This window comes from Phoenix dactylifera, chromosome 9 (genome assembly GCF_009389715.1).
Source record: "Phoenix dactylifera cultivar Barhee BC4 chromosome 9, palm_55x_up_171113_PBpolish2nd_filt_p, whole genome shotgun sequence".
Taxonomy (NCBI): Eukaryota; Viridiplantae; Streptophyta; class Magnoliopsida; order Arecales; family Arecaceae; genus Phoenix; species Phoenix dactylifera.
In genome coordinates this window covers 4,660,939-4,732,069 of record NC_052400.1, presented here as the reverse complement: position 1 = coordinate 4,732,069, position 71,131 = coordinate 4,660,939, and the positions used below count along the sequence as shown (strand labels likewise).

Below are 71,131 nucleotides of genomic sequence, written 5' to 3'. Positions count from 1 at the left end.
AAAACCTTTTTGCAGCTTCGTGAATTATCATCACCTAATGCTTCACCAGACTCGCATTGGGTTGAGTAGCAGTATTTTCAGCCAATAGTCTCCCAGTAGCAGTATTAGTTTGGAGAGAAACTTGAAGGTGGGCCGATTTAAATCAGTTTTCAAAAACTAAAATCAAACTGATTATGTGCGAAGGCCATTTAAAATTGATTTGAGAAATTTGGTTCAGTTTATTTGGTTAATATTTAATGGGTTGGGCTAAATGGGCAGACGAAGTTAGAAACATAAAACTTTATTGTCATATGGGATTGATGTTCAATGGACAAGGTTAAATTGGCTAAAGCTAAGTCTAAATATAAAAATTATATTTTATATATAGGAGAGAATTAAAGAAAATTTAAAAAATTAAAATATGTTCATACATGCATATATCTGGGTTGGGTTGGTATGAACATGTATTTATATATACATATTGGGATAGATTGAGTCGGTTTGTATCGGTTTTCTGAAAATTCCATTCGAAATCTAATTAAATATTTTTGATTTAAGGCTTTTTTAAACCAACACCAAACTGAATTGTAAAAACATCGATATAAACCGAGCAAAGAGACCTATTCCAATTCAGTTCGTAGTTTGGTCAGTTTTATGCACGCTCCTACTTCCATCACCTGAGCTGTTTGCTGTGCAAGATGGGGGGGGCTAAGAGAATTGGGCATAGCGGATCGGGTTCCTCCTTTTAAAGGCCCTACCAAACATTTGGGGAGCAGACCTTGCTTGTAGGTATAGCATTTTTATATCCATTTTTCTATACATGATAAGAATGCAAGGAATTTTAGGAAAAATAAAATAGAAAGTAGAGAAAATATAAGAAGGGATATTTGATCACTACGGGAGGATTGGGATCTTTGAATGCTATTAAATCGATCACTTTGTCTTGATGGCTTTTAGGGTACTGTATATTTGTATATTCATGACTGTTGGTCTTACAAGAATAAGAAAAAGCATAATAGGAAATATAAGGCAGCCAATCCCTGATGGAGAACTCCTTTAGACTAGACATCTAACCAAACTGTCATGATTTAAACTAAATTAAAGATTTGTTTGACATTGCTTTGATTCTTGGTTTCTATCTTTAAAAATAAAATTACAGAAACCAAGACAAGAAAAAAATGTTTGTATTATTATTTTTATTTTTTAATTTTTAAAAGCTACTTTCATTATTTCTAGAAAAAAATGGAAATAAGAAGTGTTTATACCATATCCTAACGAATGATGACCTTCAAAGAATAAATGAATACTTAGCCATATAGCACCACTAGGACAAAACAATGATGAACACGTCTTGAACGAAATGTTCCAAATTGATGGAATGAGATGGTAACTCAAAGGCTGAAGCCTTGATACCCCCAAATTCCATCGAAGGAAATAGATTAAGTTGAGGGATGGCTCAACACGGGAACCACATGAAGCCTAATAGATTGATAAAGGAAAGCATCGACTAGATAGGTCAAATAGATTTTGAAGATAAACCGAGCGGATAAGCTTGAGCTTGAAGTCAATCAAATACAGTGAGTCCTGGAAGATCTTCCTCATCGGCCTAGCAGAAGGAATCGTGGTATGTTATGGGCTGTGATAGTTGCTAGAACGTAGAGAGTGGTTACAAGACCATTTATGATGTGATGTAAAAGTAGTGAAATATAACTCTAAAAGAACTTTTGACTAATGAACACCTATTATTTGTTTTTCTCTGTCTCTGCATGTACCTTTATTTACCTTGCTTTACCCTAGTTTATCCATAATTTTTAGAATAGACCTGTAGCCCCAGCTACAATCACCTCCTCCTCTTCTAAGTAGGTGGTGCCTTGATAGTGAAAGTCCTTGAAGCTCAAGCAATCAAGGCCCACGGTATCGACCTTTTTATCTTTTTTTTTTTTGATTCTTGACATTCCCGCACACTTGCATGATCCGGTTAGGGACACACATGCCATTCCACCCTGCATGGAATCTGACATCAATACATCTTTTCTAGTATGCTTGGTAGAATTGTACAGGTAGCTATCAAGAAGCTGTCATAAAAGAGAAATAAGATTCGATCGTTAGGACTACTAGGAAGTCCATTTCACCATTGCCAAAGAATCAGAGACTTCGCAGGCTGGGTCATCTAGAGAAGCTCATTCGACCGTATTGGAAATTGAAGGTCTTCGAGATCAGACAGGATTTACTCCTCCTTGAGAGCCTGGCTTCAAAAACTGTATTCCTCAAGTGGAATTGATTCAACTGCTAACTAAGCCTGGCTTCAATTCATGTTTTATGTGGACAAAAGCTAGTAGGACCTATTGAATGCAATTACCAGTCAAGTGGCTACTATGTTAAGGCCACTTGTGGAGCAATGCAAGACATCCATAGTTTTGATGGAAGAATAGGTTGAAAGGCTTGTTTCTATTATCGAGGGCCAATATTACACTTCACAACATACTCTAGTGTAAACTCTGGTAAATGCAACCGATCATACCCATGCGATGAGTAAATCAGCCTATCAATTTTTACCATATGAGAATGTTATGATCCTCAAGAAGCTCGACATTCGATTTACAGCTTACAAAAAGGACAAGGCCGAAGACCACCTTAGAAAGTCGTCAGAATTTATAAACTGAGGTGATTAGGAAGATACCCTACAAATGAATGAAGGATCATATCAGACCAAACAAGTAGTCACCATAGGCTCGGTCAATTCAGGCCTATAATTTCTAAGGTAGGCTTTGACCATCTTGATTTATAGATAGTTGCTAAGAGAAATATTGGTGGAACCATGCCAATACAAGTCTCTACTACTAAAATAGGTTGTTCACTGCTGACGATGAATGGTGGATGGTAATCTTATCACTTGTTGATCTAAAAGATTTAATTTTGATGATGCAAAATATTTGAGTAAAAAGTTCACGAATCAATTTGTTGGAGTATGCTTGAATGTTTGCAGAAAGCCAAGAAGAAATCTTTTAGTAACTCTCAATCTGGAGAAATGAAGATTAATTATCCAAAGCTCTATATATAGAGAGATTCGACTCCAAAAATGTTTTGAAATGACCCTTGAATGTTCACATGCAAATACAACAAATTCTGACTTGGGTTATTTCAAGAGTCGACCTCTAGATTACAATTAGTCGGCCTCGGTACACTAATACAGACTAATACGCCTTTCAAGGCGACTCCTGCAGATCATGAGTTGATCTGAGAACAGTCTTAGAAGATAGGCTGAAAGCTGTAAAACTCATCATATTGACGAGTCGACCCATGAAGACTATGAGCCAACTCCAGTCAGACAAGAGTCGACCCCTAAATGGCTAGAGACAAAAGATAGAGAGCTATAAAATTTATTACACTGCTGAGTCGGTTCGTGATGAGTCGATTTATGAAAATCACGAGCCGACTCTAGTTAGACAAGAGTCGACCACAGAAACAAACAAGTCGACCCTGAATGACACAAATAAATAACAAAGTGCAGTAAAATTCAGTCTGTTGGAGAGTCTACCTATAAAGATAATAAGTCAACTCCTATCAATGGACAAGTCAACCCCTAAACCAAAATAGTTGACCCCACAATGGTAATAGAAGAAAGACAAAGCATAGCAAAAACAACAGCTAGTTCAAGTCGACCCTTGAAGATCACGAGTCAACTTCTGAAGATCTTTAGTCAACCCATGAAAATGTCAAATCGACCCGTCTATGTCTGGCAACAGTAACGCCTAGTTTTTCTATAAACCAGAATGGTAGTTTTTGTCTTACAACAGCTCTTTCAACCTATCTAACAAGTAAACGTATCTTCCAACCATTCCTTAGTGGTATAACTGCCTGAGAATGGATGAGAAGTAATTGAATAGCCAAAGAAAAGACAAGAGCGTCAAAAAGAAAAATACTCAAGTGCATTCATTAAGAGCTAAAAAGATCACATCCTCTACTATTGTGAGACTGGGGGAAGTGTATTCAAGTCTAATCAAGGCCATTATCCCATCGAAGGCTTTCGGGTTGATATTGTATTGGGCAGGACTGTGTATGTGTATTGGCTTCGAAACTAGACATAAGAGCCAGCTGTGCACCTCCTCGCTTCCGGTTCAAAGAACTCCGGATTGCAAAAGTGGAAGAGGGCAGATGCTATATCGCATCGGCTTTGATGTCCCGAATGTTCTCTTTAATAAGGTCGCCTTGACCGGGCTCTTCACCGTAGAACCTTTACCCGTTCAACTGGAGCACGACAGCCTTTTTGCCCAAATGAGAGATCCATTCTCAGGGGAATCTTAGGCTTAAAATGGCCAACTGATTCAAGGCTCAATTTATTTTGCGTATATATTACTTTGAGGAGCTGTAATTCTATTTCTTGTATTTCCTTCATACATTATTATGACAAGTTTTAGATTTTGAAATTTGGAGAAAATGTCCATCCAAATATTGAATTGGATTGTTTTGAGCCTAGAAAAAGACTTCGATGTGGTTTTAGTTGATTTTCAATAAAAATTAATTAGGTTGATAATGAGCCTGGCTAAAACAATCGGACTGTAATCATAAAAAAAAATTAGTAGAAATTTTCAAGAATGATGTCTTGAAAAGTGGACGTAGGTGCAGAGTTGGCGTCGAACCACTGTAAATTTGTTGTATTTGGGGTGCCTGACTTGTGTGCTTTGATCTCTTACATATTTATTTTTGTTAATTATTCATTGCAACTTACACACATTTATCAAGTTTTTTATTTTGCTGCATTTCACTTAAAATTTTTGAGAAGCCCAATTCACCCCCCTCTTGGGCTGCATAGCCAAGCAACATCACTCTTCAATATAGTCTACCTCCATTACCAAGGCTAGGTGGTAACCACATTAATGGCTTTCCCTATTCTCTATCAAGCTATCGTGCACTTTACCCTCGTATACTAGGGGACAACATTGCGATGGCATCTTTTGGAAAGCATTTTGTTCAGTTTGGACTTGATCTTTCAGTCTATTGAGAATTCTCATGTTGACTATGGATGAAATGAATTCTTATAGTACACAAATATCCATGAAAGGACTAGATTGTGGAGTTTCAAGTTTAGTCTAGAAGCTGGATTACAAATAAAGTACACAATAATGGCAATAAGCCATTAGAAAAGAGATTCATTTATCATACATATATTGTTTTCAGTCAGAAGGTCGACACATCGATCTAATATGAAAGCCAGAGTTTACAAGATGCAGGAGTTGTTGGATTCCTATTGTCGCAATTCCTGTTTATCTAAAAATACGCTAAACAGATCATTGTTAGAACCGACAAACAAAGTTTAAATTAATTTTACTCTTACCTTTTCTACTCGAAGAATAGTGGTCGTAAGAGGTCAATCCACAGGGAGGCGATTGGAGTTGCATAAAAATTAAAACGTTCACTCGGATTCAAAATCAATTTTTTGAATAATAGAAGAAAAACATTACGTCGAGGATGTTGAATGATTCTCTGGTTTACCAGAGAATGTTTTTTTTTATTTGAAATTAACAAAAAGCAGGTATTTAGATTCGAAGAGCATTTATATTTTTAATTAATCAAAGAAGAGCTTTGGCATAAATTAAAATGGATGAAACTGAGAAGATTGAAGCGAACATAAATTGCATAAAAGAAGATTTAATGTATTGCCTAAAAGAAATTAAAATTACAGCATAAATAAAATCTTAAAAGTAAAACTCTCCACCAAAATAAAACTCTCTAAAGTTACAACTTAAAACAAAACACACTGCTCTTAATTAAAACTCAAACTCAAAACAACACATTGCTCTTAATTAAAATAAAACTAAAAATAAACAGAAAAAGAAAAACAAACAACGTGCTCTGTTTGAAAATAGAGCACGAACTCCTCCTCTTTCCCAGCCAAGAGCTCCTCCCTCTCTTTTTTCCTTTGAACCCCAAAGCCCCCCTCCTCTTTGTTTCTTGGCCTCCACCCCGCACACCCTCCGCTCCTCCTCCCCTCTTCTTATAGCCCCTTGGAGACATGTTGAAGACACTGGAAAGCATGGTGATTGCGGAGCTTGGGCGGACAGCTGGGATTTTCACCGCGTGAAGAACGCGGTCGCTGGGATTCCGGTAGGTGGATCCGTGGATGATGAACGCGGACGGGAGAAGAGGCATCCCGACTGGCCGCGTGATCCTTGGCGTGATGCGGAAGAGGATGATGCGGGGAGGCTGGGATTCGGATGAAGGGCGTTGCAGAATCTTTGCTGGGAGGAGGCGATGATCCGTGGAGCTCGGATGCGGAAGAGCTTGGCTGGATCGACTAATTTGGAAGGAAGCTGGGAACGTTGATCATGGAATGGAGCTGGGGTCTCCCGTGGTCGATGGGAGGAACGCACGGACCGGCTGGGGACATCTCGAATCTAGAAGGGGGATGCATGATTGCTGGGGTGCCGGATTGATTGCAGACGGCCGGATCAATGGAGCTGGCCACGGGATCGCTTGGAGGAAGAAGTTGGATGTTGGGAGCGTGGATCCGGATGATGGCCGCTGGGATTCCGGGAGGTTGACGTGCGGACGGAAGAAGATGAGATGGGAGGCTGAGATGGGTGGCTTGATGCTGGGGATCTTCACCCGCGTGAAATCCAGAAAGGCAGCTGTGAGGAGGCGGACTGTTACGCGGCTGGCATGCTGGGAAGATCACGAAAGACACCTCATGGCTGGGAGCGTTTTGAATCTGCGGATGCTGGCTGATGGGCTCAAACCCAATGTTATTGGGTCTCTTGGATTACTTGCACTCAAACACAAATACAACGTTAATTAGTTAATTTTATCATTAATGATTAGCTATAATACTAATTAAGATGGTATGACGATTGCACTTTTGTGCTCTCATCAATTTCTTGCTATGTTCTTGATCTACTCCCATTCAGGTTTTAGTTGCTCGGCCTTCTTGTTAGCCTCGTCTCTTCTATAAAGAAGTTCTAGAAGCCGAAAAATTTAGTTGTGGAGTCAAACCTATGCTTCCTCAGAGCCTTGAACTTCTCAATGTTCCTCTCTTGATTGGCTCGAGTCGCCTTTAGATCCTTCAACTTATCATCAGCTTCGGTTAGTTGGGCTTTTAGAGAAGTAACAAGCACCCAATTTACTAAATCTTATCTTGGAGTAGGCGTTCCTAGTTGGTTTGAGCTTATTTCAAGAATGTCTACTTTGAACTCTAGCTCCTCCTTTTGTGAGGTCTCTTTCTCAACTTTCTTGGTCAATGAAGCTCGGGCGAAGTAAGAAAGCTTGTCCCTTAAGTCAATCAAGTTTTCTGCTTCACCAAGTAGGAGGTCAGCGGCAAGCAATAAGGTGTCAATGGTGCGCTGGATCTCGATCATTCTTTGAGGATAGCTAGGTCGTCGAGATCAAGATCAATGACATTTTGGATTGCCCTCCCAGCCTTCAAGACTTTGGTTGGAGGACTAGTGGGATAGGAATGTTGATTGAGGATGGCTTGACCGAATGCTCTACCAGCCTATCTTTCATCTTATAGGCCAGCAAGCTAAAGACAAAGTGACCATGGTAATTGTTGATCTGTGGGTAGAAATTAACCATTAGATTAATATTGCAAGTAAAAGTGGGGAGACAAATCAATTATCAATTACTTTAATCTCTTGGCTAGTGGTCAAGAAGCTGGAGAATGAAAATTTGGATGTCGACTTTAGAATAGGGTCCACATGAGGAGTAGAAACTGGCAAGAGTTCTGTGATATCGGCTAGACCAACTTCAACTACAACTTGCACACCTTGTTGAGGTGATTGAGGCTCTAGACGCAACTATTGTGGCGACTGGACTTGTGCTGGCTAGTTGGGTGAATGTATTCGATCTTTGAAAGGCTCTACTGGTTGCTCTTGGAGTTGGAGAAGTTTTTGGTGAGATTCAGCGGCAAAATTGGCCGAGTCATCAACATTGGGTGAAGACCTTTCTATTTGACTGCTTACTATCCCCCCATATCACTAGAGGGTTAGAGGGTGCTTTTCCACTCAGGCTATTAGTTGGTCTATGCTTGCTATGAGGGTCCACTGGTGTAGTTTTCCTTGGTTTGCTAAGCACGACCTTCTTCCATTTAGGGACTCATAGCTCGGCCTCAAGCTAGGCAGGCCAAAGTAGGATGGTACTACAACAAAAAAGATCTATAATAGTAGTCAAAACCATGGGTTAAAAATAGAAAACTATTAGCAAAATATATACTAGCAGTCTATGAACCATGGCGACAAGTGGCATTGCTAAAAGCTATTACTGTGACTTAGGTGACTATTGGTATAAACACCTCTATGGCGGTGATCTTGAGCTATCCTATTTAGATAGTTTGTAACTATTGGTATAACTTATTGCAACGGTCATAACTGTTAGTATACATTCTAATTAAAGTGTGGCGATAATGGACAATTTCTTTAGAGATGGTTAGACAATTGTTAGTATTGCTACTATGACAATTACAATCATCACTATAAATTCAGTTTGTCACAACATTTTAACCATCATTATAGATGACCTAAAAATTGTTGGTACATGAAATTCATTTTTTAGTGACTTGCAAACTGCTACTACTTTCATTACATTGCGACATTTACACCTATTGTTATAAGTGTAGCTTATAGAAATAACTAAAACCATCACTATAAATTTTTGATAAAATGTAGCTAAATAAAATTCATGGCTAGTAGTGAAAATCAGAAATTGCTATTATTATTTTTATATAGCGATGGTTAGAATGTTATTACAATTTTCACTTGTACAACAATTTTGACCATGACTATAGATGAGTGGACAAAACAATATTCACACTAACTATGACGATCAAAACATTGCTATTTGAACTTTAGTGCAATAGTATGCATGTATATATGTACGTACACATATATAGATACATATATGTTGTATCTATGGTTTTAATTTCTCTGGCAACTTCATGCCCTTGTATGGACTATTTTCTATAATGGCATGCTCCTTCATGAAAATTATTGCATCCACAGATACATAAAAGATATTCAAAATTATTTAACTGCAAAAATCCATACAACTTAGGATTCTCTATGGAATTTAATACTAGTTTAAAAACCACAAAACTCATATAGTTATTAAACCAAAATAACGTAGTAAGGTAACTAAAGAGGATGGGTGGAATCCGAATGTTATTTTGATGTTTACAAAACCATGAAGGCCACAGAAAAATACCAATGCAATTAATAAAGTTAATCAAGTAAATAGATACTCAAGTAAGAGAGAAGTGATACACTTTCGATACATCTAACAAACTTGATACACTCATGGTACACTCATCTACAATACTTAATATGATCCTCAAGAACTCATCCAAGGATAATTCTACTAAAAGAACTTGAGCAAAAATCTAATATTCAGTTTGATCAAACTAAGAGTGAAGTTTCTCTTGATAAGGGGCATTTCTGTAATTCTGTTAATTTAAGAAGTGAAACTTGAATGTGCCATACTTCATCAATTTCATTGGAATATCTTTTTATTACTTCATTGTGCTAAACTAATCTTCAAATGCAGAAAAACAGGATTAGAGTCGACCCCAAGTAGTTTGGAGTCGATCCTGATACATTTGGCATGACCTGGCACGATGTGGCATAACTTTGGAACACTTGGCACTGAGTTGGAGTCGACCCCAGAAGTAATGGAGTCGACCCTAGCACTCTTTGGCACACTCTGGTACAAGATGGCAAAAATGGCACAGACCTTAGGTCGACCCCAGGTTGAGACCCTAAGACATGATGAGCCGGCCCTAGTCAAAAGAGCCAGGAAAGCAACTCTCTGGAGTTATTGAGAGGGTCGACCCCACTAAAGCTTGAGTCAACCCCAGGAAGGCATGAGTCGACCCCAGCCTAAAGAATCAGAAAATCGGATCTTTGGAATCTCTGAGAGGGTCAACCTCAGGAAAGCTTGAGTCGATCCCACTGTAGCTCGAGTCGACCCCAAGAGAAGATGAGTCGACCCCAGCCCAGAATGACAGAAAGACAACTCTCTGAAAATCCTGAGAGGGTCGACCCTAGAAAGTTTGAGTCGACCCCACTATAGCTGGAGCCGACCCCAGGAATACATGAGTCGACCCCAGTCTGTGGAACAGTAATTTGAGTCGACCCCAAATTTGCTTGGGTCGACCCCAGCACAACTGACAGCATAACGGCTAGTTCTGCAAAAGTACTTTTTGATTCTCCAACGGCTAGTTTATCCATTCCAACAGCTAGAGAGATACTATTAGAGGTTGGAAAAGTATTTAAGGAGCACTATTCATCAGTGGAAATAATCTTTTGCAATTAAAAAGAGCATTCAAGTGAAAACCCTAGCCTTCAAGTGTTTCATTAATTTGCTTCATTCCAAGGCCAAAAAGAAGGTGGTTGAGTACACTCAAAGAGAAATCAAGAGCTCCACCAACCCTTGAAGAGTGAAGCAATCTCAGCGAAGAAAAAAAAATTGCCTTCAAAGAGATAACATTTTTCTTTTCCTCTTCTTAGTTCATATTTGCTTTATATGCTCTTTTAGGAGCTTTGTTTCTTATATTTTCACTCTTGTTATAAGGTTTGTAGGTGAGCCCGTAAAACTAACGGAATAGATTGTTGGTAAGCCCGAAAAACCAACATAGATTTTTGATGAGCCAAGAAAATCAATTGTAAAGGTTTTTGGATTGTGAGCTCGAAAAACAATCCAACTGTAATCCGAGGGATTATAGTGAATTCCCAAGGAGATGCTTAGAGAGTGGATATAGGTGCCGTGGGGTGCATCGAACCACTATACTTCTTATGTGTTTTTATTGTCTTGTTAGTGTTCTCAATTTTATATATATAATTGTCACCAACTAAATCACTCACACATATCCATTAAAAAGAGTTAAGATCGAAAAATTTAGAAAACCCAATTCACCCCCCCTTGGGTTATCACATTGGGCAACAGATACATATATATTGTATCTATGGTTTTGATCTTCTCTGACAACTTCATGCCCTTGTATGGACTATTTTCTATAATGGCATGCTCCTTCATGAAAATTATTGCATCCACATATACATAAAAGATATTCAAAATTATTTAACTGCAAAAATCCATACAACTTAGGATTCTCTATGGAATTCAATACTAGTTTAAAAACCACAAAACTCATAGTTATTAAACCAAAATAACATAGTAAGGTAACTAAAGAGGATGGGTGGAAGAGTCTCACCTCCATTCAATTTCTTTAAGGGTTGGCGTGAAAGGAGGTTGGAGTCTCACCAAACTTCTTTCTGCCGTTCTTGGTGTCTCACCAAGAAAAGAAAGAAATCTCTCCTCTCACATAAAAAGATCACAAATTTTTTTAATCACTCTCTAATCTTTGAATTTTATTCTTCAACCTCCCCTTTATATAGAGTAAGAGATTGGAAAAATAAGGACTCTTACAACTAGAATTTTAGGATTCCAACTAAACATGGACTCTTTTAAATTAAATCAATTATTTGATGAAATCATTTAACAAAATCAACTGACGAAATCCACTAAACTAACTAAGACTTCCAAATAACTAGAACTTTTTAAAGACACATGGACTAAGAGTCCAAATCAGCTTGGATTCTTTCAAACGACACTTAGGCTCAATAAACAAAACTCTAAATAATCTAGGACTCTTCATGGCGCATGAAAGAGAGTCCAAATCAACAAGGACTCTTTTCCAAACGCCACATAGACCAACTAGACAACTCCTAATCACTCAAAGACTCCTCAACGCCTAAGGACTCAATTGAATTAGGCGTTGGAATACTAAAACTCAACGTAGTTAGGTGCTGGAACTTTATGGACCCAATGTAATTTGATGCTCACCCAAAGAGGGGACTCAATCTCCACGCATGTTCCAGGTTTGGGCTCATGTTCCTGCATCACCTATTGTAGCAATTTCCATTAAGAAGAAATCAAATTTCTTTACTTGTTTACTTATTTCTGAAAAAATCTTTGAATATGATGGGGGTGGCAAGTTCAGCAAGGAAGAGTAAAGTTGCTATAACAGACATAATCATAAAGAATTTGTATGATTTCTTACCAACTTGATGAAAACTTGGAGAATCAGTTTAATCTCCTGTAGCCATAGTGGATTTGCATAATTTCTTGCCAAGTTGATGGAGATTTGGAGAATCAATTTGATCCCCTATATTAGTATCATTATTATCTTCCACTTCCATCTGCAACCCTAGATTTGGAGAATCAATTTGATCCCCTATATTAGTATCAATTAGAATCAATTTGTATGATGCGCAAGGTGGTAACCTTGGTTCGGCTTTCGAAACAGGTAGACTAGTGCGCTTTTGGATAATTGATATCGATCCTGAAACACACTCAAAGGCATAAAAGAACTTTATGGTTGTTACTGCTCCTATGAAGCTTCACGAAATAATATGTTGACATCTGAAATTGAAGCAAGGTAGTTTTGTTAACATTTCCTCCATGACCAAGGCTAGTGATAGCACCTTCTTGTGCTCCTTTTGATATGGTTTACGTTCGCAACAAGAATGAAGAGGTAACGAGACAGAGGGTCTCCTTGCCACGGTCCATGCGAGTGAAGAAACCTGTTTCTAGGGCAGCCATTCAGAAGGATTGCCAATTTAGCGGATGAGCGTAAAACTGCATCCAATTACACCTAGTTATACTGAAACCTCGCTTTGCTTGCAGAGTCGAGAGGAAAGACCGGTTCATCTCAAGTTTAGCATCACTTTTTCATTGCTTATAGCCTTACAATAGGTAATAATTTCCTGGGCACAAATCAAAATGAATCTATGGTGAAAAAAAACTGATTTTGATGATGAGCTAAGATGTAACACCCTCAAGTCTGTAGGCCAAAGATTTAAAGATAATTTCGACTGTGCCATGGATTAGGGAGATCAGCCAGAAGTCTTCTACAGTTGAAACTCCATCCTTTTTTGGGGAATCAAGGCTATGTAAGAGTGATTGAGCCGGTGAGTCAACATTGCCATCATGGAACAAATGGTGGGAGGGTCATGATGTCAGGTATTAGTGTTCCAAAATGTTTAGGAGAAGAAATGAAAATACCTTCAAGGCCGGGAGCTTTGTCACGACTAAGCTCCATTATAGCTTTTTTAATCATCTATTCAGTGAATTGATGGTCCAGATAGATAGATCCGGTTGCTCATGCCAATTAATTGAGAAAGCCTCCATTTGCTTCTTCGGCTGCTAGAAAAGAGTAGCAAAAAAAAAAAAAAAACGCTTGAGTTCGTCAGCTACTTGTTGGTCAGTTAATTCACCAGTCCATAAGCAATCTTAGAATGGCGATTGGCCACATGTCCCCTTCTTTGAGCCATTGCAGCATTGATATGTGTCACAAGTGAGTATATCCTCCTATGTAGCTAGAGATTCAAGTTGTTCCTTAATAGCAGTTTGCTCTTGGAGATCATTCGCATGAAGATTTCTCTCCTCTTCAATATCTATTTCTTTTTTCATTCCTGACGACTCTCCTCTCCAACCTTTGCCACAGCAATTGGTTGATTATGGCCCTGACTCTCTCCAATACCTCCTAAAGAGAAATGAGCTTTGATTGCTCACTCAAGCAAGTTCATGGCATTGAGATCCCACTCTAATCAAAAGTTTATATAGTTCATTTACAGCCAAATCGACTCATGGGTCAGATAGACTAGCATTTTCAGATCAAAAGCATAAATTGTTATACTCTTACTGAAATTAAGGGTTCTTGCACTTAAAACCTAGCATTAACATATTGCGGCTATTTAGTAATGTCCTGACAGTCCTCAGGCTAATGAAGTAAAATAAACCAACAGCGAACCATGTATTCAAGATTCTTCATATGGAAATGTCATGTAATGCAAACCTATTGGCACATTTGGACTGTCAGGTAGTAACCAAACCAGATCACATATTTATGCCATTGCGAAATCAGTCCTACCAGCCTAGAACGGGTCTTGAAACCTTAAATCAGCGGGGCCAGGGCCCAAGATACCTTTCTCATGCTCCACGAGGATACCGCTAGGACCAAGAGACGTGTCTGCATGCCCGGGTTTCTCTTCATCTGCCGGTATCTGCTGCCTCCAGCTACTCCCTATCCATTCATGCCGCTGACAAGGTAAAAAACAATTGGAGGGGAATCATAAGCATGAAAATGATCATAGTTGAAAAGCTTGAAACATGATTCTCAAAGTAAGAGAACTTACTTCTTCATGGGCATGATTTCCATCCTGCAACATGGGAGTCATAATGGGAGGGACAACATCAGGGTCAGGCTTCTGAAATACAAACGTAGAATATAAACCTGCAGAAATATTGAAACTACAGTCAAGACTTGCCAGAGGAGAAGGAATCCTCATGTATAATAAGGGAAAGCGTGCAACTTCACCTAACATGTCATAGGAACGAGCAAGAAGCTTTCCTCGAGGATCTACAAAATTTACACCATAACTGAAAAGCATTCCTGCAAATTGTGCTCTGAGAGCAAATTACATGCATCTTCAGGTTTGCTAGCTGGAAAACAAAATAAAAATCCCTAGAAGAAGCATAAAAAAACTGGTTAAAATAAAAGAACACCTTCAAAGGTTTTGAAACTAAATGAAGGGTTGTTTTCCTTTCAAATAAGTTCCAACCATATGTATCGTAGAATTTGCCTTCATGAGTTTTAAACAACTAGCTATATTCAGCTGATTCTCTGCATATCTAAAAACCAATATGGGTTGGTTAAGAGTCAGACTTGAACGCATCACATTTTTAAATTTGCATAATATTTGCTAGTTGGTTTCCATAGCATATCTGAAACAAAACTTTTTAGTCACAGATCCAAACAGTGTCCATATGTAAATACTACCATATAATGCAAGTTATTTCTGCCTGAATATATTTATTTCAAAGCAGTAAACAAGTCCCATCCCATAAGTATAAGCCCCAATGTGGACCAAGGTGAGAACAAAAAGAACAACAACGATGAAGAATTTCTTGCATTGCTCGAAAGAGCATTACAAGTCATTCTAACTGAAAGCATCCATTTCAAGCAGGATCAACGTCGATTCATATACCAGTTGATCACAAAGTTATTTTGGAGTGTCCATTGTATGCCATGAGTGACTTTAATACCTATTATCCAGTCGAAGCAAAGAGGTCCACTAGTTCTTCCATGTTATTTGCTTTATGGTAGTAGTGACTCACTACTATAGTATATTTACCCCAACAGGCAACTTCTAAGCAAGATGGGGTAAATTACAACACAAATTTGGATGATGTAAAGGTATAGAGGTGGGAGCCCATCGGAATGTCCTCTCTAAGGTCCTAAATGGCCTATCTAGGAATTAAGAATACAAAAGTAGCACACAATATTAATCCTATGGGTCTGCAAGTCTACTGCTAGTCTATATAATTGCTTACAGCATAATAGTGTATGTGCCTATAAAGCATTTGCTATGCAGGCTCACAGAGGAAACAGCATAACTTTAATTACATTATGTTTGCTCAAGGGTCATTTGTAGTTTGTACCTTCAGATAGTCCTTTTGCTTATTACAATGGCAAAGGTGAAACGAATTGACTGGTTGAATGGTTACCACCCACCTTATGTTAAGAAGATTAGAAGATTAGGCTGATAACTTAAGTGGATAGTGGAAAAATCAACAAGGAATAGAAATTCCTTTTACAAGTTCCCTTCTAATGGCAGAGCATCACAACTTGGAGGGACGATTGTGGACTGCATCACTATAATTTCACAGCACTCTAGCTGACATTTTTTGTGGTGGTAGTTTTTTTTAATGTTCATTGGCACTTTTCTCTCATTCTAATCAAGACAGCTGTTTCTTCTTTTTTCCCTTTTTGTCTCATTTTAAAAGAAAGAATTTTGTTGCCTTTTACATCATCTCCACTTTTTACCTATTTCATTTAAATAAAACTAGCATTTGCATCATCCTTCAAGAAATTGCTAAAAAGGTTTCAAATATTGTTGCTGGTGGGCATGCCAGAAAACTGCTAGCATTACATACCAAGCTGTATCAAAGGTCCAAAAAAAGCATTAGAAAACTTAGAAATTAGGAAAAGTCTTTTGCAATTAGTTGGATATCTTCCTAAATCTTGGGTTGCATATGTTATGAAAGGTAGATCTAATGTTTGAAGGGTCACATGGTGGATTTTGCTGGATCCATATAAAACCTGACTACTATTTTATCTATGTAAATGACTTGGCTGGTTTCACTCAGCTTGGAATGCCTATCTTGCAACAACTTAATGCCTAAATGTAAGAAGCCTCTCCTAGATGTTGCATGGAGAGTCACAATTTGATTATTAATATAGTGCTACTTCCTACATACAACACAAGGAATGCAAAGTTTGGACCCATATTCTTTGATGGTGTGATCAAATCTCTTGTTCCAGCTACTTGAGGCCTGCTTGAGAACATATATGGATGTGTTCAGCTTGAAAACCATGTGCTCTTGCTGTAGAGAGAGAATTTTGAAACAGCTACTTGAGGCCTGCTCACTAAGCCAGATAGATCTCTTAATCTAGCATTTAATTTTGAAACAGTATTGACATTCATCTACCAAATTTCATAATTATAGTAAGCTATTGCATCCAATAGCATTCTAATGGATTTCATCATGACCACAAGCAAAAAGATTTTTCCATATACTTCATCAATTAGAATGTGCCCTCTTGCTAATAGTCATATCTTGAAAATTACAAAACAAGAAAAGATCATGCCAAAATTTCCGATTGGCCTTGATTCTGTTATATGTTGTAGATCTATGGACGATCTACACGATGACATAAAAATTTTTTAATTTCGGATTATATGTAATTTTAAAAATTAGAAATATATTTTTGGATTAAAAATAAATTTTTAAAAATAAATAAAAATAAAAAAACTCTAAAATCAAAAATGTATTTAGGGACATGGAACCTACTCTCCATAAAAACTTGGTGTCCATTCATTCAGGTTTCGATGCGATCATGTGCACAGTGGCCTAGGCCTAAATTTCAAAAAAAAATTGAAAAATAAGTAGCCTTTGTTTGGAAAAGCTCTATTGCTATTTTTCAAGGTAATCCACATTGATGCAATGAAAGAGGACCCATAACAATGACGGAATCTCCCGAATAATCGGCCCATTTACCAAGCAGAGTCTATATGGGTTCTATATGAATTTGATGTGAAATTAATTTTTTAAAATATTAATATCTAAAAATTATATTTAAATTTGAAAATAATTTAAAAAATATGAAAAATTAGTAGTATGTATTACAAAATTCAGAAGTAATTTTCGAGCTAGAAATCATATTTTTCTAACTTTATAAAATTTAAACATATTTTTAAATTTAGATATTATTAAAAATATATAAATAAATAAATAAATATGAAAAATTAGTATGATATATTAGATAAATCAGATGTATTTTCTGAGGTAAAAAAAATTATCTTCATCGTAATAAAATTTTGCTATTTTTAAATAATTGCTAAACTGACGTACTTGATAAATCTACAAAAATGAAGCTATCAAGAAAAAAGGAGCTAGATCGTAACATTGGTTAGAATCATAGGCAAATACTCTTGGGTCGGCACTATTGAAAATGCAACTAGTGCAACAAAGAGTTCAAGAGAGGAGAGAACCAGGTTGAAGCAGCACTTAGCTGTTAGTTACCCCGACGTATCTATGTGTCGAAAATGTTCATAAGAGGTTCGGCAGCTAATGAAGCATTTCGCTGATTTTAGAGCAGCGAAGGAGTGGGTTGCCAAGTAGAAGGCGGAGGCGGACCGCCAAGTGGCAAAGCCCACTTTAAGGAGTCAAAGGAGGCATCCGCTTCAAATGACGAGGAGGCACAAATGCAGACTGCTTTGCAGACGAGCCTGTATGATCAGTGACAGTAGGATGAGGTTGCCAAGCATAGGGCTCGATTTGGACCTTCATACTACGAGTCGGGCTCTGGTTCTGTAAGCAACAAGATAGATCTAAAGTTCAAGAGAACCTCCTTAGTTTGGAGGTCGTTAGTAGAGGCGGTGGCCGGATTGCATCTATGCTGGAGTCTTTTGGTAGCAAAAAGAAGTCATCCAGAAAGATTTCACCAGGAGCAGCAGTTCATGATTTAGATCCACATAGCTTTTCCATTAGATATTCAAAGTAGCAAAAGGTTGACTAAATGCTGAAGAAGAATAAGAAGAAGGGTATGTGGCGAGCTATTGGATCTTGGTTATATTTCAGCTACATCGCAGCAAATGTGGCAAACAATTCGTACTACAGATCTGTCATTTCTGCCATACAAGCTGCCAATCCTAGTATAGATCCTCCAGGCCTGAAGGACATGTACGGTGAACTTCTTGACAGTAATAAAGAGGAATTAGAGAAATGGATTGCCTTCCACAAAAGCAACTGGCCCATATATGGATTGACGGTGACGTGTGATGGTTGGACTGGTCCCACCAGGCGGAGCATCATCAACTTTCTGACATATTGTGATGCAAAAACTTTCTTCCATAAGTCGATTGATGCGTCTTTTGATCAGGTATACGACACCGCGTACATTCTCAAACTGATGGAGGTGATTGATCAGGCAGGAGAGGAGAATGTCGTACAGGCCATCAGTGATAATGGGCCACAATATAAGGCTGTCAAAAAAATCTTGGAGCAGCAGCCACATATTTTCTGGACCCTATGTGCTACACATTGTATCGACCTCATGTTGATGGACATTGCGAAGATTCGTAGAGTGCAGCAGACAGTGGAGACAGCCCAAACCATCAGCAGGTATATTTATAACCATACGTTGGCCCTTTCACAAATGAGGAGGTATCAAGGGAAAAGATCTTGAGACCAGGAGTCATACGGTTTGCTACCCACTACGTTGCAGTTGATAGCCTTCTTGAGAAGAAAGCAGCCCTAGTCAGATATTTGTCAGCCCCGGTAGCAGAAAAGCAGATATGCGAGGGCCGACACTGAAGGGAGCAGCGTCAAGGACTTGGTGACCATGCAAACATTCTGGCAATGAGCCACTGTGATAGTAAAGGCTATCAGACCATTGTACGAAGTGCTTCGAACCGTGAATAGTGAGGGTACCCCCAGATGGGTTTCCTATATCACATGATAGAGAGAGCAAAGATTCAGATCATGGAAGCAGATCCGACGCATGTCCATAAGTACATCGACATCATTAAGTGGCGGTTAAGCAGCGGTGGGACTACCAAATGGGTAGGGACTTGCACTAGTAGGTAAGCAACAATATTGAAAAATAGACTGCTATACTTGTACATTTTTAATAAGACAATAATGAACTCTATGTGCAGTATACTATCCAAACCCTCGGTTCCAGTATAGCGTACCTAGAATCAATATGGATAATGAATTTCTAGCCACTCTGCGTAATGTGATTTACAAGATGGAGCCAAATCTAGAAGTTGCAGCTATGTCTCAAAAAGATAAGTTAACTTAGATAACATGTGTAGGCTAATCGGTATCTTCTATTATTAATATAGTACAACACGATTCTTTCTCACAGATCAAAATATTTAAAAATGACAGCGACAGCTTTGGAGTCTCGGCAACTATCGTCAGAAAAGTATGAAACTAAATATATTATACATTAGGACATTTAGATGGTTACTAATGTATTACTATTTTATATGTAATTTTTTTTAATATTTTTGCAGCTGAATGGTAGATTTAATTTGGGTTGTCCGCGAAAAATCTTAAGCGGGCAATCTCGCGGAAAAGGCTTGGCTTTGTTAGTGCCCGCTCATTCTATGTCGCCCGCCTTTTCGGTCCATCCTTCATAGGGCGTACGGCATATCTATTTCTTCCCCAGGAATTTTGCTACCTCTGTACCATTCGTTTTACGACTTCGGTTGGCCACCAACTTGACCTTTACGACTTGCAGAGACCGGGTCTCCCTTCTTTCTAGTCTAGGGGACTGGCGATTTTGTTCCTTAGAGAGCTTCCTGCTTAACTATTCGAATCCTCTTCCAGACGGTCTCCTGGAGTGGCTGTGAGTGCAACTGGTCCACCTTCGCCCTCATCCATAGCAAGCAAAGGAGCTATTTGACACAGAAGTACCTCAACAACCTTGTATATGTTTACTACAATCTGAGGTTAAGGCTGAAGTGCATTTTGGAAGAAGTGGAGCTCAAATACACAGATCCGATCCATAATACTTTCATAGATGATGAGGATGATCCTATAGTCGGATGGCTTGTGGGCTAATAGTAGAAGCTGGAGCTTGATGAGCGAGGGTCACCTCCATGACCGGGTAGCCAGCAAGGCTAGCAATAGGCTGAGAGCAATATTCCATGCATCCTTCCAGCTGATCAGCCACAGCCACAGGGGAGACGGTTACCAATGATTCCTTATTCGAGACATCCTCTTAGAGGTATGATCGAGAGATGCTCAAACGAGGCTACTGCGCTATCCGATCGACTCGGTTAGGAGGGTGACATACATCCTTCCAGCATAGCCAGGCAGAGGGGCATGAAGGATGAGAAAGTAGCTGCCCGATACACCAAAAAGAGAAAACAAAAGGCACCTGAAACCCCAATAGAGAGTATGGAGGAGTTGGTTTACTTAGATTCAGAGACCAGCAGCAGCAGTTCTAATGGTCATGGTCTGCTAGCCAAAGAAAAAGTGGAGGACAGGAGATCGCCGTTTATGAGACAACTGCAGGATAGTCTTCGATTTACTGGCGAGTTTCATTTTACACATGCTACAAAAAATAGAGACCATGGTATAAAATTTGGTAGAGCCCGTGAGAATACGATTGCATATAAAAGACGGGCTACTCAAGGTCATTTAGGAGGACAAGATGTAGCTGCAGATAACCTCGCATGTGGAGTAGAATCCATAGATATATCAGAATCCGAGTCATATACTAGATCCTATTACCCGTAGCCACAGACAACCTATGATTCATACGGATATGGATATGAATATGGTGCGTCTGAGGTATCTTCTGATGGCTACTATCCTACGTAGCACGGAGCATCTTATGCAAGGAATGCCGTACCGGCGCGTACCGGCCGGTACGGGCCGGTACGTACCGGTCCGGTCCTTGACTGGTACCGGAAACAGATGAAAACCGGTATTTTCTGGTTTTCATATGCGAACCAGCCGGTACGGTTTTTCTTTTTCGGAACCACAACGCCTCGCGCTGTGGTTTTTGAAACCACCGCGTGGCGCGTGGTTTCAAAAACCACGCGCCGCGCGTGGTTTTAAGGAAGAAGTGGCCCACGGGCCACTTCTGTTCCATCAAATCAAAAAAGAAGTGGCCTCTCGGCCAGTTCTTTTTGTTATTTTTGTTTTAAAAAAAGAAGTGGCCTCTCGGCCACTTCCTTTCCCATCAGTTGATGGTACGAAAATGAAGTGGCCTTTCGGCCACTTCTTCCTCACTCGTTCAGTTATTATAACCGAACGAGAGGCTCTGTCCAGACTCTAGAGTAAAATCCAGGAGTGAGACTCTGAAGAGTAATTAAAGATGGGAAGATTTGAGAGACAGCCCACAAATTGAGGAGGAGGTCCTGCCCAAAAAATCCAGCGGAGACTATTTAAGGTGCTTTTTTTTGGTCCTATGTTATTTTATTAATTTTGTTAATAAGTAACTTAAAAAAAATAGTTTATAAATTACTTAAATAATAAGATAATGCAAAAATTTACCTTATTAGCTTAATTTTTTGATAAGTTGTCCTTTTATGATAGAAATGGAGCCATCAAGAAAAATGAACCCTGCAAAACGTGATATTGGCTGGTCTTATGGGCGAAGACTTGGAAGTGAGGGGCAACGACACCAGTTTCAATGCAAGTTTTGCGACAAAGTTTACAAGGAAGGAGGGGTAACCAGGTTGAAGCAACACTTAGCCGAAAATTCCGGTGAGGTTGCTACGTGCCCAAATTGTCCCAGCGAGATTCGTGTGCTGATGAGGCAGAATCTCGCTGAGGTCAAAGCGAAGGAGATGGCTTCCAAGAAAAGGGCGGAGGTCGATCGCCGAGCGGCAGAGCCACCTTCCTATCACTCTAGGGAGCCAGAGGAGATCGAGGATCTAGATGAGGAGACAGATATTCAGGCGGTCATGCATGCAAGCCTGGATGATCAGTGGCAGCAGGAGGAGGTGGCCAGGCATAGGGCTCGATTTGGGCCCTCTGCATACGAGTTGGACGGCGGTTCTGGGAGCACTAGACAAGATCCAGAGTTCTTGAGGACAACTTCAGTCAGGGAGGGCGTCGGCAAAGAACGTGGCCGGATTGCATCTATGATGGGTAGTTTTGGTAGCCGAAAGAAGTCATCTAGAGGAATTCCATAAGGAGCGACAATTCATAATGTAGATCCGCATGCTCTCCCCAGTAGAGATTCAAGGCAGCAGAGGGTAGACACAATGTGGATGAAGAATAAAAAGAAAACTATATGGCGAGCTATTGGATCCTGGTTTCACTTCAGCCACATCCCAGCGAATGTGGCAGACAATACATACTAAAGGTCTGCCATTGCCGCCATACAAGCTGCCGGTCCCGGTGTAGCTCCTCCAGGCCCGAAGGACATATACGGTGAGCTTCTTGACAACAATAGGGAGGAGCTGGAGAATTGGATTTGACTCCTATAAGAGCAAGTGGCCCATATATGGACTAACCATCATGTGCGATGGTTGGACCGGTCCGACCAGGCGGAGCATCATCAACTTTCTGACATACTGTGATGCTAAGACCTTCTTCCACAAGTCGGTTGATGCTTCGGCTTATGTGCACAACACCTCGTACATGCTGAAACTTATGGCGGATGTGATTGATCTGGTAGAAGAGGAGAATATCGTGCAGGTCGTCACTGATAATGGGCCGCAATATAAGGCTGCCAGGCAGGTCTTGACGGAGCGGCGACCACATATTTTTTGGACCCCATGTGCTGCACATTGTATTGATTTTATGTTGATGGACATTGGAAAGATCCGTAGGGTGCAACAAACGGTGAAGACAGCCCAACGCATTACCAGGTATATTTATAACCATAACTGGGTCCTTTCACTGATGAGAAAGTATGCAGGGGGAGAGATTCTGAGACCAGGAGTCACACGGTTTGCTACCAACTTCATTGCACTTGATAGTATACTCGAGAAGAGAGGAGCCCTACGTCAGATGTTTGCCAATTCCGAGTGGTATGATAGTAGATATTCTTATGCCGGCACTGAAGGGAGCAAGCTAGAAGACTTGGTGACGAGACAGCCATTCTGGCAGCGGACTACTACAATAGTCAAGGCTATCAAACCATTATATGAAGTGCTGCGGGCCGTAGATAGCGAGATCTACCCCTAATGGAATTTTTGTATCACATGATGGTCAAGGCAAAGGATCAGATTATGGAGGCAGATCCAGCACATGGCCGGTCGTACATCAACATCATTGAGCAACGGTGGGGAGCGCAAATGGGTACAGAATTACATCTAGCAGGTAAGCTAAGATATAATTATAGTGATAATTATAGTGATGTAATTATATAATTATGCTAAGATAGTCTCGTATATGTGCAGCATACTACCTAAACCCCCGGTTTCAGTACAGCATAGATGGAATTGGTATGGATGAAACACTTCTGGATGCTTTGCGTAATGTGATTTACAAGATGGAGCATGATCCAGAAAAAGCGGCCCTATGTCTTGAAGAGGTAATTATGATTTAGTAATTACCAGCATGTGTAAGTATATCGGCATCTTCAATTATTAACATGGTTTTCTTATGCTTATTTTTCACAGAGCAAATTATTTAGAGAGGGCAGCTACAGTTTTGGCCAACGAGCGGCTGTCGTCAGCAAACACAATATGAATCCAGGTACGTGACACATCAGGAAAACATTCACCTGGTGTTACTTAGTTACTATTATGGAACTATCATATATGTAATTTTCATAAATATTTTTGCAGCTGAATGGTGGGTGCATTTTGGCGGATCCGCAAGAAATCTAAAGCGGATAGCTATTCGGATCCTCTCCCAAACAGTCTTTTCTAGTGGATGTGAGCGCAATTGGTCCACCTTCGCCCTTATCCACAGCAAACAAAGAAACCGTTTGACGCAAAAGCGCCTCAACGACCTTGTTTATGTGCATTACAATTTGCGGTTGAGGCTAAAGTGCATCCAGGAGGAAGTGGAGCTCAAGTATACAGATCCAATTTACGGGACCTTCACCGCTGATGACGATGATCCACTACTCGGCTGGCTTGTAGGCCAGCAGCAGGAGCCCGAGCTTGACGAGCCAGGATCGCCTCCACGACCAGCTACCTTCATAGCCACCAAAGCTAGAGTCGATCCAGAGCAATGGGCTGAGCGCAATATTCCACGCACTCCCAGAGCTGATCAGCCGCAAGCACAGGGGAGCCAGACAGAGAGGGCCAGAAAAGAAAAATAAAGGGTCCCAATGGAGAGTGTCGAGGAAGAGACTTGGACTAGCAGCGATGAAGGTTCTGGTGGTGATGGATCTTCTAGCCATGGAGGGAGCGGAGGACAGTATGGTACTCATGAGACACAGCCGGAGGGTGGTCTTTATTCACCGGTGAGTCCCAATTTACGGGTGCTACACAGGATACGGACCACGATCAACCACCTGATAGATTTCGTGAGGATATCATTGGATATAGAAGACGAGCTCCTCGAGGTCGTTCAGGAAGATAGGATACGACTGCAGATCCGACAACATACGGATACGGATTCTATTATCCACAGCCTCAGCCTGACGAATATGGATATGGTGCATTGGATTTTGCTTCCGCCATATTTGGATGGGCCCCTACACAATCAGAGGACACCTCTTAGAGCCAGAGCGTGAGCAAGAGATCCGACAGTTCTTATAACCTGGCGCGCGTTCCTTCTGATTGGGTTGATTTGTCTCCTTCTGATTATACTTATGATCCGGATATCTACGAGAGCCATCGACACTCGTCCCGATTTTAGATATCCTAGAGTACTTTAAATGTATGTAAATGATTGTATCTTAATTTGAAGATATTTTATGTATATCATTTTATTATTTGGAACGGGAGGAAAACATAACATGCAATCATGCATCATACATGTTTCAAATTTCGACCCTAAATTTAAATATAAAAACATCAAAAATCATGAAAAAAGCAATAAAAAAACATCAATCTTCACTTAATTTAAGATCCAACAGAGACAACATTTAAAAAAAAAATGAAAATGTCTGGCTCACGGTACCGGCCGGTACGGTATCGGTACCGACCGGTACGTACCGATCTGGCCGGCCACCGGTACGCCGACCGGTACCGGTACGGCGGATCTTGATCTTATGGATCGAATTTTGCTGCCGACATATTTGAATGGACCCCTCCACAGTCGTATTATCAGCCAGACGACACCTATCAGAGCCAGAGCTTCAGCAAAAGATCCGAGAGTGCTTATAACCCAGCGCGTGTTCCTTATGGGATGAGCGTACAAAACTATGACGCTTGGTTAGAAAAGTGGGCTAATGTGCCTTCTAATTATGTTGATGATCCGAATATCTACAAGAAGCATCGTCACTCGATCCAATCTTAGATATCGGTACGTATATTGTGCTTTAAATGTATGTAATTGATTGTAAAGGATATTTTATGTTGTTCATTTTAGAATGCAACATCTCACTAATCATTTTATGATTTGTATCATTTTAAAACAATAAGATGCATCATTTAGGGTTAACTGAGATCATAGAAATATCAAAAAACATCAAGAAAACATCAAAAAAAATCAAATGAGACTAAAAATCATTGAAAAAGTTCAAAAAGAGCGATTACTAATTAAATATTTTTGAAAACTCAAAAACAAAATGTGCCGATACGAAACCGGCACGCCTTACCCGTACTGGACCGATACGGTACCAAACCGGTAAGTGGACCTTGGTATTTAGTATCAGAATTTTAAAAGATTATATATACATATGTACCACACCTTTGTTCATCTATTTGTTTCTCACACCATCACGTAAGATCTCCGAATGCACAACCGTGTTGTTCCCATTACATGTAATAAAAAAAATATGCACTCTATATTGCATAACCTAGCTAGTTTAAAGTCTAGCATAACTCATCATGGACCTAACCATATACTTCAAGATTCCATTTCTCTTTAGAGCAATCTTATTTTGCCCAAAGGCACCCAAGATTAGTATATTAAGAGGTATCCCATTATCTCTTAAACAGTCCAGAAATTCATTTGAGAAATATCCTCCTCTTCCATCTGAACATAAAGCCCTAGTAGGTACCCCTAGACTCTTTTCGCCAATACTCTGTATACTATGAAATTTTTAAAATACTCAAACTTTTAGCAGTAGATATCCAAAGCTTGAGTAATGATGAACTTGTATCCTCCTCTCACAACCACATACAATGGAGGACATCAATCTATGAGAATCGGTTCAATTAATTCATCACCAAGCTCTCCTTTTTTGGGATATCGAAGGCATGAGTTGCAGGTAACCTAGTGCTAAATGTCCAAAAACCTCAAAGATCTACTCCCAACCAAGATCCGCTAAATTGGTACTGAGAGTTGTATCGGCCGGTGACTGGTACAGTATGGTATCGATATGTGCTGTATTGAACTGCTACACATCGGAACCAAGGGAGGGAGAGGGGGGGAGAGAGAGAGGGTGAGAGAGAGGCCAAGGCCTCTAGACTCACCTAAGAGAGAGAGAGAGAGACCGAGGCCAAGGCATTTGACAATAGCTTCACAAAGGGACAAAGGCCAGAGGAGGAATAAGAGAAGGATAAAGAGGAAAAGCGAGGGCTTTGCAAGAGTTCAAAGCAGCTTTGAGCCATCCAGAGCTGGCAATGGGGATCACAAGAGAGAGGGGGAGGGAAGAAGGGGAAGGCTTAGAACTAACCCACACGGCCGAACAATCCCATGTCGGTGTCAGTTCAATTTGTTACTAGCCGAACTGCTCGGTTCAGGTTGGTTCCGCATTTCTTGCTCCCAACTAACCTTTAAATCCTATCAATGTTAATATGACCTAATTTTGCATGTCACAAAAATGTAGAATTATTAGATGTGTAGTCCTACTTTAGAATCACAATCAAGTTAGTCGCAAACATCTTTCTTGTCATCATTAACTACAATAGAAGGAAAATACAAACCATCAGCCCCATATGCCATGGGTTGTCCATTTTCAATTTTTGGTTTTTATTTTCAAAATCATGGAAATCAAGACATAAAAGTTGTTTGATAGGTGAGCTTATGTTTCCAGTTTTTAAAAGCCATTGTCTAGTTTTGGGGAAAAGTCAAAGCTAAAAATGCTAGCTTTCACTTCTTTCTCTGAAAACTAGTTCTCTTTTACCCTTGTCACCACCATCACCACACCACCACTACCATCACCACTACTATCATTACCACTACCACCGATGCTGTCGCCACCAATCAGCCACCGAAGCAACCCTACCAACACCCCCCCCCCCCCGGGGCCATCACCGTTGCTGTAGCGACTATCAAACAAGTTTCAAGTTTCCAATATTCGAAAAGGAAAAAAATAATTAGATTTCGTTTTTTTAAAAGCTAAAAGTTGGTAGCCATGACAAATGCCACCTTAACGATTAGTTTTTTTTCCAAATACCAAATTATATCTCCTTGTTTAACACATTCACTTAAATAAATCAAAATCCTATGTATATATGGTGAATAAAGACTAAAAAGTGTGAATAAAGACTAAAGAGTGCCTTTAAGAACAAATGCATTTCGTTTAGATATATAGAGAACCATGTTGCCCATGGTTAGCCAAGCCCAACTAGTTTGGGATTATGGCTTGGTTGAGTTAAGATGAGTTGAACATTCCCCATAGTCAACACCAGAACCATTGCTTCAGACCCCATCTAAAGTCACACCTCGTCATCCTCCAAGGACATGCTTCTCCAAACCCCTGCAAATAACTGCAAACACGCACCATGGGCTTGGTTCACAATCCAAGAGTTAGGAGGGCTTGTCAAAAGGTTGACCACAACTAACATAAAAAGTCATACAAAGTGACATCTGCCCATTAGCAATTAGGCTGCCATACTGACGAAGCCTTACTTGATGAGAAATCCTAGATTCTTGTGCTTTTTGGTTAAGACTTGTCGCTTTAGGAACGCTTCCTAAAGTGGAGCATTTGTTGAAAAAACATTCTTTAATCTATCGCTTCCCATGTATAAAATAGTAGGCTTTTTTTTGGCTAAATAATAATAGGCTTTCTATAGCATATCAAATGTGTACTCTTTTCTTAAAAAAGCCTTTTGAGATAGCCTAAGATATTGTAGAGAATATAGAATTAAGGCTTATTCTTGACCTTTCTCCAACTCTAGATTCCTCAAATAAGTTTTTGTCCTTAGAAATAAAAAAACCTAATGTAATATCTCATCTATAAATGCACATAAAATTTTCAAATGCCACTTCTAAGTTTGGCCCTACCAATGAACATTTTCTAGAATATTGTTTATTGACTTAAGGTTGCCTATAAGAGTATGATCATGCATAAAAATAAATCCATTTATGTAATATAAAGCCATAATGAAATAAATGTAAACATCTAGTCATTAGAAAGTCGACTAAATATAGAGCTTTAATCTAGCAATACTATTTGACAAGATTTAAGCATTTTCCATTAAAGTGCATGATCTTTAGGGAAATGTTGAAACTTTCATCCCAAAGTACACTGCAATGCTTACAATGTATGCAGGGGCCAAATTGATGGAATGGATAAATACCATGTCCCTCCTTGGGTCAACTTCACTACCATGGACTCCTCCATCAGCAGTGATATTCCCTAAATGGGACTCAACTACCTGTCTTGGCCCTATGGTATACAACATTGGACATCTTTGCATCATTGTTATACCCATCGGCTAAGAATGTGCCATCTTTCTGGTTTGGAATCAAAATATCATGTGTAGATTCACATAGGCATGTACTCCCACTTGATATATGCCTCCTGAGTCATGCATTATTATAACCCTACTGGTAGAGAAGGGGTTAGCCTCTGCTTAAGCATGCAGTTACCCTCTGTATGCTAGCACATCATCGTGGAAAATACATGGCATGTTAGCCAAGCTTTGTTTATTAGACCCTATCTACTACTTAATCTCACATGAAGGATAACAAGCATCAATGATCTAACCACTAAGAGGTATAAAAATATTTATTTAATTATAAATCAGCACACATGCATAAGTTAGTTAAGTGTGAAAACATGGCATCAACTGTGGGCAAAACCAACCAATACAACCATTTAATTTTGATAATAGCAATATAAATCCTTCGCAATCCATGTAGAGTATGGTGATGCAGCATTATGTCTCGACATCATGATCCTTTGCAATCCACGTTGAGTATCGTGATGCAGCAATATGTTTCCACATTGTGCAATCATGATCCCCAATTATCCATGCTCCCAATATACTTTATACAATGTATCTTCATGATATAGATGGAAATACATAAAGTTAGGCTTTGGATAACAAGGCAATTTCCAACTTCCATTACATATTGGCCAAAAAATCAGCCAGTGTTAACAATATTACAGACAATCAATTTACATGTTCACATGACAGAAACTACTACTCCAAGCACAACATGTCACAACATCTCATTTCATACCACCATCCCACATGAATCATTATTTTAATCAACTTGCATAGTTAGTGCACCCATGCAATATGATAATTCACTGCCCACTTTTGATGTCAAAACCCTTTAAGATTATAACATTGAGTTATATTCAGGTCAAAAAATCTTTTATTTCTCATATGGCAAATTCAACTTAGAGGGTGAGCCTAAGTGCAATAAATAGTAAGAATGCTCCATTGTGACCAAAAGATCACATGCCTGAAACATGGAAATAGCCTCTCTGCATATAAAAGTAAGATTGTGTACATCGAACCCTCCCCAAACCCCATAATAGCGAGAACCCCGTGGACTAGGCCACCCTTTTTTTACCAAAGATCTACCATGTCATCATGATTGTCCATCTAGTATGCAAGCATAAAATTAACTACTTATATATTATCCAATCACAAAAAATAAAATTATATTTAGGTCTTATGGCATGAGTTAAGCATCTAAACAGCTTGTTATGCAATAAATAAAGATCCATGCAGCCTAATAAAATGAAAACTGCCACTAGGGTGGCCAAGCATAAATAGCACTATCCAACCTCTCTTAGAGGCTAGCCTCTAGGTTAAGATTAATTGAGAACCCTGAATTTCCAAGGCTCCCACTACTCATCCAAGAAAAATATGGAATATCATGAAAATCATACTAACCAATGTCTGTTGGACTGGCCGGTGACCGGTACAAGTGGATCCAATACCATGTCATACTGTACCACTCCCTCCTACATTTTTTCTTTGTATAGTAGCAAGAAAAACATTCTATTTAACTATTATATGCTGCAAAAAGTTTCAATAATCCTAGTGGGCTTACAACCTTACTAGCAAGAACATGGCCAAATTCCAATAGTTTTATCAGCATTCAATTTGCATCAAATCTGAGAACATACAACAAACATTCAAAATTTCAAATAAAAACATATCGAAATAGCACCATGATTTGCTGAACTATTGATTTTCTCAGTAGGTACGACTTGAAGATCAAAATTCACAATATCAATATCTGCCTTCAAGCAAGTCAAAACAAAACATGCAAATAACAATTAGAAGATGAAAATAAAATAGTGTCACCTGTTATCATCATAAAACTCGGTCAAATTTTGCATCTCCACATATTCCAAGCCTGCTTCTCTAGCTAACCTGATTTCAGGTATTATCACAATGAGATCCCTTAACCTACATCTCAAAGACCTATACTAGTTTCCAATAACCATAATTCAAACAAAAAAAAGAAGTAAATTTAACCTGATCAGGCTTGGAAAGTGGACTAAGCAATGGGTTTCGGAAGTTATGTCATTAGAAAATTTCAGCTGATATTTCTTCCCAAATAAAGGAAACCTGAAAATTTATTTACATGTAATGGATCAGAATGCAAGCAATGTGTATTCAATAAAAAGAAAAAAGAAAATAGACAGTGAAATGTAATGTTTATATGAAACATTATGTTTATATCTATCTATATATATATAAGAAACACACACATATATATGTATATATTATGTTCGTACTTCTCTTCCTCAACTTCAAATGTAATGACATAGTTCTCTGAACGTATGCAATTTGGAACTGTATTTGGCTTCAGACCACTTCCCTTACTATGCGAAGCTTCGACATTCTTCTGATATTTTGTCCTGAAAAGTTGGCATGGCTTAGAAACTTGATATGATTAAAATATCAAAGAAACATAGATCACAAAGGCTAAGACAGAATAATATAATAGAATACATTAAAGATTGTCAGAGAAGGTAGAATCGCATCCATCCAAGTATGCCAAAGCTTTCAAAACTCCAATCAACCAACCAAAAATAATATGTTTACTGATTCTCAACCTATAGGGTTCAACCTAGTAGGCATCAGGCCAGGGGGGTGGAGAGTGTCCAAGTTCATACATATTAGACTTTTTAGAGTTTAGTTTCATCAACATAGGATTTAAGAGATGTAAAATGTTTATCACATTGGACAAAAACACCAATGTCCTACCAAAATAATAAAACTAAAGCGTGATAAACTTAAGCTAATATTCAGAAAATTGGTTAGAAAATGTAATAGCAAACCATTTTTTTGATACGACTAACAAGAAAGCAGAGCCTTCATCTACCTTATCAACTGTTGTTTTCTTACAGGAAAAAACTGATGCAATCAGAACTGAGAGTGATTATTGAGAAATTGTCTCATGATGCACACAAAAAGATGTGCATTTCCTTGAGATAGTGATCTCTTTATTGCCATGGTTTCCACTTTTCACTAATGCATCCTGCATAATATGACAATCTATACAGAAGAGGGAACTTTATATCATATTATTGGGTCCAAGCCTTCTATATCTAGCATGGATCTGACATCTATGAAAAACCTATAAGAAAAAAGTCCTAGAAGAGAAGGGCTTTGGATTTCATGTCCAAAATCTGGTAATAGACAATATCAACCTTAATCATGGGAATCATATAAATAGATGATTAATCTCTTAGTTTTGTTGTCACTCATTACCTCCAAATATCCGTTTGACAAATGCCCTCTCCTTAAACAATTTGTTAATCTCTTGATAAGCATTTTGGTGATTTGCTAAATTCAAAGGCCTAGGAAATGCAGGGAGAAAAAGAACATCTTCAACACAACAAATCCATTTGAAAGCAAATCTTATGATCTATTACCAGTATATCTTAAGCTACAACTAATATGAGATCCCATGTTTAAAATATATTGATTCAAAATAATTAAATATAGAACACTTAGGTTTTTCAAATTTTTTGGAATGTATTTTAATCTATTAATGTTATTTGACCTTCCAAGATACATTTTTTATTTTTATTTTTTTTTTGGTAAGAGATACATTTTTTAATATTCAATTTGCATCTAGCTGCATAAAGAGGGAATTAATGGTATAATTGTTTAGTTAAGGCTCAACCGAACTTGAGTGAAAAGCAAAAAGGATAGGCAAATTTTAGGTTTTACGAGAATTAGGTACTTTGTATTCATAGGATGGTTGTGCCATTACCCTTTTCTGCAATCAAGGACAAAAAGTAACATCAGTTACCTTATAATTAAGCAATGTAAACATTAAGGACCAAAAATCTGTCAGGATTTTTTTTTTCTTTTTCCTTTTTTTTGAGGTCACATGCACCATATCATTTAGGGCTTGTTTGAGATGTTCCAACTGAATATAGTGGCATCATTCCTGCTCCAGCTCCCTCTCTAGCTCTCTTTGGGACAATCCCACCAGATCCAGCGGGAACTTCCGAAACAAGTCGTGGTACAATTTCCTTTCTTAAATAACATGCCATCATTGTACTTGTCCTAAAGGGCTTACACCATTACCAATAAACTTATCCCAACTTTTGAGAGGCAAGCTTTGTGAATCCTTTTTTGTAAATTGCAAATCATTCTGACTATAAATATTTTTCAAGTTCTTCTTCACAACTTTCATCATTCTTAACTTAGGTCTTCTTTTCCTCTTTGCAAACCGTTTAATACATCCTCCTATTTAACATCTTAAATTTTTTGTTGCAAGTCTATACCATCTTACTAATTTACACTAGTATGCTACGCTTTGATATACTCGTTATTCATGCTAACATTCCTAGCCAAACTAGAACGCGATAAATGTATGCTAACCAGCATGCAAAATTTTCTATGAAATCCATCAAAACAATTCTAATTTGGTTTCTTCTAAAGAAGATAAGGTGAAAAACTCTTCCAAAAAGTAGGACTAACTTAATACCTGTGGACAACCGTGCAACTTATCGTGAAAAAATGGAGGACCACGTGTAATTGATCTCTATGCTTTTTCCAATTGCTTCCAGACAAAACCAATATGTTTCCCTTGTCTTTTACATGAAAATGACGTATTTGCCATTCTGGAGACTTCTCTTATAGTGTCTGACTTGTTCTTCATACATAGTTTCATATTATGCTTCCCAAAGTGGTGACCATTAGTGCTACTACACCATTCACCTCAACATTCTCATAGAGGCAGGCTCATCTGTTGCCCCAAATTCTGAATTGGCCAACAATGCAAGTCAGTTTATCACCTTATGCAATTTTTACTTGTCTCCGAGGCAGTATATCAATTACAATAACACCCCAACTAACTTCTCCACTTTATCCACCCATCTTAAATCTTATTAGAGTCTACCTTATCTCCCTTTTCTAAATTAACAAAATGTCAAACATAGTCTATTATATCAAAGGGTTTAGCCCCTGAACTCGATATGTCACTAGGAGTAAACCAGTCTAGAACCGACTCGCAAACACAATATAGTTGACAATTCTCTAATTTTTCCAGTTGGTCTGGTTCATTAAAAAAAAAAAGTATTTTCACTAGTATCATCCTTAAATAGTTTATGATTATCATATCGCAAGTTCCTAAATTTATTGATATTGCGATGATATGTTTAAAGTTATACATTTGATGTTGTTGTTTGTGATTTTTGCATACCATGTTTTTTCTTTATCTTTTAGTTATATGTATGATATACTAGTAAAAACTTAAATAGGTTGGTGGGTGAATATGGTTTTATGTACAATAAATGGGTAAGGTATAGCTTTGCATTCAAGAACTCCATCATAAATGGGTCAACCTGGCGCAGCTAGACAAAATCCAACATGATCTATTGCCACTTCTAGCTTTCAATCACTTTTTGACCTAGAAATCAACTATTTGATTCCATGAAGATGGTACTAGCTTCAACTATTTGATGTAACAACTCTCCAAACCACAATTCCAACATGAACTATAAAGTGATACTTATATAATTATATTATATTGCAAATATATAATAATTGGAAAGTACCATGATGAGGTAGCTCAACTTTTCATAGCATAATAATTCTATCTCAAAACATTTTTCTTTTCAAAACTATAATTAGCATGAATACCTCACATAATATAATAATATAGTTTCGATAAATTTTCATAATTAAAGTGTAAAATTACAATTTTTAATTATATTTCTTCTTCTACATGTGCACTTTCATATACACTTTTACTAGTACTATTGAAGACGAACTTTAAAAATTAAATACCCCACTTCTACATTCAATCTTTTAAAAAATCTAACTTGCCCTACATTTTCAGTTTTCCTCTCACATACTGACTTTTAGATTTTTTTCCCTCTAGTTTTCAGACTAACGTATCATATTAGATCATGATAAGCTATATATTTAGCATTACTAGCTTTTCTGCATCTTTCTTAGCTTTAACAAATGTCTTTTTGCTGTATCGTTAAGCAAGACCTTTCATCGACTATCTTTGGATTCATCGGCAAGCTTCAATCGCATGTGGCCAGCTTACCTGCCCATTCTCCCTAGTAACCCTCTTAATAAGCTACAGCATCTAATACCACATTTATATTTGGTGCAGCTCTTGATTTATGATGGCTCTCCTACACCATTGTTATGATATATTTTGCTCTTGAATTCCATCACCTTATTCTAGGGCATATCATTTTATATATAAATATTTTACTTCTTGCATATACATTCTCAAAGAAGGGCATGCTACGATCTCCCAATTCAGCAGGTGATTGTATTCTAGCTTAAAAGCTTTAGCAAACATTTTATTCAAAGATAGAAGACACCTACAACAAATAACCCCGAGTTCATTGAGTTGCCAAAGGTTTCAATCCTCAGGGATGGGGCCATCCTAGTTTTTACGTGGAATGGGATGCTCTGCATCCTGACACTTGGGATGGTGGATGTCTTGTTCCATCCCAATCGATTTCCTGATTTGTCCCATCTAAACACTTGAAATGGTAGGACACCCAGCTATCCCACCAGTATTTAAAATCATAAAGTCGCCCGAGTGTTCTGGATCGTTATTTTCAATTTATTATTCATTGGGTTCTTTTTTTTTCTTTTTTCCATGGGGTCTTCAGTTTTCTGACATTCATCTTGATGAACTGGTGTAAGTATTATTTTTTATATTCATTCTTTAGTGAGTGTTCTTTCTGTTCATTCAGCTTTTGCTTCAGTCACTTGTTTTGTGAAGTGCAAATCATGAATTACCATGAATCCACCTCAATAATGTGATCAATAACAGTTTGATTTTATATGCTTGGACCTTCTGAATTGCTCATTACTATGAACCTTACAACATTTTTGGCCTTCCTATCATCATATAAAATTTTTACCTAAGTCTGAAAGGCATCCAATGATCACAAATCAGTTTTCCACATCATCCATCTAATCATAGTTTCATTATGGATTTTTTAACAGCACTCCAACTATTCTACATATATCATCAATTTGAAGCCTCATATCCACCCACATTTACTTTGACTATAATTGCATTTTATTATGCCTTTTCCTAATCTACATATTCCACATTTACCAAAATCTATCAGTTAATACAATATGATTTGCAGACAGCATTATCATAGCACATTAGCATCTTTCCTTGAATACTGCTGATATATTATTTATAACAAGCATAATATGGCTATAGTGCCAACTATTGGTGTAAACTGTAAGTCCATTACCATCAGAATTTACTTGTTTCACCATATCACAGTTCCATATATATGTGTAAAACCACTCATCTACAAAAGCCGATGACTTATAAACTAGGCAAGATTATAAGTCCATTTCTGACCCTTATGCATAAAGCAAATCTGGTTTTCAGAAACCATTGTTCTCTTTTTAACCTATATTTCTCTGAAAGTATCAGTTTTGAGCAACACTGTGCATCTTCAGCACCCTGCTAATCAGTGCAATATCACTTAAAATTTGGCATTTCACTTATTCAAGGTCTCAACAAATAAAATAACTGATACCTAACTTCCCTATTCTTTTTCCATACTTGTTAGTTTGATGATAATTCAACAATAAAGAACATGCAAACTTGATATGACAAATAAAAAAAAAAAATCCATACCATATGGTAGATGAGTCAGGAGTTATACCAAAAAAATATCCCCCTGGTTTAAGCAAAGATGATACATTGTGTAGAAGGCTCCTTGCTCTTTCCTCGCTTTCAAAACATAACTGGAAAGGAGTGCTCCATCAATTAGCATGATGAAGAATAAGAACTTAAAGGGAAAATCATCAAGGCTACCAACTTACATGCAAATGCTGCAAACAGCAAACAATATCTGCTGGGATACCCTTATCTTGCAAATATGAGTCTAAATTTTCCTGTTACATGCAAATACATTACTATTCGCAGCAAAATATCCAGAAACAAAATTTGCGCTGTTATGTTGTTTGGTACTAGATTCTTGATGGAGAGTAATACAACTACTTGATTCGCTGTGACCTTTTACCATTACAAAATATGCACAACCAAAAGGAACTCTCCATTGATATCCTTCAATTCAGAAGTGATTGCTCACCAACCAGCCAAGATTTTTGAGAAATTTAATCTCGAAGACATTGACGGACCTTATATTTAGTCAATAAACTCCTTTATTTTTTCTTACTATTTTAGTTCTTAGCATTAATTATTAAGAATAAGAGCGGGCGTAAGTCTTGCAGCAACCCTGTGAGACAAGTGAAAGCAGGGAAGGTGGGGTCAGAAAACTTACAATAGAAGGATCCAATTCGCAGAACTCAGCGGTGTAAGGTTTCCTCTGGCTCTCCCATATCTCGCGAGCTTCGCTGATGCCGGACGTTGAGGCATCTGTTGTTAAATTCCCGAAACAATCAAACGCCTCAGGATTCAGCCACTAAGGAAAAGATTTGAAATCGAAATCAAAGGGAGAGAAGGGGGTGAGCGCACCGATTCCTATGTAGTGCCCGATCTGGGCTTCGTCCCACTTGTCGGTGTCTGCGCCCCCGCCACAGTACAAATCGCAGACCTACTTACAGTTTGAAAGAGAATAACAGGAGAATAAAGGAAAAGGGGCATTGAGAGAGGGGGGAGATGATTTGGGAGATGGGCACTGGGCCGGGCCGCCCACGGCCCGGCACGGCACGGCACGAAGCGGGCCGTGCCAGGCACGGCCCGCCAGCTACAGTGACGGGCCGTGCCTGGCACGGCCCCTTTGATAGGGCCGTGCTGGGCTAGCGAATCCTGGCCAGCGGGCCGTGCCAGGCACGGCCCGCTTCGGGCCTGGGCCGGCACGGCCCGGTCTAGGCACGCGGGCCAAGCACGGCACGGCCCGCGTGCCAGCACGGCACGGCCCATAAGGGCCTGGGCCGGGCTGGCACGCGGGCCTGGCACGGTCCGGGCCTGGGCCCGGCTCGGCCCGATAAAATTTTTTTAATACATTAATAAATTATGAACACTAAGAAATCTTGATTTATGAATATAAAGCCACCTTAATGGTGGGGGGTTTGGCATAGACCCCTACCAGTTTATTAATTTCAATCAAAATGGTACATGAAGGGAGGTTTGGACCTTGGTCTGACCTCTAGATTCTAGAATACAATAAGAAACTAAGAAAGGGCCGAGGTTTGGACCTTGGTCTGACCTCCAGAATACAATAAAAATGTACAATTATAAAAAATTAAGAAATCTTACTAATCATCAGTGATTCAGTGAATCAGTATTCACTCTTCAGTCTTCAGTCTTCAGTCTTCAGTCTTCAGTAGTGTTTGTATCATCATCATCATCAGAGGATGTTGTATTATGTCCACCTTTATCTTGAAGTCTTGCCTCAGCATCCAGCCAATCCTTGAAGCAGAGAAGCATCTCCACCGTTTCGCCCGTCATCCTACTTCTCTTTTCGTCAAGAACACGCCGACCTGCACTAAAAGCGGATTCCGATGCTACCGTGGACATCGGCACAGCTAAAATATCGCGTGCAATTGCAGACATAACAGGATATTGATTTCTAACACTCTTCCACCAAGATAATACATCTAGATTCTCTATTTGATTTTCATCATATGCAGACTGAAGATCATTTCGTAAATAAAATTCTAGTTCACTACTTAAAGATGAAGAAGATGAAGAGGAACTTGAAGCATGTGTGTGTCTTCTCTGTGCAATGAATGAAAAAATAGATGACGAACGAGAACTACTAGAAGGAGGAATAGAGGTTTGTATTTGTGTTCTAGATCCACGAATTTTTTCATCATATATAGCATAAATATCATAAAGAAGTTGTCTTACCTCATCTTTAGCAGATTCAGCATCTTGATTCATATTTTCAGCGTATGCATCAAGTAAAATTAGCACGCCATTTAATTTAACTCTAGGATCAAATACAGCAGCTAAGTTATGCATAGGACATATCCTGTCCCAATACTCATTCCATTTAGATTCCATTAGGTGAATAATAGGCATTAAAACATCATCATATCTATGTTCTGCAAATTTTTGACTAATTATATATGCTTGTTGTAAAAATGAACATGAAGTAGGGTAATAAATACCAGAAAGAACATTGGTAGCATTATAAAAACTAAGCAAAAAATCTTCCAAAATTTTTCCTTTATTCCAATCAGTTTCAGTCAATGTAAATCCTAATCCACGATCATTAATATATGCACTTAATAAATTTTTATATGGGTATGCATCATGTATCATGCTATATGTGGAGTTCCAACGAGTAATTACATCAAGTTTAAATTTTTTAAAACGTTTACCATGATTTATGCATAATTCCTTAAATTCTTGAAGTCTTGATCTAGAAGCATGAATAAAAGAAACTGCATTTCTAATTTTTGAAATCACATCTTGAATCATGCCCATGCCAGCTTGAACAGAAAGATTTAAGATATGACATGCACATCTAATATGCAGTAAATTTCCATCTAATATGGGATGCAATGAGTCTCTTAATAATACAACAGCAGAATTATTATTAGATGCATTATCAAAAGTAATAGACATAATTTTATCATTAATATTATATGAACATGCAGTTTGATAAATTATATTTGAAATTTGTTGCCCAGAATGTGGAAAATCAAAAGCACGAAAAGCAAGAATACGTTTATTTAATTGCCAATCATTATCAATATAATGAGCAGTAATGGCAATAAAAGAATTACTACCTACAGATGCTGACCAAATATCAGAAGTTAATGAAATTTTTACATTTAAAGTAGAAAGTGTTTCAATTAAATTTTGTTTCATTGCTAAAAAATTGGTCATAGCTACTCTTCTAAATGTACGCCTACTAGTTCTTTTGTAAGCAGGTTGTAGGTTTAATTGAACATATTCTTCAAAATTAAAAGATTCACATAAACTAAAAGGTAATTCATCCTTAACTATCCATTTTACAAGTGCTTTTCTTTGATTTTCATGATTATATGCAAAATTACCTACAAGTAATCCCCCTTGTATATTAAGGCTACTTTGAGTTTGAGCATGAGAATCATGCATCCTATGACTCTCTTGATGTCTTTTTAAATGCCCTGTTCCCCCACTACTACTACAACTATAAAGTTTGGCACATTTTTTACATTTAGCTTTCCAGACTCCCTCAACCAAAACTCTATCAAATTCATTCCATACAGTACTAGTCCTCTTACGAGAAGAGGTTTGACCTTCACTCGGTTCACCAGTTCTAGAGGAACTAGGAACAGGGGGTTGGGGATTAGTTTCTTCCCCCTCAGAAACAGGAATGCCAAACTGACTTTCCTCAAAAGATGACATATCTATGATTAATTCAAAAAATAAAAACTAACCGCAAGGAGGAATTGAGTAGAGGGTCGGAGGGCAGAGGCAGCGCCGAGATTCCGAGCTTCCTCTTGTGCTCTCAACAGAAGCGACCTTCTCTTCTCAACAGGAACCTCCTCTTGTGTAGCACTTGAACAAACTAAAAATTAAATTGCTAGAAGAGCACTTTAGAAGAGAGAAATAATAGCAGTAGAGAAGGAGAGAATGAGAGGTTTGGTGTGGTGAGAATGAGGGAGGAATGGGCTATTTATAGAAGCCCAAAAATTTTTTTTTCCCAAAATACCCCTCAATTCAGCCGTTATAGGACTGTTGGGAGGGGCAAAACCGTCTTTTTCCCGAAAATAGCCGTTGGAAACGGCTATTTTCTTCCCCCCTCTCCAGACGGGCCGTGCCAGGCACGGCTCGTCTGGAGCCGTTACGGGCCGTGCCAGGCACGGCCCGTTTAGAGACGTTGCGGGCCGTGCCTGGCACGGCCCGTTACCGCCCGTTACGGGCCGTGCCTGGCACGGCCCGTGCCGTGCCGTGCCCGGCCCGGCCCACCAATAGAGGGGCCGGGGGCCGGGCCGGGCTTGCCTTCCGTGCCTCACGGGCCGTGCCAGGCACGGCCCGTTTAGAGTTTTGGCCCGGGGGGCCTGGGCCGGGCCGGCCCGGCACGGCCCGTTGCCCAACTCTATTTGGGCGTGACAATAAGAGTAGGAAGTGATGCGAGGGCCGTACGGTTGCGTAGGGGAAGACGAAAATCTTGATGAGGGCGGTCTTCGCGAACTCGTAGAGTCGGTGGTGTGCCGACTCCGCCCGGCTCACGAAGGAAGAGGGAGGAGGAGGAGGAGGAGGAGCGGCGGCGGGGGCGGTCGGCGCTATCATCGTTGCTCTCTCCGGCCCTGTTTGGGGCAATAGAGCTGTTGGAAGTAGAGCCGTCTGAAGTAGAACTGTTATAAAAAGCTGTTTGCTGTTTGGTAACTATATTCGTAAAGTGCTGTGGTACTTTGTTTTGTATTTGGTAAACAAACTGAGAAAGTACTTTTGTATGACAAAATTACCATAAAGAATATTGCATAGTATTATACAACAGAACATAATAAAACATAACATAAATTAATACATAAATATACGATATAGTATAATATTATTATAATATAAAATAATATTATGTTAATATAGCATAATAATAATATAATTATTAGAATAAATTAATATTTGGTAATATAACATAATATTAAATTATTTAAAATAACATATTAATGTATTATGATATAATGTAATATAATACAATATTTATAGTATAATACAAAAATAAAGGTATAAAATATTATAATTATTAGTATAAAATAATTTTTCATAATAATTTCTCATAAAATAATTTTCTGCGGTCCAGGGGCCTCTTCTTCGTGGTCCACGCTCGAGGAGGACCTTAGCGTGGGCCGCGAGGTTGATGATAAAAAAAAAAAACAATAGATTGATTTTGGAAGGTATGGGAAATGATTAAAATTTTTTTCTTCTAAAATGTGGTTCAAGAGATGCATACAAAAATTGAAAAGAAAAATACCTTTTCTTACGGAAGGGAGTCTCACGGCTAGGGTTCTTGGCTCCAGCAGATTTTTAGGTTTATAAAGGGACAAACTATGTAATTATGTTATTTTAATATGGGCATTTTTGTCAAAAATACAGCTTTCCGAAAAAGCTGAAACAGCTTCCTTCCAAAAGCTCCAAATTGGAGCTTTCTCCCAAAAGCTGTTTTCAGCTTCCCGCAAAAGCTGAAACAGCTTTTTGAAAAATTTACCAAACACAGTTTTTCATCTAAAAGTACTTTTAGAGGGCCAGAAAGTGCTTTCTAGCCCTCCAAAAGCTCCCCCAAACAGGGCCTCCGTCTCTACGTTGAGCGGGGGACACCCAGCACCCGTCACCCGTCACGTTCGTTCCACAACGGGGTACAGCAACCAAGTCGGAAGGACCGGACTTTTCGCCCCTTCATTTTGCCTCGTGGGCTTTAGTTTTACGGCAAGGCAGAGAGATTTTGACATTTTTTCAAAATAATATTTAAAAAAATATTTAGGGAAATGACATTTCCGAAAAATTTATATAACATAAGCTATACGAAAAGGCGAATCGTCGCAGGCAGATCATCCGTCAAATGGCTACCCTCCAGAGCTTGGTTGTATTTTTCTTCATTTTTTTATTCTTTTTTAATGTGTTTCCTTTTGTGGAGTTAATTCCTTATTTGTCCCCAAAAAAAATTTTACCAAAAAAAATTATTTAACAAAATAACCCTCCCTAATTCTCAACCCGCCCTTTGTCCATATAGCTACCGTGTGAAGTTTTCGTTTTAGAGGATTGTCATAGATTACTCTTCCTTTCCCAGTTAGGATATGCATTAAAATATTTTTTTATAATAAAAATTAAATTATAAATATTTTTTATAAAGATTTATGTTAAAGTTATACTAGGAGTTTCTAAATCATATGATTATTGCTGTATAAATAGTTTAGAAGTAATAAATTATATCCAATATTCGGATCATCAATATGGGATTTCCATCGTCCAATTCAAAAAAGATATATATATGTTGCACCAGGTTTAACTAAAGCTAGCCTTTTTAGTAATGAAATAGTCATTGGTGTCAAATTAGTAACTCAAACCCTTAGTTAAATGATAAATATAATTTTTGAATCAATATATACTCTTTTAATGATCCATGTCTCCACTCTTCTTATTTATGATCAGAATAGAAGCATTAGAGTAAAGTCATAATCATTGTTTAACTTTTAAAGGATCTCATAGATTATTTTGTCCTATTACAAAATGATAGATTCTAAATGTAATTTTTTAAAAAAAAGACTATGTTGAGATTGGACTGAGAAATGAAAGCTAAGACATCAAAATTCCATTGTATTTATTTTTTTATTCAATGCCAATGACTATTTTTTTCCCTTGTTTACATGGTTTGCCCCTTTGGCTCTAGGAATGAAGATATCCTTTTAGAAATAGAAGATTTGTTATCTTAATCTTTATATATTTAAGAAAAACTACTTTTTTCTATAACAATATCTTCGGAACTTAAATCATTAAATTCTTAAGTATATAATTTAAATTTTAAATTTTTAATATTTTTATGTATTTAAATTTTAAATTTTAAAATTTCAAACTATATAAAGATAGCTTAATTTTCTAAATTTCAATTCTAAAAACAACTCTAATTAGGTTGTTATATTGAGAAAAATATTTTGTAACAATTTTGTTTATCCCAAAGGGTTGATTTTACTGATACAAAATAATTGAGTAAAAAGTTGACTAATCTATTGCTTTGAGTTTGGCTGATTTATTTCAGAAGGCCTTCAGTTATTCTCAAGTAAAAATCATCCATCTGAAGCTTCACATCAAGTAGCATAACTCTAAAAAAGTTATAAAAATATTTCCTGCAAGCTCACATATAAGCACAGAAAATTTTATTTTGAGCTACCTTAAAAGTCGACTCTAAGCTTGCAATGAGTTGATCCCGAAATATTGTCACCGAGTGATATGCCTTCATAAGCCGACTCTTACAAATCGCGAGTCGACCCCAGAATGACCACAAAGAAAAGACAGAGTACTGAAAACTTTACCGTATTGGTGAGTCGACCTATGAGAATCATGAGCCAACTCTAGACAACAAAAATCAACTGAGAAATAATGAGTTGACCCTTGAACGGCCACAATAAGAAGATAGAAAATAATGAAACTTAGTCCATTGAAGAGACAACTTCTGAAAGCAATGAGTTGACCCCTATCATCTGACAAGTCGACCCCTAAACTAAAAGAGCCGACTCTATAATAGCCATAGTAAAAATATAAAGTGCAGCAAAAGCAACAACAAGTTTAAGACGACTCCTGAAGATCATGAGTCAACTTTTAAAGATCTTGAGTCTACCCCTGAAAATGTCAAGTCGATCCCTCTGCACCTAATAACAGTAACAACTAGTTTCTATAAATTACAACGACTATTTTTTTATCTCACAGTAGCTCTATTACCTATTTAACAACCTCTTTCAAAGGATATAAATGCATAGGAAAACTTAAAGAAGAAGAGATCTCAAGCAGTACAAAAAAAAAACCATCAGAGTGTTAAAAGTATGCCCTAGAAGCCAATTTGGCTGACACATTATTTTATTCTGGGACATAAATTTGTACTTGACCTAATTATGAATTTATTAAATTGGGCATTCTTTTCATCATGTTCTTATGTGTCCATGAATCGTCCAAGGAATTAATAAGATGATGACGCATATTCTCAAAAGTTGAGAATTTAAGGCATGTGTTATTGGTGATTAATTTCTGAATTGCTCCTGATCGATGGATCATCACGAGGATGGTGATTGATCCACTGAGATTAGTGTACAGATTGCTTTCTTTGATGGACGAGTCTTGAGTCCACAATGTGGGGACACTGGAGCAATTGTGCAAGTGCTTGTTAGAGAGCAAGGGTACTGAGCATGACCAAAGCAAGTAGTCACTTGGATGTCTATCCACTCGTCAGTGACTTACTTGATGCTGCAGTTGTATGACTGGTCCTTTGACCTGCGATGCCTCAGCTATTCACAGTGAGGTTGCTGTAGTTTGATGAGCACATAAACATGGGCCCTAACCATTTGGGTTCTTGTAGTGCAGATTGACTGCAGTAGGTTCATTGTAGGAGTAGGGGTGCATCTAGATGGAATCTATCGACCTTGATAGATTAAGAGAGATCCTATGTGATTTATGAGACTAAGTTCGTAAATCCTCGGCCGGGATAGTATGTATAGTGGAAAAGAAGTTTTCCACTCTCGAACTTAAGTCGAATAAATCTTGACATATGACAGACGATAGGGGTTTGACGAGTTATCCATGACCTCCGTCTTGTCGAGATCCACGATAGAGGGACTGTATCATACACTAACTACACCTAGAGGTTCATCATTCCATTCTGCTGGGTTGCCACTACATGTTGCTAGGTGTCACTGGTGGATTGTGAGACTCAAAGGCATTCACTTGGTGATCAGTGAACCCGAATGAGAAGAGTTGGAATTGTTCCAACCCATTGAAAGAAGTTTTCAATAATATTGTGATAGAGATCGCAATATATCTCACTACCAGACAGAATAGAACCTATGGAGTTACACACATTAGAGGTATTGACTGATCCGATGGTTAAATTGTGATTAGGAATCATAAATAATTTATAATTATTAATTTGATTGATAACTAGCAAGTTGAAGAAGGAATAATTGCAATTTGATTGTAATTTAATTTAATTAATTGGATTTAATTAATTGGACTTGATCATATTAGACACGAGTCCTACTTGGAGTAGGATTCTAAGAATCCTAATTAGATAGGATTTCAAATTAAATTAGAGTCTTACTAGGAGTAGGATTTCTAGAGTCCTAATTAGATTAGGACTGAAATTTAATATGTCCTAATTAGATTAGGATTTCTTAAGTCCTAATTAATTTTAATCTAATAAGTTAAATGACTTCTAATTGGATTAGGATTGAAGAGTTCAATAGAGTCATGGTTCAATAGAATCCTAATTAGATTAGGATTTGAAGGGAAAGGAAATGGGTTCACTTAATCTTATTTGGAATAGGATTAGACCCACCTTGTAATTGACCCCACCCCCCACTTAATTTGATTAAGTGGGGAGTGAGATAGGAAGGGAGAAGAGTGAGGGGCGAGCCCCTCCCTTGGCCGAAATCACAAAGAAAAGAGGAGGGGCGTACAGCCCTCCTCTTGGCTCCAAAAGGATAAGGATGGAGCTCCTAATTTTTAGGAGCTCCAATCCTAATCTTAAAAGAAAAAAGGGGCTGCCGTGAATGAGGATTTTTGGACTCTCTCCTCTCCTCCTAGGATATACGTGAAGCCCCCTCTCCCTCTTGGTTTCAGCCACATCAAAGAAAAAAAAAAAGGATAAGGATGGAGCTCCTAAAAAGTAGGAGCTCCATATGCCTTTAAAAAGAGGATAAAGGGGGCAGCCGTGAGATGATTTTTCCCTTCCCTTTTGAGCCATGAACAGCACCCTCCCTTCCCTTGAGTTTTCAGCCACCAGCAACAAAAAAAAAAAAAAAAAAAAGGGAAGGGTGTAGCCCTTCCTCCCTTGCTGTTTTTGGTTCCAATGAAAGAAAAAGGAAAAAGGCTGCAAAGGGGTTTGACCTTCTTCCTTTTGATCCATCCTTCTTCTTCCTCCTCTCAAGGCAATCAAGAGTTGATTCAAAGAAGAGAATTTCAGCCATCAAAGTTTTCTCTGCAAGGGAGCTAGCACCCCGGAGAGATTCAAAGACTTAGATCGGTCCTCTGCCTCGTGTGGATACCCGTAGAGGCCGGACGCGTGTGCGGCTTCAAGCGAACCTTCAACAAATACCACGATCATCAGATTTGCGGTGATCATCTACCTGCACAAGGTGAAGATCTGATCTTCCTAATTGTATGAAAATATTTTAATCCTAATCTATCTACGAATGACGATTTTTGAAATATGTTCATGCGATGAACGGGATACCGCGCATGCCTTCCGCTGCGATCAGAAAAATTTTTGATTTTTCTGCGGCATGGGCGGATCCCAGCAGTGGTATCAGAGCCTAGGTTTCGTAGATTAAGATTAGGATTAAAAGATTAAGACATAATAGATCTGAAAATTTAAAGATTATGCTTGCTGAATTTTTCTGCATGCAGAATTTTCAGCTTGCTGATTTTTCTGCATGCTGATTTTCTATGCTTGGATTAATGATTCTAATGCTTTGATAATATGATTACAAATATTTGGAATCATCTTGCATGATCAGCAACTCATAAGATGACATAATCAGTTAAATATTCAGATCTGTAAATTATATTTAATGCATATGATGCGTATGGTGATGATCATGGATGAACCCTTATACATGTGCTGAAATGTTCTGTAATGTTCTGCAATGTTCTGTGATGTTATGTGATGGCATGTAATTCAGATTTTTAGATGCCTGCGTGCATCTTAAATTGATGTATTAGAGACCTGCGTGTCTCATGAAAAAGGGTTGTAATTATTCTTTTATTTTTAAAGTTTATCTGGGATGTAATCTGTGATGTGTTTGTATGTCAATGGTTGATCGGTGCATGCCTCTACAAGCACGATTTGCGCGGATCGAGATCAAGGGTTGATTGGAGATGGATCAAGGAGTTGATCACAATTGGACCAAGGATGCTCAAGATCGAGTCAAGAGTTGAAGACGATCTAACCAATTGACGTGTATGTTCTTGTACTATGACCCCATCCTGGATCCATGATCATCACCAATTATTTTGTGATTATGCCTTATTGTTTATGTTTATGTTTATTCATAGCGGGTAGATAATTATTTGCATGAGATATAGATAATTAAATGAAAAATACCTAAATTAAATCTTCTCGAAAATATTAAGTCTAACAGTCTTCCATCGTAGTAGAGCTGCTAAGGTCTTTCCGACGTTGATTTGTCTCGGCTGGATACAGTGGGCAAGTTGCATCGGGGGACTGGACCTCTCTATTAGGCATGAGATGTTGTAGGGGTAAATATGGGGTTGGGCGCCAATAACTGTTAGGTGAGAACCCGATGATGACTTTACTTCTGCGGTTATACGGTGGGTCTGACTTAACTAAGGAATGGAGCCAATAACTGTTAGGTGAGGCTTTCATGACTTAGAGACCGAATAGCACTGCAATTTGCTTGAGAAGCATTGTACAAGAGTTGTACACTCATCCTTTTATGTGTCACCAATAACTATTAGGTGAGGTGGCATGTAAATTGGTAGGACCGTAGCACCCCACTTGAAACCTAGAGTCACAGGTTTCCGTTTCTCTACCCGAGGAGTGTAAGAGATTCGAGGAAATAGTGGGAGGAGTTTGTTTTAAAAGGCTCTAAAACAAATAGAGTTCAAGTACAAAATTCTTACTAGAATCTGTTGGGAACCCGCCCATGCCGCAGAAAATTTTTTTAAAAAAATTTCAGATGCAGCGGAAGAGGCATAAGTGGGATCAATCATTCATCCTATGAACGTTGTTGAATAACCGTTCGTAGATAGATTAGAATTAAAAACTTTTAAACTAATTATGAAGATCAGATCTTCATCTTGTGTGGGTAGATGATCACCGCAAACTGAAGTTCGTGGTTTAGGATGAAGATGAAGGTTCGCTTGAAGCCGTTCACGCGTCCGGCCTCTACGGGTATCCACACGAAGTAGAAAACCGATCAAAGCTCTCTTGTCTCTCCGGGGTGCTAGCTCCCTTGCAGAGACAACTCTTGATGGCTGAAATCTTTCTTTTGAATCAACCTTTGATTTCCTTAGGAAGGAGGAGGAAGAAGAAGGGATGAAGGATGAAGAACACAAGGCTCTTCGCAGCCTTTTCTTTTTCCTGCGCTAGAACCAGGGAAGAAGATGGAATAGGTGATGCACGCCTCCTCCTTTCTCTTCCTTGCTGATGGCGGCTGAAGACCAAGAGGAGGAAGGGGCCACGACACAAGAAAGAGGAGAGGAAGAATTGATTTAGGGTTTGGCCTTTTACTCCTTATAAAGGCATATGGAGCTCCTACCTTTTAGGAGCTTCATTATTTTCCTTTTAGGAACCAAGAGGAGGGGCGCATGCCCCTCTTCTTTTCTCTTTGATTTCGGCCAACCCACCCTCCTAACCCTCCATCACGCACGCCCCCACTTGATCTAATCAAGTGGGGCGTGGGACCTAAGCCTAGTTGGTTCAATCCTCTTCCAAAGAGGATTGGGTGCACTTGTTTTCCTTCAAATCCTAATCCAATTAGGATTTGATTGAACTATGACTCAATTGAACCCAAAGAGGATTGGGTGCACTTGTTTTCCTTCAAATCCTAATCCAATTAGAATTTGATTGAACTATGACTCAATTGAACCCTTCAATTCTAATCAAATTAGGAGTCATCATAATTTATTAGATTAATAATTAATTGGGACTTAAGAAATTCTAATCCAATAAGGATTTATTCAATTTTAGTCCTAATCCAATTAGGACTTTTATTTGAATCCGAAGTCCTAATCTAATTAGGACTTCTAGGAATTCTATTCTAAGTAGGAATCCATATTGAATTCAAAATCCTAATCAAATTAGGATTGTAGGAATCCTACTCCAAGTAGGACTCCCAGTCCTAGTCTAAGTAGGATTCCCAGTCCTAATCCAATTAGGATTCCAGGAATCCTACTTCAAGTAGGATTTGTGTTTTAGTCCAATTAATTAATAACCATTGTTCCTTCTTCAACTGATTATCAATCGAATTGATTACTCGTGATTCATAATAACTTTTCAACCATCGGATCAGTCAATACCTCTAGTGTGTGTGACCCCATAGGTTCTATTCTGACTGGTAGTGAGATATATTATGATCTCTATCACAATATCATTGAAAACTCCTTTCAATTGGTTGGAACGATTCCAACTCAACTCATTAGGGTTTATCGATCATCGAGATATTCCCTATGAGTCTCACCATCCACCAGTGACACCTAGTGACAAGAACCCACCAGGAGACCTGCCCTAGGAACCCTTGAATCAATTTGCTATACTTGCCCCGAGATCGCTAGAAAAACAAGTTGTAGGAGATCAGATTAGAACTCTAAGGAAACTAAGTCCTTAAAACCCTAATCCTTGAAGACGCCACAAAGGTTGATCACTCCCTTTGATAAGTCAGAATTTTGTATTCTAATCCAAGAACACAAAAGAGCATAGCAAAGCTTGCCAACACTTTAATTCATTCATAATAATCCCTTGGTTACATATGGCAGCCTTTATATAGGCTTCAAACTAAGCTATTGGAAAGGACACCATCCCCTTTCCAAGGCAATAAGTAAAAAACGTTTTCCAAGTCACAACTTCCAAGTTACAACTTCAAAATAATAAAAGACACAACTTTCAAGGTTCCTAACTACGAAGTACATGAATAACTTAGGAAAAACGAGTTGACAAGTCAAAACTTCATGTACAAGTAATTAGGAACACAACAAGACTCAAGCCCAAAAGTACCCACGAAAAATGGGCCTAAATAGCATCTCCACGTGGATCAGCCTTGTTTAATGGCTCCAAGCTTTGTTCTTCAGCATTTACTATGTAAAGATAAGTGATCAATCTTGGTGAAGCCTTAGAGTCTTCTAGAGCAGCCTCCTTCTCTTGAATTTCCATGACTAGTCCATATAAAGCTTCTTTCATTTGTTTTGCCCTTGCTCTAGTCATTGGACCTCCAATTCCTTGTAATGGATCTTTGGAATTAGCTTGAACCATTCGGCCAGCCCCTTGATCTCTATCATTCCCTCCCTCCTCGAAAGGATTCGTCCTCGAATCACCTACATCAAATAAGGATAAATCAGCAACATTAAAAGTAGCACTAATATTACTATAGTTGCTTGGCAAATCCAGCTTGTAGGCGTTGTCATTGATCCTCTCTAAGACTTGAAAAGGTCCATCTCCTCTAGGCTGTAGTTTGGATTTTCGTTGTGTTAGAAACCGTTCTTTCCTCATATGCACCCAGACCCAATCACCAGGTTCAAAAACAATCTTTACACGTCCTTTGTTGGCTTGCTTAGCATATTGCTCATTCTTCTTTTCAATGTTAGCCCGAACCTTGGCATGTAAATCCTTCACAAATTCTGCCTTTTGCTTTCCATCAAGATTAGCACGTTCTTTAGTAGGCAAAGATAGAATATCCAAGGGAGTTAAAGGATTAAAGCCATAGACAACTTCAAAAGGTGAAAATGAAGTAGAAGAATGAACAGTTCTGTTGTATGCAAACTCAATGTGCGGTAAACATTTTTCCCATTGCCTTAAGTTCTTTTGAATGATGGTACGTAACAAAGTAGTGAGTGTCCTATTAACTACTTCAGTTTGTCCATCCGTTTGAGGATGTGCAATAGTAGAAAATAAGAGTTTAGTTCCTAATTTATTCCACAAGGTGCGCCAAAAATGACTTAGGAACTTCACATCTCTATCACTAACAATTGTCTTAGGCAAACCATGCAAACGAACTATGTCTTTAAAGAACAAGTCAACAATATGTATTGCATCATTGGTTTTAGAACATGCAATGAAATGAGCCATTTTGCTAAATCTATCAACAACAACAAATATGCTGTCCTTTCCACTTTGAGACCTTGGTAATCCTAAAACAAAATCCATAGAAATATCAATCCAAGGTTGGTTAGGCACGGGTAAAGGTGTATACAAGCCATGTGGTAAAACTTTAGATTTCGCTTGTCTACATGTAATGCATTTATCATAAACAGCTTGCACATCATGCTTCATGTTAGGCCAATAAAAATGTTCATGCAAGATATCTAAAGTCTTTTGCACACCAAAATGTCCCATCAGACCACCCCCATGAGTTTCTCTGACAAGCAATTCACGGATAGAACAAATAGGCACACACAACTGATTTTTCTTAAATAGAAATCCGTCATGCCTATAATACTCACCAGATGCACTCTTTTTGCATGTATTCCATGTTTGGCAGAAATCAGAATCATTGGCATACAAGTCCTTAATCAATTCAAAACCAAGTAACTTAGTTTGCAAGGTAGTAAGTAAAGCATACCTTCGAGACAACGCGTCAGCAACGATATTTTCTTTTCCATGTTTGTACTTGATGAAATAAGGAAATGTTTCTATGAACTCCAGCCACTTAGCATGCCTCTTATTAAGCTTACCGTGGGATTTCAAGAACTTCAAGCTCTCATGATCAGAATGAATGATGAATTCCCTCGGCCACAAGTAATGCTGCCATGTTTGAAGAGTTCTCACTAATGCATAAAGTTCTTTGTCATATGTTGGATAATTCAAGGCTGCCCCACTTAGCTTTTCACTAAAATAAGCAATTGGTTTGGAATCTTGCATCAAAACAGCTCCTATTCCAATTCCGGATGCATCACATTCAACTTCAAAAGCTTTATCAAAGTTAGGCAAACTTAACAAAGGTGCATTAGTTAGCTTATCTTTCAAATCAGTGAAAGCTTGTTCATGCTGATCATTCCACTTAAAAACAACATTCTTTTTAACAAGTTCATTTAAAGGTGCAGCAATAGAACTGAAATTTTTAACAAACCTTCGATAAAAACTTGCTAAACCATGAAAACTTCTTACCTCGTTCGCATTCTTAGGTGTAGGCCAGTCCCTGATTGCCTTCACCTTCTCCTCATCCATGCTAATACCTTGAGAACTAACAACAAAACCAAGAAATACAACAGATTCCATGCAAAATGTACACTTCTTAAGATTAGCATATAATTGGTGTTCTCTCAATTTGCTAAAAACAGCATGCAAATGTTGTTCATGTTCATCCAAGTTCTTACTATAGACTAAAATATCATCAAAGTAAACTACCACAAATTGACCTATGAAAGCACGCAAAACATGATTCATCAATCTCATGAAAGTACTAGGTGCATTAGTTAAACCAAAAGGCATCACTAACCACTCATACAATCCATATTTAGTTTTGAATGATGTCTTCCATTCATCTCCCTCTTTCATACGAATTTGATAGTAGCCATTTCTCAAATCAATTTTAGAAAACAAACAAGAGCCATGTAATTCATCAAGCATATCATCTAATCTTGGGATAGGATGTCTATACTTAACTGTTATTTTGTTGATGGCTCGGCAATCCACACACATGCGCCATGTTCCATCTTTCTTTGGGACTAGGATGACAGGAACCGAACATGGGCTAAGACTTTCTCTGACAATTCCCTTTTTCACCAGCTCATCCACTTGCCTTTGGATTTCCTTTGTTTCTTCGGGATTAGCTCTATATGCAGGTCTGTTTGGAATGGTAGAACCGGGCATGAAGTCTATTTGATGCTCAATGCCTCTTAAGGGTGGTAGTCCATTAGGAATCTCTTTTGGAAATATGTCCTCAAATTCCTGCAATAAAGTCACAACAACACTAGGCAAGGAGGGGTTAAGATCGTTAGTAGAAAGATAAACATCCTTGTACATAAGTACAAGTAGTTGCTGTCTTGAGAACATAACACTCTTAACCTCATTTTTTTCAGCAAACACACTCATTTTTTTACTTTTCTCTTTTTTTTGAATACTTTTCTCTCTGCTCTCAATCTCACTCCTTTCATTTGCATTTTTCCTCTCGGACTCACCTTCTCTCTTTTTACACTCTCTCGCTATCCGAATCTGATCTTCATAAGCTTGCAAAGGTTTGAGAGGGGTTAGGACTACAGTGCGGTTGTTCATCATAAAAGAATAATGGTTTTTGTATCCATTGTGTGTAACCTTCCTATCAAACTGCCATGGTCGTCCAAGCAAAATATGACTAGCATGCATTGGTGCCACATCACAAAGAATCTCATCTGTGTATTTGCCAATTGAAAATGAAACGAGCACTTGCTTGTTTACCCTCACTTCTCCACATTCATTTAACCATTGCAACTTGTATGGATTAGGATGCTTCATGGTGGGTAACTCCAGCTTATCTACTAACAAAGTACTAGCAACATTAGTGCAGCTTCCGCTATCAATAATCATGGTACATACCTTTCCCTTCACATGACATCTAGTATGGAAAATATGTTCACGTTGCTCCTTATCACCATCATCCTTAGGCTGGATGCTTAGTGCTCTTCTTGTCACCAACATATCTCCATGTACAGGTTCTTCAATGTCAATATCACTGCAATTTTCTAAGGGTGGCATCTCATCCTCACTTGAACTAGCACTTTCAATGTCACCATTCTCCAACATAATCATAATCCTCTTGTTTGGGCATTGGGAAGCAATATGCCCAAATCCTTGGCACCTAAAACACTTAACATTACGTGATTTAGAAGAAGTGTTAGTTTCGGTTTTACCTTTTGAAATAGCAACCGAATCTTTTGGCTTTGCATCTTCTTTTGTTTTTGAGGCAGATTTGTTATCCTTCCAATTAGACTTCCATGTGGAACTAGAAGCCAAACCCGATTTGGATCCTTTGGACTTGATTTGCTTTTCTATTTTGATGGCCTTGTGCAACAGCTCCTCCATCTCCACATAGTGTTGCAATTCAACCACATCAGCAACCTCTTTGTTTAAGCCTCCAATAAATCTTGCCATGGTAGCCTCTCGATCTTCCTCTATATTAGCTTTAATCATTGCCATCTCCATTTCTTTATAATAGTCTTCCACACTCATGGAGCCTTGAACCAGCCCTTGTAACTTTCTATGTAAATCTCTATAGTAATGGCTAGGTACAAATCTCTTGCGCATTACCAATTTCATATCTTCCCATGACCGAATTGGCCTTTCTCCAATCCTTCGCCGACTAATCATCAATTGATCCCACCATATGCTTGCATAATCCGTGAACTCAACGGCTGCCAATTTCACCTTTTTCTCATTTGAATAGTTGTGACAATCAAACACATGTTCAACTTTTCTCTCCCATTCCAAGTAAAGTTCGGGATCATTCTTTCCTTGAAAGATAGGAATCTTCATCTTGATGCTGCCCAGATTATTATCTTTTGAATCATCGGCCTTCTTTCCCCTTCTAGAGTAAGATTCATAATCTAAATCTTCTTCATCATCTTCAAACATCTGCCCCCTCAAAGGTTTGATTCTGCTTGGTGATTCCAAATCATCCATTCGTGCACCAAGCTTAGTAAGTTGATCAGCAATGGCTTTCATCCATAACTTCATATCAACATCTGGTTGTTCACTACCTCCACTACTCATCTTTGTATGCTGCAATCAAAAGATTAGTATAAACAGAATAGGTCCTCACACACTCCTCTCTCGGGTGGACACTCTTTTATGGCTTTTTCTTGATGATGAACTCACACTCTTGCCTTTTACCACTCAAGCCAGCCCTCTTTATGTTCTTGAAAGAATCAAAATCAACAAATCACAAAGAGCGATCAGATGGATGGTGGCAAATCTCCAAGAAAATCAGAATTTTAAGGACTTCGATGAGGCAAATGGTACTCACAAGAAAAATTGTCTTAAAGCATCAAGAACATAAGAAGACTTCAAAAGGAAGTAAAGGATATGTAATAGAAACAACTAGAAAGCAAGGAGAAATAAGAACAAGCTAAGCAGCCTTGTAATACGTAAAACGGTCTTGTAACAAGTGAAACAACCTTGCAACAAGGGGTCTTCAGCTTTGCAACAAGTGAAACAGCCTTGTAATTAATGCCCCTTAATCAATAACCTTCTTTCTTTCTTTCTTTCTTTCTTTTCTTTTCTTTTTTTTTTTCGTTTTTTTTTTCGTTTTTTTTTTCGTCTTTTTTTTTTTTTTTTTTGAATCAAACTAAGTAACAGAAGATTAAAGAACAAAACAGATTAGAGGAAACAGGAAACACAAGGAACTGAAAAAAAAACAGAAATAAGAGAACGAACAAAGAAACTTAAAGAAATAAAATAAGAACAAAGGAACAAAGATGATAAAGGATAAGTAACCTGATTTCAAGAACCAAAGCTCTGATACCAAATGACAAGAACCCACCAGGAGACCTGCCCTAGGAACCCTTGAATCAATTTGCTATACTTGCCCCGAGATCGCTAGAAAAACAAGTTGTAGGAGATCAGATTAGAACTCTAAGGAAACTAAGTCCTTAAAACCCTAATCCTTGAAGACGCCACAAAGGTTGATCACTCCCTTTGATAAGTCAGAATTTTGTATTCTAATCCAAGAACACAAAAGAGCATAGCAAAGCTTGCCAACACTTTAATTCATTCATAATAATCCCTTGGTTACATATGGCAGCCTTTATATAGGCTTCAAACTAAGCTATTGGAAAGGACACCATCCCCTTTCCAAGGCAATAAGTAAAAAACGTTTTCCAAGTCACAACTTCCAAGTTACAACTTCAAAATAATAAATGACACAACTTTCAAGGTTCCTAACTACGAAGTACATGAATAACTTAGGAAAAACGAGTTGACAAGTCAAAACTTCATGTACAAGTACTTAGGAACACAACAAGACTCAAGCCCAAAAGTACCCACGAAAAATGGGCCTAAATAGCATCTCCACGTGGATCAGCCTTGTTTAATGGCTCCAAGCTTTGTTCTTCAGCATTTACTATGTAAAGATAAGTGATCAATCTTGGTGAAGCCTTAGAGTCTTCTAGAGCAGCCTCCTTCTCTTGAATTTTCATGACTAGTCCATATAAAGCTTCTTTCATTTGTTTTGCCCTTGCTCTAGTCATTGGACCTCCAATTCCTTGTAATGGATCTTTGGAATTAGCTTGAACCATTCGGCCAGCCCCTTGATCTCTATCACCTAGCAGCATGTAGTAGCTACCTAGCATAATGGAATAATGAATCTCTAGGTACAGTTATTGTATGATACAGTCCTACTATCGTGGATCCCTACAGGACAGAGGTCATGGACAACTCATCAAACCCCATCGTCTGTCATATGTCAAGATTTATTCGACTTAAGCTCGAGAGTGGAAAACTCTTTCTCCACTATACAATCTGCCCCGGCCGAGGTCTTACGAACTCAGTCTTATAAATCACATAGGATCTCTCCTTATCTATCAAGGTCGATAGTTTCCTTATAGGTGCATACCCTACTCCTATAGTGAACCTACTGCAGCCAATCTACACTGCATGGATCCATATGGCTAGAGACCATGTATACGTGCAGTCAAACTATAATAACCTCACTGTGAGTAGCCGAAGCACCGCGGGTCAAAGGACCAGTTACACTACTGCAACATCAAGCAAGTCACTGACGAGTGGATAGACATCCAAGTGACTTCTTGTCTTGGTCACGCTCAGTACCCCTATTCTCTAACAAGCACTTGCACAATTGTTCCAGCGTCCTTACACTGTGGACTCAAGACTCGTCCATCAAAGAAAGCAATATGTGCACTAATCTCAATGGATCAATCACCATCCTCGCGATGATTTATCGATCAGGAGCAATTCAGGAATTAATCACCAATGACATATGCCTCAAATTCTCAACTCTTGAGAATATGCGTCATAATCTTATTAATTCCTTGGACGATTCATGGACACATAAGAACATGAATGAAAAGAATGCCCAACTTAATTAGGTCAAGTACAAATTTATGTTCCAGAATAAAATAATGCGTCAGCCAAATTGGCTTCTAGGGCATACTTCTAACAATCTTCCACTTGCACTAAAGCCAATCAGCCATAAACATAAGCCCCATCTTCTCAAGATGCATTTCAGTTTTCTGCTGACTTATCTGCTTAGTGAATGGGTCCACCACATTTCCTGTGGAGTCTAGTCTTTGATCCTCTACTTATTTCTTTTCGAGGTAGTCACTTATTAGGTTAAACCGCCGCTCTATGTGCTTCGGTTTCTGGTGAGACCTTTGGCTCCTTAGCTAGTGCTATGGTGCCTTTGTTATTGCAGTAGAGTGTTATGGCATCTGATGACATTACACCTAACTCTGCAATGAACTTCTTAAACCAAAAGGTTTCCACTGCACCCTTAGAGATGGTTTGACATTCAGCTTCTAAGGTAGAATCTACAATGATCGGTTGTTTGGAACTCTTCCAATTTACTGAACCACCGTTGCACATATTCTAATGTAGACTTTCTATCATCAATATGTGTGCATCCTTCTACTTTCAACTCTTATCTTCTCCCAAAGACCAAGAATATGTCCTTAGTTCTTCTTAAGCACTCAAGACTATTCTTCACAGCTATCCTGCGCTTCTTGCCTGGATTTGACTGATATATGCTCGTGATACTCACAGCATGTACTATATCAATTCACGTACATTGCATGGTATACATGAGGCTCCCTATAGCCGAAGAAGCATAAGGGATCTTGCTCATCCGCTGAATCTCTTCAGATGTGTTGGGGCACATCTTCTTGGAGAGATTTATCCCATGCCTAAGGGATAATAATCCCCTTTTAGAGGTTTCCATGCCGAACCTCTTCAGCACTCCCACTATATACATTTTCTGTGACAGGACAAGCATCCTTTTAGATCTATCTCTATAGACCTTAATTCAAGATATAGGATGCTTTCCCAAGGTCTATCATGGAGAATTTCTTACACAACCAAACCTTGACCTAAGTTAGTATGGGAATATCATTCCCAATTTGAAGGATATCATCTATGTACAATACGAAGAATGCAATAGCCCTCCCACTAACTTTCTTATAAACACATGGTTCCTTTTCGTTATTGATGAAATCAAACGATTTGATTATATCGTTGAAACGAGTGTTCCAACTCCGAGATACTTGCTTTTGTCCATAGATGGATCTTTGCAACTTATAGACCTTGTGACCACCATTACAGTATCATGATATGCTGCAATAGCAAGCAATATTCGAATGGTCTTCAGCAATGCTACAGGGTAAAAAGTATCCTTATAATCAGTACTTTCGCACTGACTATAACCTTTCGCCACTAGCTTTGCCTTATAGGTCTCTACCTAACCATCCGAACTTAATTTTCTCTTGTAGATCCATTTATACCCAATAGGTACTATATCTTCTGGTGGATCTACTAAGGTCCAAACTTGGTTGGAATGGATGGAGTCCATCTCTGACTTCATCGCTTCCAGCCATCTCTGAAAAGTATAAACCTATAGTTGAGAAGTTTACCTTTAGTTCTGAAAAACAAGACATGATACTTAATAGTCAAAGAGCTGTATTTAGTAAAGCCGGCTTAGGGTATAAGCCTAACAACAAACAAAAATTTCTTAAAAACTTTTTTGTAAAGGCCGGAGAAAGCAAAACCAAAAATGCAACGTGTTTTCGTTGTGGTAAAGTAGGACATATAGCTAATGTGTGTAATTACAAAAAACCTGAAATTAAAAGAAAGATCAAAAAGATTTGGGTTCCAAAAGGAACCAACGTTACTAACCTTTGTCACGGCTCCTCGAATCGGGGCTGGACCGGACGCGGATCAAGGTATAAACCAGATCAGGTCGCTGGACGGGTTCGAGGTCTGACGGTGCTCTCTAGAGATTTGGGCAACTTGGAGACCAAATCTGGGCCCTAGGATCACCTAGGGAAACGTGTGCAAGATGTAGGTGGAATACCCAAGAGCATGGGGCCGTGGGACGTGCTCCAAGGCGTGTATTGTTGAGAATACATGTTGGTTCATCATTAGGAGAAAAGCTGCTGCAACAAGACTGATTCAGCGTTGTGGGCTTATCTCGAAGCATGGACTGAATCCGGGAAATTGGGATGCATGAAAATGTATGCCACTGATGGAGGAACGTGGCATAAGTCTCCAGAAGGCAAGGGACACGTTTTAACACGTTTTTATAACTGAAAACGTGTATGGTTAGAGGACGTGGCTGTAATGCTGTTTCCACGCGTTTTCACTTTGAGGGGCATTTCGGGAACTCTACAGAAGTCCGTTCAAAGTGGAAAAGGTGCCATCTGGAAGCATTTTTCGTCCTGAATCCAACGAATCTAGTTTCATGGTAATCCGAGTTCGTTTGAGGCATGAACTTGGCGGTTTTATCTGATTGCGCAGAATCCTGCGGGAATGGGGGTTTTCCTATCTTATCTAGAATTCATCCTTATCTTGTATATGGGAAGTTAAGTTCGTGAGGGACTTGTAACTGGAGGTTGCTCCTCTATAAGAGGACCCTCAAAGGGGAGGGATTGGTATCCGGTAGAGCTGGAGAGGCCAAGAGAGCTTATTGTAATCAGTTGAGTGGTTATTCAATAAAGTTCTCTTCCCCTACATTTCTTCTTCTCCTTCGTGGTATTTTCTGGTGTTGTGTTTCGCTGCATTATTGTTGTTAGGCGTGACCTAAGTCATAGAGACTAGGTACCCACGCCAGGAAGGCTGATCGGTTATCTTCGATAGACCGAGCCGCACGTTGTTGGGATTCGCTTTGTAATCCCTTCGTTCGTGTCACTTGGTATCAGAGCCATACCAGAAATGAAGGAGACGACCTCTACGGTAACTTCCAAGGTGGGAATGGCGGACGCATCATCCTCGACCATGGATCCCAATCCAGCCTCAGGAGGAGGCACGGCGATGGGTGGAGCGCATCCAGTTGATGATTCTCTGTATGGGTTACGTATTGCATCTCCGGTTATCTCCGCCGACAATCGATTACGGAGGTGCGAGGCCCAAATAGCTGAGGTTGAAGGACGGATGGAGGACCTTGAGGGTAGGGACGCAACCCTCCGAGGTGAGATCGCCGCTCAGCTGAACCAGATTTCCTTCGATATGGAGCGGCACTATAAGGAAGTGTTGCGGCGTAACGAAGAGTTGGAGATCATGGTGAAGGCTCTCCAAAATCAGGTGGTTGACCTTTTAAAGGAGAGTACCACCACAGGCGTATCCTCTTCTCCATTGACAATGGAGGTCGCAAGAGAGGCTACGCGCCCCCTGCATAAGCTTGATGTTCCCAAGCCACAAGAGTTCTGCGGACGACGGTCCGCGAAGGAGGTGGATAACTTTCTTTTCGCCGTGGAGCAATACTTGCAGGTTACCGGCGTGAGGGAAGAAGCCATGAAGGTGAGCACGGCGGCCATGTTCTTGAGGGATGTGGCGATGCTTTGGTGGCGACGTCGGGCCGACGATGTGAAGCGAGGGGCTGTTCCAATCACCACTTGGGTACAGTTCCAAACTGAACTTCGAAAGCAATTCTTCCCCGCGTTCGCTAAGGATGATGCTCGAGCACGACTACGGCGACTCACGCAAAAGGGCGATGTGCGTGAGTATGTGCGAGAGTTCAGCGAATTGTTGTTGGAGGTACCAGACCTCAGCAACGAGGACTCTCTCTTCACTTTCCTTGACGGGCTCAAACCGTGGGCAAAGATGGAATTGCAGCGAAGAGGAGTCCAGAGTTTGAACGAGGCGATAGCTCAAGCGGAGGCTCTCATCGAGTTCAAGACTCAACCCACAGCTCCCAAAGCCCAAGCATCGAAACAGGGCAAAGGTGGGGGAGCGAAATCAGGTCACAAAGGAGGTACAAAAGGCTCGAATCTGAGCTCCTCGAGTGGAGGGGCTTCCCAAGCGAAGGGCAAAGGGGTGGCGCAAGGTACCAGCACCATCTCATGCTATATTTGCAATGGACCGCACAAGGTGAAGGACTGTCCATTGAGGGGCAAGATAGCATCTATGGCGGTGGAGGAGAAGCGAGAGACCGACCAAAGGATGGGCTCACTCAGTCTCAATGCCCTGAAGGCCAAGGGGCCACGAGGTCTGCTCTATGCACCTATCTGCATTGGTGGTCACATCTTCCAGGCACTCATTGATACGGGTGCCACTGACTTCTTCGTGGACCTAGCTACGGCAAAGAGGTTAAATCTGAAGATTGAACATGATGAACACACGTTCCAGGCGGTCAACTCCACAGAAGTGGCTACCAGTGGAACGTCGAAGGATGTTGAGATCCAATTCGGCGCATGGACCGGACGGGTGACAGCGGTGGTCGCCCCGATCGACGACTACGAGGTGGTCATCGGCATGTCTTTGCTTACCCAGCTACAAGCCATGATAAAGCCGGATTCAGATGTGGTGGTGGTCCTGAATCCGAGTGGAGCTTGCGTAGTTCCAGGAAAGCGAGTTAAAGGGACTCCGCAGCGAGTCCTATCGGCGATGCAACTTGCTAAGGGGCTGAGAAGGGGACTTCCAACATATATTGCGTCCCTTCAGGAGGAAGAACTACTGGAAGGAGAGGAGATTCCAGCGCCCATCGAGGGTGTTCTCACTGAATTCGGGGATGTGATGCCCCCCGAGTTACCCAAGCAATTGCCGCCAGAAAGAGAAATCGATCATCGGATTGATTTGGTGCATGGAGCACGTCCACCAGCTCAAGCACCATATAGGATGGCCCCACCTGAACTCCAGGAGCTGAGGAGGCAGCTAACGGAGTTGGTGGACAGCGGGTTCATTCGACCTTCGAAGAGTCCGTATGGAGCACCGGTACTTTTTCAGAAGAAGCACGATGGTTCGTTGAGACTCTGCATCGACTACAGGGCCCTCAACAAGCTCACGGTGAAGAACAAGTACCCCATTCCTCGGATTGATGATTTGTTCGATCAACTTGGCAAGGCACGATGGATTTCCAAGTTGGATCTTCGCAGCGGGTACTATCAGGTTCGCGTGGCGGAGAAGGACATTGAGAAGACTGCATGTGTGACAAGGTACGGGAGCTTCGAGTACCTTGTCATGCCTTTCGGCCTCACCAACGCACCAGCAACTTTCTGTGCTTTGATGCAGCGTGTACTCCACGACTTCATCGATAAATTCGTGGTAGTATACTTGGATGACATTGTTGTATACAGCCGGGCATTGGATGAGCATGTGGCACACCTGAGGCAAGTCTTCTCTACCCTACGGCAGCACCAACTCTTTGTGAAGAAGGAGAAGTGTGTGTTTGCGCAGCAGAGGGTGCCGTTCCTCGGGCACATCATTGGGGATGGAAGGCTCATGATGGATCCCTCAAAAATTTCAGCCATAGCCGAGTGGGAGGTACCTACACGTGTTACACACTTACGCTCTTTTCTTGGCTTGGCAAATTACTATAGGAGGTTCATCACCGGATATTCGAAGTTATGCGCCCCACTGACGGATTTGTTAAAGAAGGATCGACCATGGCGGTGGTCAAACCAATGTCAGGAGGCATTTGTCAAGGGGCTGGCCGAATGGTTCAAGCTAATTCCAAAGATCCATTACAAGGAATTGGAGGTCCAATGACTAGAGCAAGGGCAAAACAAATGAAAGAAGCTTTATATGGACTAGTCATGGAAATTCAAGAGAAGGAGGCTGCTCTAGAAGACTCTAAGGCTTCACCAAGATAGATCACTTATCTTTACATAGTAAATGCTGAAGAACAAAGCTTGGAGCCATTAAACAAGGCTGATCCACGTGGAGATGCTATTTAGGCCCATTTTTCATGGGTACTTTTGGGCTTGAGTCTTGTTGTGTTCCTAATTACTTGTACATGAAGTTTTGACTTGTCAACTCGTTTTTCCTAAGTTATTCATGTACTTCGTAGTTAGGAACCTTGAAAGTTGTGTCATTTATTATTTTGAAGTTGTAACTTGGAAGTTGTGACTTGGAAAACGTTTTTTACTTATTGCCTTGGAAAGGGGATGGTGTCCTTTCCAATAGCTTAGTTTGAAGCCTATATAAAGGCTGCCATATGTAACCAAGGGATTATTATGAATGAATTAAAGTGTTGGCAAGCTTTGCTATGCTCTTTTGTGTTCTTGGATTAGAATACAAAATTCTGACTTATCAAAGGGAGTGATCAACCTTTGTGGCGTCTTCAAGGATTAGGGTTTTAAGGACTTAGTTTCCTTAGAGTTCTAATCTGATCTCCTACAACTTATTTTTCTAGCAATCTCGGGGCAAGTATAGCAAATTGATTCAAGGGTTCCTAGGGCAGGTCTCCTGGTGGGTTCTTGTCATTTGGTATCAGAGCTTTGGTTCTTGAAATCAGGTTACTTATCCTTTATCATCTTTGTTCCTTTGTTCTTATTTTATTTCTTTAAGTTTCTTTGTTCGTTCTCTTATTTCTATTTTTTTTTCAGTTCCTTGTGTTTCTTGTTTCCTCTAATCTGTTTTGTTCTTTAATCTTCTGTTACTTAGTTTGATTCAAAAAAAAAAAAAAAAAAAGACGAAAAAAAAACGAAAAAAAAAAACGAAAAAAGAAAAGAAAAGAAAGAAAGAAAGAAAGAAAGAAAGAAAGAAGGTTATTGATTAAGGGGCATTAATTACAAGGCTGTTTCACTTGTTGCAAAGCTGAAGACCCCTTGTTGCAAGGTTGTTTCACTTGTTACAAGACCGTTTTACGTATTACAAGGCTGCTTAGCTTGTTCTTATTTCTCCTTGCTTTCTAGTTGTTTCTATTACATATCCTTTACTTCCTTTTGAAGTCTTCTTATGTTCTTGATGCTTTAAGACAATTTTTCTTGTGAGTACCATTTGCCTCATCGAAGTCCTTAAAATTCTGATTTTCTTGGAGATTTGCCACCATCCATCTGATCGCTCTTGTGATTTGTTGATTTTGATTCTTTCAAGAACATAAAGAGGGCTGGCTTGAGTGGTAAAAGGCAAGAGTGTGAGTTCATCATCAAGAAAAAGCCATAAAAGAGTGTCCACCCGAGAGAGGAGTGTGTGAGGACCTATTCTGTTTATACTAATCTTTTGATTGCAGCATACAAAGATGAGTAGTGGAGGTAGTGAACAACCAGATGTTGATATGAAGTTATGGATGAAAGCCATTGCTGATCAACTTACTAAGCTTGGTGCACGAATGGATGATTTGGAATCACCAAGCAGAATCAAACCTTTGAGGGGGCAGATGTTTGAAGATGATGAAGAAGATTTAGATTATGAATCTTACTCTAGAAGGGGAAAGAAGGCCGATGATTCAAAAGATAATAATCTGGGCAGCATCAAGATGAAGATTCCTATCTTTCAAGGAAAGAATGATCCCGAACTTTACTTGGAATGGGAGAGAAAAGTTGAACATGTGTTTGATTGTCACAACTATTCAAATGAGAAAAAGGTGAAATTGGCAGCCGTTGAGTTCACGGATTATGCAAGCATATGGTGGGATCAATTGATGATTAGTCGGCGAAGGATTGGAGAAAGGCCAATTCGGTCATGGGAAGATATGAAATTGGTAATGCGCAAGAGATTTGTACCTAGCCATTACTATAGAGATTTACATAGAAAGTTACAAGGGCTGGTTCAAGGCTCCATGAGTGTGGAAGACTATTATAAAGAAATGGAGATGGCAATGATTAAAGCTAATATAGAGGAAGATCGAGAGGCTACCATGGCAAGATTTATTGGAGGCTTAAACAAAGAGGTTGCTGATGTGGTTGAATTGCAACACTATGTGGAGATGGAGGAGCTGTTGCACAAGGCCATCAAAATAGAAAAGCAAATCAAGTCCAAAGGATCCAAATCGGGTTTGGCTTCTAGTTCCACATGGAAGTCTAATTGGAAGGATAACAAATCTGCCTCAAAAACAAAAGAAGATGCAAAGCCAAAAGATTCGGTTGCTATTTCAAAAGGTAAAACCGAAACTAACACTTCTTCTAAATCACGTAATGTTAAGTGTTTTAGGTGCCAAGGATTTGGGCATATTGCTTCCCAATGCCCAAACAAGAGGATTATGATTATGTTGGAGAATGGTGACATTGAAAGTGCTAGTTCAAGTGAGGATGAGATGCCACCCTTAGAAAATTGCAGTGATATTGACATTGAAGAACCTGTACATGGAGATATGTTGGTGACAAGAAGAGCACTAAGCATCCAGCCTAAGGATGATGGTGATAAGGAGCAACGTGAACATATTTTCCATACTAGATGTCATGTGAAGGGAAAGGTATGTACCATGATTATTGATAGCGGAAGCTGCACTAATGTTGCTAGTACTTTGTTAGTAGATAAGCTGGAGTTACCCACCATGAAGCATCCTAATCCATACAAGTTGCAATGGTTAAATGAATGTGGAGAAGTGAGGGTAAACAAGCAAGTGCTCGTTTCATTTTCAATTGGCAAATACACAGATGAGATTCTTTGTGATGTGGCACCAATGCATGCTAGTCATATTTTGCTTGGACGACCATGGCAGTTTGATAGGAAGGTTACACACAATGGATACAAAAACCATTATTCTTTTATGATGAACAACCGCACTGTAGTCCTAACCCCTCTCAAACCTTTGCAAGCTTATGAAGATCAGATTCGGATAGCGAGAGAGTGTAAAAAGAGAGAAGGTGAGTCCGAGAGGAAAAATGCAAATGAAAGGAGTGAGATTGAGAGCAGAGAGAAAAGTATTCAAAAAAAAGAGAAAAGTAAAAAAATGAGTGTGTTTGCTGAAAAAAATGAGGTTAAGAGTGTTATGTTCTCAAGACAGCAACTACTTGTACTTATGTACAAGGATGTTTATCTTTCTACTAACGATCTTAACCCCTCCTTGCCTAGTGTTGTTGTGACTTTATTGCAGGAATTTGAGGACATATTTCCAAAAGAGATTCCTAATGGACTACCACCCTTAAGAGGCATCGAGCATCAAATAGACTTCATGCCCGGTTCTACCATTCCAAACAGACCTGCATATAGAGCTAATCCCGAAGAAACAAAGGAAATCCAAAGACAAGTGGATGAGCTGGTGAAAAAGGGAATTGTCAGAGAAAGTCTTAGCCCATGTTCGGTTCCTGTCATCCTAGTCCCAAAGAAAGATGGAACATGGCGCATATGTGTGGATTGCCGAGCCATCAACAAAATAACAGTTAAGTATAGACATCCTATCCCAAGATTAGATGATATGCTTGATGAATTACATGGCTCTTGTTTGTTTTCTAAAATTGATTTGAGAAATGGCTACTATCAAATTCGTATGAAAGAAGGAGATGAATGGAAGACATCATTCAAAACTAAATATGGATTGTATGAGTGGTTAGTGATGCCTTTTGGTTTAACTAATGCACCTAGTACTTTCATGAGATTGATGAATCATGTTTTGCGTGCTTTCATAGGTCAATTTGTGGTAGTTTACTTTGATGATATTTTAGTCTATAGTAAGAACTTGGATGAACATGAACAACATTTGCATGCTGTTTTTAGCAAATTGAGAGAACACCAATTATATGCTAATCTTAAGAAGTGTACATTTTGCATGGAATCTGTTGTATTTCTTGGTTTTGTTGTTAGTTCTCAAGGTATTAGCATGGATGAGGAGAAGGTGAAGGCAATCAGGGACTGGCCTACACCTAAGAATGCGAACGAGGTAAGAAGTTTTCATGGTTTAGCAAGTTTTTATCGAAGGTTTGTTAAAAATTTCAGTTCTATTGCTGCACCTTTAAATGAACTTGTTAAAAAGAATGTTGTTTTTAAGTGGAATGATCAGCATGAACAAGCTTTCACTGATTTGAAAGATAAGCTAACTAATGCACCTTTGTTAAGTTTGCCTAACTTTGATAAAGCTTTTGAAGTTGAATGTGATGCATCCGGAATTGGAATAGGAGCTATTTTGATGCAAGATTCCAAACCAATTGCTTATTTTAGTGAAAAGCTAAGTGGGGCAGCCTTGAATTATCCAACATATGACAAAGAACTTTATGCATTAGTGAGAACTCTTCAAACATGGCAGCATTACTTGTGGCCGAGGAAATTCATCATTCATTCTGATCATGAGAGCTTGAAGTTCTTGAAATCCCAGGGTAAGCTTAATAAGAGGCATGCTAAGTGGCTGGAGTTCATAGAAACATTTCCTTATTTCATCAAGTACAAACATGGAAAACAAAATATCGTTGCTGACGCGTTGTCTCGAAGGTATGCTTTACTTACTACCTTGCAAACTAAGTTACTTGGTTTTGAATTGATTAAGGACTTGTATGCCAATGATTCTGATTTCTGCCAAACATGGAATACATGCAAAAAGAGTGCATCTGGTGAGTATTATAGGCATGACGGATTTCTATTTAAGAAAAATCAGTTGTGTGTGCCTATTTGTTCTATCCGTGAATTGCTTGTCAGAGAAACTCATGGGGGTGGTCTGATGGGACATTTTGGTGTGCAAAAGACTTTAGATATCTTGCATGAACATTTTTATTGGCCTAACATGAAGCATGATGTGCAAGCTGTTTATGATAAATGCATTACATGTAGACAAGCGAAATCTAAAGTTTTACCACATGGCTTGTATACACCTTTACCCGTGCCTAACCAACCTTGGATTGATATTTCTATGGATTTTGTTTTAGGATTACCAAGGTCTCAAAGTGGAAAGGACAGCATATTTGTTGTTGTTGATAGATTTAGCAAAATGGCTCATTTCATTGCATGTTCTAAAACCAATGATGCAATACATATTGCTGACTTGTTCTTTAAAGACATAGTTCGTTTGCATGGTTTGCCTAAGACAATTGTTAGTGATAGAGATGTGAAGTTCCTAAGTCATTTTTGGCGCACCTTGTGGAATAAATTAGGAACTAAACTCTTATTTTCTACTGTTGCACATCCTCAAACGGATGGACAAACTGAAGTAGTTAATAGGACACTCACTACTTTGTTACGTACCATCATTCAAAAGAACTTAAGGCAATGGGAAAAATGTTTACCGCACATTGAGTTTGCATACAACAGAACTGTTCATTCTTCTACTTCATTTTCACCTTTTGAAGTTGTCTATGGCTTTAATCCTTTAACTCCCTTGGATATTCTATCTTTGCCTACTAAAGAACGTGCTAATCTTGATGGAAAGCAAAAGGCAGAATTTGTGAAGGATTTACATGCCAAGGTTCGGGCTAACATTGAAAAGAAGAATGAGCAATATGCTAAGCAAGCCAACAAAGGACGTGTAAAGATTGTTTTTGAACCTGGTGATTGGGTCTGGGTGCATATGAGGAAAGAACGGTTTCTAACACAACGAAAATCCAAACTACAGCCTAGAGGAGATGGACCTTTTCAAGTCTTAGAGAGGATCAATGACAACGCCTACAAGCTGGATTTGCCAAGCAACTATAGTAATATTAGTGCTACTTTTAATGTTCCTGATTTATCCTTATTTGATGTAGGTGATTCGAGGACGAATCCTTTCGAGGAGGGAGGGAATGATAGAGATCAAGGGGCTGGCCGAATGGTTCAAGCTAATTCCAAAGATCCATTACAAGGAATTGGAGGTCCAATGACTAGAGCAAGGGCAAAACAAATGAAAGAAGCTTTATATGGACTAGTCATGGAAATTCAAGAGAAGGAGGCTGCTCTAGAAGACTCTAAGGCTTCACCAAGATTGATCACTTATCTTTACATAGTAAATGCTGAAGAACAAAGCTTGGAGCCATTAAACAAGGCTGATCCACGTGGAGATGCTATTTAGGCCCATTTTTCGTGGGTACTTTTGGGCTTGAGTCTTGTTGTGTTCCTAATTACTTGTACATGAAGTTTTGACTTGTCAACTCGTTTTTCCTAAGTTATTCATGTACTTCGTAGTTAGGAACCTTGAAAGTTGTGTCATTTATTATTTTGAAGTTGTAACTTGGAAGTTGTGACTTGGAAAACGTTTTTTACTTATTGCCTTGGAAAGGGGATGGTGTCCTTTCCAATAGCTTAGTTTGAAGCCTATATAAAGGCTGCCATATGTAACCAAGGGATTATTATGAATGAATTAAAGTGTTGGCAAGCTTTGCTATGCTCTTTTGTGTTCTTGGATTAGAATACAAAATTCTGACTTATCAAAGGGAGTGATCAACCTTTGTGGCGTCTTCAAGGATTAGGGTTTTAAGGACTTAGTTTCCTTAGAGTTCTAATCTGATCTCCTACAACTTGTTTTTCTAGCAATCTCGGGGCAAGTATAGCAAATTGATTCAAGGGTTCCTAGGGCAGGTCTCCTGGTGGGTTCTTGTCAGATCTGCAGAGAGTAAAGATTTTAGTTAGATTTTTGTACTTGATCCTAATTTGTTCTAGGATCTTTTAGAACAAATGTACCTCCCACTATTTTCTCGAATTCCTCACACTCTTCTAGTAGGAAAACGGAAATCCTACACGACTAGGATTTCTAGTGGGTATTGCGGTCCCACCGATTTATATGTCACCTCACCTAACAGTTATTGATGACGCATAAATGGATGAGTGTACAACTCTTGTACAATGCTTCTCAAGCATGTTGCAGTGCTACTTGGTCTAAGTCATGTAGACCTCACCTAACAGTTATTGGTCCCATTCCTTAGTTAAGTCAGACCCACCGTATAATCGTAGAAATAAAGTTGTCATTGGGTCCTCACCTAACAGTTATTAGTGCCCAACCCCAACTTTATCCCTACAACATCACATGTCTATAGAGAGGTCCAGCCCCCCAATGCAACTTGCCCACTGTGTCCAGACGAGACAAGTCAACACCAGAAAGACCTTAGTAGCTCTAGTACGGTGGAAGATTTATGGACTTAATATTGGTTAATCATGTCTCGGTGTTTGCAACTTGAGCTCTTCATAAGAGGTAATCGAACAATTGGCCAGGTAAGCAGTTGGGAGGCTCCCCTTACTCAGAGAGTAAGGTTCTAATTAAGTAACCACCTTTCATGCTTTCCTAGACACCAATTGATCAATTAATTTAATATGACTTGCTCATGTTGGTTCACTCTCGACTTGATTGAGGAGGTTTTAGTTTAGGTCTCATTGGGATTGGTTTACTAGATTGCATCATATGTAAATCTATCTACCCCGCTCACATTCACATCACATGCAAACGGCACATCGCAGGCAGTTATAATTGCAGCAATAAATAAAAACTGAATTTAAATAGATAATGATCATGGATTCTAATTAGGTCATATTACAAGCACATGCACGTCAATCGATCAACTTGTCTTCAACTCTTGAATTGGTCCCGAGCTTCCTTGATTCGATCCCTGATCAACTCTTGATCCAATCGCCATCAACCGCTCAGATCGCTGTTCATCTCATGTACTGTCTTCGACTTGATCGTTGACGTACATTACATCACAGAAATACAACCATATATATAATAATAAATTACATCCCTTTTAGGAGGCACGCAGGCCTCTCAAAACATCAAATAAGATGCATGCAAGCATATGAAAAATTACATAACATTACAGATCACATCGCTCTTTACATTTGATACCAAAAGGGTTTGAATCCTATGATCATCACCACATGCAACAATTATAATTTTCAGATCTAAAATCTAATTGATTACGTTATGACATGGGTTGCTGATCATGCTAGACATGATTCTAAATCTTTGTAATCTCATTAACAATGCAATAGAATCATCAACTTATCACATAAAAATTCAGAATGCTAAAATCAGCAACCCTGAAAAAATCTGCATGCAGAAAATTTTCAGCATGCATAACCTTTTAAATTTCAGATCTAATATGCCTTTTAATAATTAATCCTAATCTTCAACTACGAAGCCTAGGCTCTGATACCACTGTTGGGTATCCGCCCATGCCGCAGAAAATTAAAAAAAAATAGATGGCAGTAGAAGAGGCATGCGCGGGATCGACGTTCATCACATGAACGTATTTCGAAACCGTTCGTAGTTAGATTAGGATTAAAAACTTTAAAACTATTTAGAAGATCAGA

General features: G+C 39.0%; 1 protein-coding gene across 3 annotated transcripts; it reads right to left on the bottom strand.

The window, feature by feature from the left end:
- Positions 1 to 13,633: 13,633 nt before the first annotated feature.
- Positions 13,634 to 41,000, bottom strand: LOC103699075 (mRNA cap guanine-N7 methyltransferase 2). 3 transcript variants are annotated; one of them, XR_005513247.1, is made up of 11 exons: positions 40,840 to 41,000; positions 37,270 to 37,348; positions 37,076 to 37,170; positions 36,615 to 36,686; positions 36,427 to 36,536; positions 31,064 to 31,186; positions 30,801 to 30,893; positions 30,627 to 30,695; positions 14,345 to 14,491; positions 14,163 to 14,260; positions 13,634 to 14,066 (listed from the first exon to the last, which is right to left on the bottom strand). XR_005513247.1 is itself a non-coding variant. In XM_039129870.1 (11 exons), the coding sequence occupies exons 1-11, from the start codon at positions 40,984 to 40,986 to the stop codon at positions 13,902 to 13,904; spliced, it is 1,140 nt and encodes a 379-aa protein (XP_038985798.1). In that variant the 5' UTR covers positions 40,987 to 41,000; the 3' UTR covers positions 13,634 to 13,901. The 3 variants fall into 3 exon arrangements, 1 of the variants encoding a protein (XP_038985798.1); XM_039129870.1 differs by having other exon boundaries at positions 14,345 to 14,433; XR_005513249.1 differs by lacking the exon at positions 13,634 to 14,066 and adding an exon at positions 14,533 to 14,658 and having other exon boundaries at positions 14,345 to 14,433.
- Between the last annotated feature and the right edge of the window lie 30,131 nt (positions 41,001 to 71,131).

Coding starts and splice junctions, on each gene's coding strand:
- LOC103699075 (XM_039129870.1), bottom strand. CDS start 40,986: ATGATAGCGCCGACCGCCCCCGCCGCCGCTCCTCCTCCTCCTCCTCCT. Junction 37,349..40,839: donor TCGTCTTCCCCTACGCAACC/GTACGGCCCTCG, acceptor AACTGTAAGTAG/GTCTGCGATTTGTACTGTGG. Junction 36,687..37,075: donor GCGAATTGGATCCTTCTATT/GTAAGTTTTCTG, acceptor TGCATGTAACAG/GAAAATTTAGACTCATATTT.